We start from the raw sequence: 72,089 nt of genomic DNA on the forward strand, positions 1-72,089 counted from the left end.
TGGCTTACTGATTTCCATACATTTTTAAACAAAGTATTCATTGACATAATTATATAAATAATCCTACCATTCCTGTGTGCAGTGATGTCTTAGTTCTACAGCCAACTTTTCAATAAATGAGTGAATATTTTCTTTCATTGTTCGGATCAACATAATTTCATATATATTCTATTACTCCTTCCCCCGAAAACCTTTCATCTTTTGGACACATTGATTATTATTCAGTTACGAAGAAATAATAAAAATGAATACGTTACAGATTCCATTACAGTACAACGTTTGAAATTTGTTTATGAGTGTTGTCGTTAGGTAATAATACATAAATAAAAATATTTGACATATAGCTACGGAGAGTTGATAGCTACGGAGAGTTGATATTGATTCGAGTCTGAAGTCTATGTACTGGTGACAAACTTTATCCTTCCCTCGTTGGATGGGAAAACGGACCTAGAATGTCTCAGGTACTGCAAGATCACATCAATGTCCAGAGAATCTGAAAAAATGCGACGAACGAATATGAAAATTAAGAAGACAGGACATCAAACAGAGTATGAACATTTTCTCGAAGAAATAGTTGAAACTATGACACTTAGAGCTGACCACATCGAAAAGACAGTTACAAATGTAACACTTAGAGGTGGCCACATCAAAGGGACCGTTGAAACTATAACACTTAAGGCTGACCACTCAAAATGAACAGCTGGAATTATAACATTTATGGCTGACCACAACAGCTGGACAGTCCAAACTACGACATTTAGGGATGACCACATCCAATGGACAGCTGAAACTATGATAAGAAGGGCTGAAACATCAAAGTGATACTTTAAGACATAACACTTATGGATTACCACATCAAAAGGAACAGTTGAAACTATAACATTTAAGGTTGACCACATCAAAGGGACTCTTGGAAACATATTACCTAGGGTTGACAACATCACTGGGACAGTTGGAACTATTACTCTTAGGAATGACCATATCAAATGAACGAAACTATAATACACAGGGTTGACCACATTAAAACGGACAGTTGAAACTATGATGCTTAGGAATGACTACATCAGAGAGAAAAATAAAAACATAACACGCCGGGCTGACCACATCAAAGGGGCAGATGGAACTGTAAAACTTAGATTCACCATACCAAAGGGACACTTGAACTATAATACTTAGGGCTGACAGAAAGGTACAGTTGAAACAATAGCACTTAGGGTTGAACACATCACAGGGGCAGATGAAATTATAACACTTAGAGTTTGTAACATCAATGGAACAGTTTGGGCTGTCCCCATCAAAGGGGCACTTGAAACAATAACACTTTGGGCGGGCCACATTAATGATATAGTTGAAACAATGACACTTATGACTGAAAACAAACTGTAACTCACAGGGCTGACTAAATCAAAGGGATAGCTGAGACTATAACACTTAGGGTTGACCACACATATGGAACACTTCAACCTATATCACTTAGGGTTGACCACACATATGGAACACTTCAACCTATAACACTTAGGGTTTGATACACATATGGAACACTTCAACCTATAACACTTACGGTTTGATACACATATGGAACACTTCAACCTATAACACTTAGGGTTGACCACACATATGGAACACTTCAACCTATAACACTTAGGGTTGACCACACATATGGTACACTTCAACCTATAACACTTAGGGTTGACCACACATATGGAACACTTCAACCTATAACACTTAGGGTTGACCACACATATGGAACACTTCAACCTATAACACTTAGGGTTTGATACACATATGGAACACTTCAACCTATAACACTTAGGGTTGACCACACATATGGAACACTTCAACCTATAACACTTAGGGGTGACCACACATATGGTACACTTCAATAACACTTAGGGTTGACCACACATATGGAACACTTCAACCTATAACACTTAGGGGTGACCACACATATGGTACACTTCAATAACACTTAGGGTTGACCACACATATGGAACACTTCAACCTATAACACTTAGGGTTGACCACACATATGGAACACTTCAACCTATAACACTTAGGGTCGGATACATCAGTGGGAAGATTGAAAGTAAAACATTTAGTCTAGACCACATCAGTGGGACATTTGATGTTGTAACAGTTAAATCTGACCAAATCATATTGACACTTAAAACTTAATACTTAATTTGACCACATCAATATGAAACTAGAACTATAACGCTTAGTTTGACAACATCAATGGGACACTTGAAAGTATAGTACTTGGGGCTGATCACGTCAATGGAACACTTTAAATTAAAACATTGCTGCTTACCAAATCAAGTGGACACTTGAAACTATAGCACATTGTGCTGACTAAATCACTGGGACACTTGAAACAATAAGACTTAGTATTGATATATTTACTGTCCTTATGATAATGATCATATTTTCTATCTGGTTCATAAACCTAGTAGGACTGACAACCAAATAAGTCTCAAAGTCTATTTATTTACATGTACCAATTAGCAAATTTTGAAAGGAGTTATTCCTTTATTACACGAGGATTGATCTTTTTAATGCGCTTACCAAAAGTGGGAATATGTATTTGTACATATATATCCCCACACCTCTGATGTGGTGTGATACCCTTACGTTCTTTTATCTCCTAGTGCATCAGAGACAAAAAACACGACTCACTTAGAGGGATATGTTGAATCATTCTCTTCTTAATCATAGTGTATCCGTCGCCACCGTTGATGATGAAATTGGGCAGAAGTATGTTGTACACTGTGTTCTTATCCAGAAGACTGTACGTTGGCACTTTACAGACATGACACCTCACCTCTACAGACACCACTCTCCGACCTTTAGGAAATCCAAGATTGTAAGTAACCTTTAGACCTGGAAAGAATGGCATACTTTTTAACAATATTTAACACCATTTACAGTTGCTTCCAAGAAGGATTAGCCCATACACATCTCAGAAACTAGAGGTATTGTTTTGAATTGTAATCATTCCGGTGAAATGCCTGGATAAAATTGAAACGGTTTGAATCAAAATATCAAACTCTGACTCCCTTCTATTAAATCTAGACTTCTTGACATAGAGGTTTTGGATGATATTTATATTCCTTCAACAACGAATGTGATCTCGTATATAAATTAATATATGGTTAAAAATGTGTATGAATGAAATTCTTCACTAAGATGACATGTGCACAAGTTTGTTTAAAAACATTTTCTTTGATATTCAACACCGAAATACTGTCACGCATTTCATTTACTAAATATCGAAAGTGGCCTTATCAAAGACAATAGCAAATATGTTCAGGGGTACTTAATCAAGGAAAAATGTAATGCAGTCTTCGATACTAATAAACAGACCTTAAACTTTGAATGGTCTGATAAGAGAATGACAGATTGCGCAAAACAGACAACAGTTTATATTCAACAGCTAATACAAACATTAGAGATATCAAATCTTAACATCAAAGATGTTTATCAGATATATAAATATGCAATAGGTCTTGAAATTTACAATGATGATGTCATATGACAAATTAGGATTCCCTAGAAGTAAGTGTATTATAAGAAGACAAAAGAATACCTGACATCTGAAGAAAAGCGCCAGGCCGGTTTTGGGGATCGTAATTTGCAACTGCATGCTCAAGCATTTTCAGCAGATGGATGCCCCATATTTGGATCAAGTCGATGTTATTTCCAAAAGGAAACACCGTCAAGATATTACCCATGGTAATATTTCCTGCAAATTGGAGAACAGTCTAACATCCGTATTAAGGACACTGATTGGGTTACAAAAATCCCATTTGAATGGATGGTATCCTTCATGCAGAGGTTTATACTTATATGGCAGCATGAAAAGGACACAAATGTTTTCTTTTATGAACAAGTATTCTTTATATATCAATGTTTCTAGTGTCATTATTATATGCTCATTTTTGTCTCCGTTGACTTTACGTTGTCAGAATCGTGCAATATTTTACGATACTAAACACCTTCATATTGCGCGCACGTGCACGACACGTGTGCCTAAAGATAGTACAGTAAAAGTTAATGATGAGGACGAGTTCACTGAGTCAGAAACAAGACCTTCTTTGAAGCAAACGAATGAATGTGATATTCGTAATGTCAACTACAAACGCGAAAGATGCAGTACTCGAAATACCGTTATGATCCCTGAAACAGTTATTTAGGAGAATATTCATTTCTTTTCGCACATAGTATGGTTAAGTCTATGACGCGTGCTCTATAGGATCTATAAAAAAAAATAATAGAAAAGCATATCGAGGCCAAGGAATATCGCATATCTATCAGAGACGTACCATTTTACAAGTATGTCAAAATACTAGATTCGAGAAAAAAAACAATTCACCTGGAGATTTTGGTAGGTAACAAAGTGACTCAGAGCCAATAATTCAAGGCCACTGACATGTATTTTTTCCGCTGGATAAATGGAGTGCAATATAGCAGTTGCTTTTCAATTTTCCTCGTGTAACTATATGATACAATGTCAGGCTAGCGATATAAGACACACTGCATGATACAGGTCATAGCTGGGGGCTTTGCAACAGCGAAATGCAAGTGACAGAGCATAAGCATGTTTTCTTAAGCTAGTAATAAGAATGGCAATGAATATACTTACATTTATGCATCTTAAATTTCCTCAGAATTATACTTCTTAGTTAGTTTTTCAATTCCGACTAACATGTCCTGCAAAAACTTATACACACAGAAGCTGTACTGTAATTTTGAGTAGCCTACATTTCCAGCCGAAATCCGTTCACCATATTTCACTGAATTAGGCCAATTATGAGGGGTGAAACGATATGTCGACATATCGATATATCGATACTTTTGCTGTAACGAATCGATACAAGAGATGGAGAATTGATACAAAACGATACTTACCATGCGTATGTTATTTTAGTCTACAGCAGTCATGACCCCTTATTAGTAATTTGTCTTGGTATTCTTTAAATACAGAATTCGTCTGAAACAGCATTTGCAGTCCTCATTTATATAAGTAAAAACAAAAAAAGACTATTGGGAATACTCGCTCGCAGTCTCCAAATTAAACAGTGAAATGCTTCATAATCTGAGCCCCCACCCCCACCCCGCTAATTATCTTAACCCAGCAGCATGTTCAGCATATAAGATACATTCCAAAAGTGTTCCACATGTATAATGAAGTGCTTTACTCATCATTTAATAACAACCTTTGCTCGATTTGAGACCTACACTACCAGTGTGTTACAAGGTGAAATATGTTACATTGAAATCTCATTGGTGGTTATTGCTTGTTCCGTTCCAGGTTAAATAATAACTACCAGTCAGAAATTAGTGTAGCTTATTCCCTGCGTGACAAACAAGAAGTACGAGCAAAGCAACAGAGAAACTTCGTGCATAAGACAATAATATGCAAAGTACTTAAAAAGAGATGATGTCATGGTATGCGATTGCGCAAATTGTGCAAACTGTGTTCGAATTCGCACACTTGGAGGACAGTGATGCACGAGAATTAACGCAAATTAGTTGATAGTCCCGCATATGAAAATGTGCATGGGAAGTTGTTATGTATATTTAATTTAATTGGGTTATATGTGGGGGGTTGTTAGTTTAAAAATTATAGTTAATTACATGATATTGTAATGTAACATTGTTCGCTGGACTTGACCGTGTCCAAAATTGAGTTCGTTTCTGCTTTACCCAATTGGCTTGTTTTATTTCATTTTATGAAAACAAATAATACTTAGCTCAATTATTCTCTATGTGTATGGGCTTTATATTAGGACCATTATTAATAGAAGAGGTAAATATGTTTATTTGGGTCAAATGTTTGGAGTTTCCTGAGTGAATTATAGATAATCTAGGTTACTGTTTTGTAAACATCAGGATCATTCTAGAACGTTATTTTCCAGTAGTTAATGGGTTTTTCTTCTTCAGGAAATGCTAATTCTGACATGGGGTCAAGTAGAGAACTATATAATCTTGTGATTGTGATGATTGTATCATTCGTGTTTTAACATCTAGCACTTTCAAGTTGTATTATGATGGGTGTAGTTGGGTGGAAATTCAATTTCATCGAATTATTGAATCCCATTGATTATTTTCTCTGGGAATACGAAAGTGTTCTGATGAAATTCTTGGATAAAGACATTCACTGGAATTTGGAGTGTATAAAAACCTGGAATTATATTTATGTGATTCAGCAAAAGACTGTAGGCACATCAGCACACTAGGAGCTATAATAGACACGTCATCGCCTTCAGTTTTCTTTTCTTTTACTGGATTTTATTCAGGACATTAAACTACTAGGACTTGTGTTTATAATTCTTGTATTATTTTGTGATTTAATTCGAAATACCGTAACTTAGTTTTTCTCATTTTCACTTTGTATCCTAGGGAAATAAATTATTTATTAAATTGTACAAAGCTTCTTGTCTTTCACTCTTTTCTGTTACTCTTTTTAAGAGCATAGACTCGTAACGAAGTACACAATTTTTATTTAACCGCTCCTGTCACGACAACTGTTTTTCGGGTAGCAACTGTTTACACATCTGGGTTCTTCAAGCATGACATGAATGGTTGTTAAACTACATTTGATTGGTACATTGTTCACTGGAATATGCATTGTGGCGTAGTATAAACATTCCATGAAAGGAATTTTACAAATGCGTGTTTAAAATACGGGCTACCTAGAAAAGCCAAAATTTCTGATTCCTGGCATGGTTTTGTTCGGCAAATAATTTTTCGAGTTACGAAGTATATTGGTTTATTGAAGCTTTAAAATTGTTAATGGAGATACCAGTGAGTGAGTTTGAGCCCGAAAATTGTGTTTGATACGAGCCAGATGTACATGTTTGATGGACAAAAATAGACGGCATGAAGGTTAATCTTCATTTCAGGAATATTGTAGAAAGGGCGGAATACTGAACCTTTCAAAAAATACAGATGATTTGAAAGTTGAATGCAATTTTCATTTTTTTTATGAACTTATTCAGCCCTGCGGATAATATACTAGAAAACCATATATCCATATCAGAGTTAAGATAAACTGAATAATAAGAATGAAGAAAATGAAATTAAGAAGTAAACAAATTTATTTGAATATCTCGGTCTGCGCAAGCAGACTATGGCTTTGATGGACTAAAATCCCTAATACAGCATTATGGAACAGTTAAGAATTCTAGCATGATAGTAAACTACTGATTCAAGAAAGGTCGTTTATGTTATTGACAAATCCTATTTTGGAGCAGATGTATCCATAAGATAATATCTGTGAGCTCTGGAAAATTGTACATAACAACCATAAAGATCAGTTCCCCAACATATACAAGCCGACAAATCTAGCTATGCATATGCCCCTTCAGAAGGAAGCATAGGAATATATACAGATAAGGAGCAGAGTATTCTCAGATATAATTAACAGATTAATACTTGTACAAGTAGAAGTGAAATCCTTTACAGATTTTGATGTCAATAGAGCTCTAAACAAGTAGGTCAGAAAAAATGAGAGATACATATTGAAGAGTTAGGTAAATATTGAACTATGGCCATTTTCTCCTTCCCCTCCTTCTTTTATAATCTCCCCTTCTTTCGGTGACAAAGGGTGAAGTCCCCTTAAAGATAACATCTTGCAGCATATCTCCTTAAATTGTACATAGTGAAAAAAAATTGAATTTCTCTTTCTATGCGGAGATATTTAACCCTTGAATGAAGGCGCTGATGGAATAAATAAAATTAGCACAGAATCAGACGACTCAAGTGTATCACCTTGTATAAAACTTTGCAAAACAAAATTATAGAATAGGACTGGTTGTTTCAGTAGCTTTCCTTCTTCACTGCCAAATACAAGTACCTCTGGATGCAGCAGTCTTTTGCATCTGCAGGAAGTAAAATGTGATAGATTTTGTTGGTATTCATCCTCATTTCCATGCCCTAGTTCAAGATGCACGAGGAAATTATTTTTTTTTCTCTTTTGAAGATAACATCGTAATGTTTTCCAAGTTTAAGTGAGACATGACTTTGTTAATAAGATGTTTTCCAAGCATTCATGCCATACAGAACAAAGGGCCTGGTGGCTAAAGTGAGTTAAATGTAACCACAATTAAACGACCTGAAACGCTTGGGGGGTGGGGGTGGGGGTGGAATCACTGACAACTAACAGGTAGTCTGTTTTGAAAGTATTTTAGTTTTCATAGGTGAGAATTGCATATAAATATATGATAACTATATCTCTACTTTTATTCTGCATACTAGAAATGCTACCAGTCTGTCAACGTACATAAAATGGCACCACCTACCTTCCAAAGATGGAAGGACTATCAATGACATATGTGTATCGATATGTATCATATAGCAGGCTGTGCATCGTGAATCGTATCGATACGATGCACCAGTGTATCGTTTTACCCTACCAACTATCCAGCCCCTCATAATTAGAAAAGAAGAATTGAATTGGAGGAATATAGAAACAAAATCCTTGCGCATTCTTTCACAATATGACTCTAAATTTTGATTTTAAGTAGACCAAAACGACAATTCTTTTTTAACCTGATGTAGAGCGCGCGACTAAGTTAAAATGTCCCTTGGCGGAAATGTGTGCGCATGAATACTGTTATTGTGTAGTGCTGAATCTATAAATTCAGTTAATTATTTCTTGTTTTATCATTTATTATTAATCATTAGAAAGTTAAACAAAATGAGCATATAATAAAAAAAAAGATTACTGCATTTGTATGGGAAAATATGAAGTTGTTTCTTCTGAAAAATACTTCACTCCTCAAGGTCGTGCAGTACTTTTCAGAAAAACAAATTCAGTAACCTGTAATTATGAGATGTGCCAAATAAAGGAAGTTTAAATAATACTCTCTGTTGCAAAACTGATTGATTATAAATTTTACAAACGGAAACACTTGAATTCGAATGTCTGACATGAGAAGTATGAACATCGTTGCACAGAGAAAACCATCTGCACCAAAATAATCTTGCATCAATTATTTCCATAAAATATAGAAAACAAAATTACTGCTGCAAAGATGTAACGAATAATTTTACAGTCACCTGTCAGGATTATTGATTTAGGTATATCATGGCAGGCTTCATTTCAAGCAGCAAATATTAGTATATGGTTATATTCAGAGGTATACCTTTGATAAATTCTTCGCCAATCTGGATCGTCATCGAAATGGAGATTAATTTTTTTTTAAAAATACGAAGGCTGAATAACAATAAAAAGATATATTGATTGTAAATTTATAATTAAATTTAAGCCACTAAGTGACCATACTCGTTACCATGTATAATGAGGGTACAATTTGCACGGAAAAAGTCAGTAAAAGTCTTTACCTGGTTCAATGGAGGCCCTAATTCCCCCAGATTGCACCAAAGCGATCGAGGCAGCCGCCCATGTATCATTGGCTTGCAGGTAATCTAAATGATAGCTGATCATTGCATCTGTATACAGATTACCTGTGTGACAATTAAATTAGTACATATATTATTTTTATTTTAAACTTAGCAATTAATGATTCAATGTATTTTTTGCGTTGCAATTGTTCATTTAAATTTTTAAGAGACAGGGCTCCTTATAAGTCTAGAAAATACGGCTGCTTGATAGATCACAGATTAATTGTGTGATAATTTAATTAGTACATTTGTTATTTTGTTTCATAAGTAACAATGGTTGAATGTACTATTCGCACTGCAGTTATTATTTAATTCTTTAAGAGTCAGGGTTCCATATAAGTGTATAAATTACGGCTGCTTGATAAATAAGTGCTGACTAGATGCATATATTCACTTATATGCATACTCACGCGCACACACATACATTAGTGTTAATTTTATATTTAACAATATCGTATATATAGCCCTTCTCGCCACCCTTTTCCATTATAAGACATCTTTCAAGAGAGGTTAATCCCTGTTTAGAAGTCACTATATTCTGCAGCATGGTAGTACATATTTACCGTTTCATTCATCTCACGAAGAACCAGACGGCATGCCTTAAACATGATATTTTTGTAGGACAAACTGTTAAAATGGTAAAATGGGACAAATAATATATATACCAACATATCAGTGTCAGCAAAATAAGAGCGGATATCTTGGGCGTTGGAATGGGTGTCTTTGTTATTTTTTTATATTTGTTGTTTGTTTGTTGTTTTGTTTGTTTGTTTTTATGTTATTGGCGTTTTCTTTATCTCTGCTGGCTAGGTTCCCAAAACAAATCCACTTGAAGTATAGAACTTGTGAGTTAAATCAAGAGTCTGAAAAATTTGAGTTTTGCTCACAAACATTCTCAATGGTCAATATCGATTTTTTATGATATTTTGTCACAAACATGGCGGATTTACAAACCCAAATACAAATTGTAGAATAAAATCATATTTTCATAAATTTTGCACAAATCACCAATTTCTTTGAAAATGCCCCCAAAATACTATTACAGATTTATTATCAACTTACTGCAAAAAAATGAAAAGGATATTATTTATAGTTTGTAATTCTATACGTTTTTTTCAGACCCTGATACAATCTTTTTGCCTAGTGCGCATCCAGTTAGTCCTTCAATTCTTCTCAAAAAATCTTTAAGCAAAACGCAGTCATTTTATTTATAAATCATGAAGATAAGTATGTTTTAAAATATTTTAAAATGTGACTTCACATAAAGAATGGTCATAAAAAGTCACCTAGACTATTGGCATAATTAGTTTAGCTCATTTGGTTGAGTGATCAGTGTATGTCCCCGATGTCTCAAGTTCGAATCCGATATTATTTTCCATTTTCACCGAATTTTTAACCTGTCGTTATCAAGTTAAGTCCTTTTCCTTTCTTTTAAATAAGCAAATCTTTTCTGGTTTGTTTCTGCATATTGTTTGTCTAGAGTTTAAATATACACAGAAAAATATAACTTCAATATTGTATCATTTTGTTTTGCCGTCTGTTGATACAGCAGAGCTAAGGATACGTGACTATTCAGGAAAAGCGCTTTATAGCGGACGCTTTCTGATCAAAACGTGTTCTGTACTTTCAAACATTGTTCACTTCTAAAGAGGTTTAGCCAGAAACCGGTAACATTTACAGAATTCACGAAAATATTTCCAAAGTATTTTATGGCAATTTATAAGTTTTTACTATCTGCGGAAAATGCATACGAATGATGTAAAGAAAATCACGAATGCAAATGCATCCTTGCAATATATGAAGAAGCTCCAAAGTGCTAAGGTGATGTAAATTTAGATAAGTACCTAGATTGCACTCCCGGATCCTGCACCAATACGTTTCACCCTCCAGAAGGACAGACGTATGACCAACAACTTCACGCTTTTGGGCTTCTAAGGGTTTCTGCAATTCCTTTACTTCAGCTAATATATCGTTGTCTGCAAACAGAAAAAGAACCCAAAAAAGCCTCATCAATTCAGAGAGTAAAGTATGCAAAATATATCAAGATAATTGCATCCCAATGTATATTGCAATAAATATCGACGACATTTCGAACTCCCCAGATATGTATAGTACTTTAGAACAACTGGTGTCTGAAATCAAAGCAGCATGCCATTTAATGTGTGAACGTGGACGATGAGCATCGTGTCAATGAGAATATAATGCAATCGTCCTTTCCAAATTCGATGTTTCATAATACAGTGAGTGGTGATAAAGATGGCAAATTTTATGACATGATTAAACATAACTTTGTAAAAATGTGGTATAATGAAGCCAAGAAAGTATGCCAACGGATGATAGGAGTTCAATGACAAGGAAGAATACAGTTATGAAGAAAATGGATTAGAATTAAAATTAAATATATCGGACCTTCATATATATGAAGTTCCGATATATTTCATTTTAATTCTATTCCATTTTCTTCATAACTGTATATAAATACACAACACACACACACACACACACACATATATATATATATATATATATATATATATATATAGCTAAGAATTGTGTCGAAGAGAATATGAATAATACAGTGAGTAGTGATGAAGGTGGCAAATTTTATAACATGATTAAACATTCGTTATATAATACAATTCTTTGTGAGTTAGTCCCTAATATATATATATATATATATATATATATATATATATATATATATATATATATATATATATATATATATATATATATATATATATATATATATATATATATATATATAACCAAAATTATTCTACGAACAACATCAACTTGACATGTATAAAATGTGGAATAATGAAGCCAAGAAAGTATGCCAACGGATGATATTATTCAGTTATGAAGAAAATGGATTAGAATTAAAATTAAATCGATGCAACTTTATATATATATATATATTAGCATTTTATTGAGATGATGAATTTGAATGGCGAGCGACACATAAAATATTCCACCTGGAATTGGATTTAATATATTAAGCAACTTGTTCCCAATAGCCATTCAGAAGTTAAGGAAGTTATTCAATAGCTTAAAAGAAAACTATTTTTTATTTTAGAAAAAGAAAAGATAATTAGCTTTGCATATGTATACATATATACCATGGTTAATTCGGCTGCCTAAACAATTCCTGTAATGTGTAAGTCACAGTTCAATCGTTAACAAAGTGCAACAGGTTCTTTAAACCACGGTTTTTGCCAGCTGAACATTTTAATGTAATTGATAAGAGACTCTAAAACAAAACTGTAATAAAGTGTGTACTGTAGTCTCTAGTTTAAACTAATTGGATTGTTTTAGATATATGGATGGTAATTTTATAAGCACCACATCAAGACGTTTATCCTGACTTGAAAAAGCTTAAAATCGCTTAGCGAAACTTTGTATGCGCTCTGTTATTCACTTGTTTTTCATCCATTGTTTCCAAAGTGATAGGAATAATCATTATACTGTTCCTGTTCCGATCACATACTTTACATGTATCGAATATGCTAACAATGATATTTGTTTTGTTTCTGGTTTTAACAACACTTTTGCACACATTATTGACTTCATGACTAGACATATATATATCAGATGTGCGATACGTAAATGTTTAGGTCCGCAATAAAGGAATAGGGACCAACGTTCGAATCGAATGAAACAGCATATATAAGATTTCCAATTAAATAAGTATGCGACAACATGGCATATAAATTCGGGACATGTTGGTTTTTGTTTCTATAAGCTATAGATGCCAGGGTTATCCTCGACCAGATAGGACAATAAAAGGACATATATGTATGTAGGTATGTATTAGTATATGTACAGTTTCTTTCAATGTATGATTTAAAGCTAGACTGTGACCGTGATGTACTCGTGCATTAAGCGATGATTATGTATATTTCCTTTTGGGAGTATTACATTTTCACATGATTTGAAGATGCGGACTTTGCCTTTCAAGGTGCAAAATAGTAAGATAACGTGCAATGTAGTAATATAAGGTTCAGTTCAATCTAGCAAGTCATTAATTCTGTGCAGAGCAATAATATAATTTTTTAAAAATTTAATAGATGAACGTATTTCTTAAATATGTGTAACCTGTTCTTACTCTGACTGGAGAAGTTTTAGTACTAGAGCATGCATAAGTAATGGATAAATTTTAACTATATTTGTTATACTATTACGTGACTGTCGATGAAATGCAGCCACTTGGTAGTTATATCGAGTCTTAAAACATATCTGATTAACGTGTATGACCACTGAGGAAACTGTATTGTCGTTACCTTGTGGGACAGTCTTGTCTAGTAATATCGGATTCCCGTTCCAACTGGACACTTCTCCACTGTCGTCAAACAGCACATTAAGGTACCCCAGATATTTGGACCAAGCATAAGCAGTGACCACCAAAACTCTCCGGCCATTGTTTGTAGTGACAATGGTCGGATATGGACCCTCGATTTCCTCATTGGACGGTTGTGGCCCTAAATTAGAAGTGTAAATAGAAAGATAATTGGCGCAATTAATCTAGACTCATTTTCATTCCACATCTCAAATAATAAAGGTTTTTTGTTTTATTTGGAAAATCTAAACGGATACTTGGAGTTATAATATAAAAAGTGTTATATATTTTAATAAAATAAAAAAGTGTTTCTTCATTACGTTTATCATTTTAATGAGACGTCATTACAGCAATTGGAGGGGCATGAAATGATTTGGCTTGCAGCAAAACTTAATTCAAGGGACCCTGACGGTGAAAAGACAAATGTGTATGGTGGTAATTTTGGGCCCCCACCAGGCTCGTGTCCGGCACCCATGCATCCCCACAGTTGCGGGGGTTGTATGGGTTGTTACTACGCCATTGATTATAGCTCTTGCATACCTTTTATTTAAAAACAAAATACGTTCATTTGGTGTACACGTTATTTCTTACGTATCAATACATTGGCTGGAATTAGTACTTTTTTATTTCTGCTCTCAATCGTCTTGTCATGCGAAATGTTAGTCGTAAACCCTCTCGTATTCTTATTGATATTAAAATTAATTATGTTAATGTCAGTTAAAACAATACTATGCTTAGCGCGTACCTGTATAGAGAAAGCTGTGAGTATGACCTCCAACTATAACGTCAAGGCCGTCAACCTTACGAGCAACTTTCTGATCGTTGCCATATCCGGCGTGGCTCAGTCCAATAATAATTGAAATGCCAGCCGCTTGCAGTTTTTGAACCTCTTTTTGAACGCTCTGAATCGGATCAAGAAACTTCACAGTGGGACCTGAGGCCAGGAAAAAAGAGAAACTCGTTTGTTTACATTAGTCAGTATTCATCGAAAAGTTTATTTTTAGGCGATGGTTGCATTTTCAAAAGATCAACAAACTTCACAGTGGGAGTGGAACCTGAGACCAGAAAATAAATCTATAATTTGTTTATTTTAAGTTAATATTAAATTGTATGATTTATATAATATACTTTTATCTATCTATCTATCTATCTATCTCTTTCTCTCTCTCTCTCTCTCTCTCTCTCTCTATATATATATATATATATATATATATATATATATATATGTGTGTGTGTGTGTGTGTGTGTGTGTGTGTGTGTGTGTGTGTCTATCTGTCTGTGTATCTATCCATCCATCCATCCATCCATCCATCCATCTATCTATCTATCTATCTATCTATCTATCTATCTATCGTTGCATAAATGTATGTACGTACACCATGAACACTATAAGGTGCACAGTTCTCTTAGCGTTTATTCGTATTAACATACATATAAATCAAACAAAAATTATTTGTCTCTTTATTAAAGTTCTAAAATATTTCAAATAACTTCATCGCTTGCCTCATGGTTGGCCTCAAAATAGGAAAAGAACCAGTCTGGATGATTTCATTGTCAATGTGTATCATTGAATTATTTACATAAATGAAGACACTGTATATCATGCACATTACGTATGAAAGGGATGAAAGGTATCACCCAAATGGAAATTTCCTTTTTGTCCAATTCGACAACTTCAAAAAGTAGAATTACCTGCTTCGGAAAGAGAACCAGTTTCTTCAGTGATATATCCCACAATTCCTATCTTTGTGCCATTTACGTTCAGAATGATTGATTTCTTGAAAATGCCCTGTAAACGAGGTTCATTGCCCACGTCAATGTTACTACTGACAACGGGAATCGTTATGTTCTTCAGGAAATCGACCAGTCCGGGAACTTTAAGATCGAACTCGTGGTTACCAATGCACTGTACAACATAAAGTAATAAGTATTTTGTATTTTCTAAAATCGAAAATATCGGTGACGATTAAAACAGGTAGGAAAACTCCGATCCACGACTTGGACTCGAGTGTTTGTCCCGCCTGCAATGCGTATATGAGACATAGGTATTAATTGACATACGATGTTCCTAAAAGTGTTGTTAGTGTAGTAGTAGTAGTTGACGTTGTTGTGTTGATCCCTTAAGTGTCTCTTTGAAATTGCTGAGTATATAATCATGACATGTGATGGGTAGAAATCCATCTTCAAGTGTACTAATGAACACCTGCAGAATTAGGTCACAGATCAGTTGTGGGGATTTGCTTTTTTTTTTTATAAGAAGTGCAAAATAGTGATATGACTAAATACAAGGACTACGATGGAATCTTGCCAGGAGTACGAGTCCTGGACAAACGAAAATTGGCAACTTTCTTCTACAGGCATGGTTTCAAAGTAATCGCATGCATATATCACAGAAAATGTAACAAAAGCGTAAATACCGGCCTTGATCGAAGCATCTGTAAACAAAAATAAACGAGAACAAAAAGCAGATTTTGGAAAGGAAGTCACAACAGTCAATAAAGGACTACACCGAAAATATAAGATGATGAAATACATATAGAAGAGATGGAAAGAATGACAGAAGAAAAATAAAGTATAGCAGGCAGAGAAAAAACAACAAGCAGAGAAGGAAAGAAAGCAAAAAGAGAGAAAATACGAACACAAACATAAAAAACAAAGAGAATGAAAGAATACAAGAAGAGAAGCAGAAACAGAATAATACAAGCAGCCAGCAGAGGAAAAAATACATGAAGAGAACGAAAGAATACAAAGAGAAAATAGGAAAGAAGGAATGAAAGAAAGAAGAAAGAAGAAAAAAAGAAAATAGAAACATAAAACTGAAACAAAACTGGAATATAACGAAAAAACAGGGAAAAATAAAAGATAAAAATTACTCCAGAACCAATAATAATGTCGGATCTGATAAAGAAACTCAAAGAATAAATGTCTGTGCGACAAACCCTTTAAGTGAAGATGCACTAATGGCTATTATAGCAAGCGGAGTCAAACCAGAATAGACGAAACCCTTTGCTGACTAAATGAAAAAGAACATGTATTGCAACCTAAAGGGATCGTTTCTTTAAAAGAAACTTTAAGCTATAGCTACATAGAAGTGAACGGAGATAAAGGAAGACTCTACTAAATACATAGCGGATTATTAATAAATAACCTGCAGAAGGTAAAGTTTTAAACACATTTATAAATTACAGATTTTAACTATATAATATTTGCAAAATGTAAAAACCAAATTTTCCGGACATCTCAGAATTACAGCAATATATGTCAAAATCTCCTGAACACCTACTGGATTCCATCTTCGCTAGCCAGGGTTTCGATATGTTAACATAATCTACACCTTGGCGGATAGAGAGTACATAAATAGAATCTACACATAAATAAGCAAATTCATATATAATGGCTTCTCTCTAGTACATGGTCATACTTTCGATGTTAAACGTTCAATATGTCCTTTTGAAGTAAATTGCCTCCAACATTTTCGGCTGATATACAATGTACCTATGTGGCACTCTGCTGGTTAGCTGGCATTACATATTAAAGAAAGCAAATCATGAAATCCAACAGATGTCGCTGGGACAAAGCATTGAAATATCTCTTCGATCCGCCAAGGTGTAAATAGGGTCAATATATCGGAAACCCTTGTTAGCGAAGATTACTGAGTTAAGAACGGAAATCTGACTCTAAATCTTCTTTACCTATCCACCATAAAACCAAAGCGTGACAATGTTTTCAACCATCCGAAAAACCCGATAAACCACTTTTCGCTACCAGGGCATCTATAAAACAACACACGTATCTTCACAGCAGAAACATAGCAAAAGCGAAGAGGCACACTCTCCCAACAGGTAGAGTTACCTTCACAGGAACCTTCCCCCTCCTGACTCCATGCATACAATTATTTTTAATACGTTTGCTACAAATAATTAACAAATGCGTATGCAATAGACATTTATGTATTTATTTTGCGAACAATTAAGTTCCATGACCTATTTTAGCGACTATTTATCGTAAACAACTATATAGATTAAAACATCAATACATAATACAACCATAGTAACTAATAAAGATTGCCTACGCTAAATCGTAGACAACTTCACAGATTAAAAACCCAATTTATAATACCCCTATAGGAAAATAACAAGAAGCCACTAAACAACGACACAAGCATGAAGACACCTTTTTTTTAAATTTCATCCTTTCAACATTATTGTATCTCTTCAAATAATTTACCGATAGAATAAAAGCTAAATTTGATCTTGCCAGTGTCAGTCTTCTTACAACGGGATTCACAAACAACGTTGCAAACTCTAAATCGCCACAAAAGAGGACAAAAGGAAACTGACTTTGGCAACAGTTACTACAAAACCATTTAACAAAAAGGGAACGCCGGACAAAGGAAACGGATTTGCTGGATTTTCAGTGCCTAATGAGATGGGAGTACGAAACCCATGGTCAATACAAACAAGGGATAAGATAACTATCAAATATGACAGGACAAAACAAAAACCAACCTCGACAAACATGTAATAAGGAAAAGCTATGATATGTATTTATTATTCTTTTATCACAACTATACATATATATATATATATATATATATATATATATATATATATATATATATATATATATATATATATATATATAGAGAGAGAGAGAGAGAGAGAGAGAGAGAGAGAGAGAGAATGAGAGAGAGAGAGAGAGAGAGAGAGAGAGAGAGAGAGAGAGAGAGAGAAATAAAACATATGATACCAAATCATAACTTCAGGAAGAACGATGTGTCATCTCTAAGTCCTAACAAGCAAGACATGTCAGGATGGGGCTATGGGGTGTCACCATAATATCCAATGATATTCAGGGCTTAATTCAGGTCAAAAGTAAAACTGAGTGTCCTCTATTCGGACCGGGAGCCACTTTCAACAGCGGCTATTTGTGTAAAATAAGTTACAAAAAATAACGATACGTCAAACACGATCAATTTGCTGTTCATATTACATGCAAAGAAATTTGACGATATCGTCTGCTTTGCTGTGAATTGTTAAATTCCGACGCAAAAAGGAAGGGAACCTTTGACAAAAGACTATTACAACGCAAAACTCTTATCAAGATCCTTATTTATCCCAATGTGACACGTGTTCAACCATCTTCACGTGTTGCTAAGTTATTTCTTCAAAAGAAATCAATTAACATTTAGTCCAGTACTAGTATGAGAAAGTCCGATGAGAGAGTACTGCTTTTAAAAATTACCTATAAATGACCTATGTTACAAGTCTATGCTCTTAAAATAAGTAACATAAAAGAGTGAAGACAATAAGCCTTGTAAAATTTAACAAATAATTTATTTCCCTAGAATACAAAATGAAAAATGAGATAAACGAACGTACGGTATTGCGAATTAAATCCAATTTATAATCCAAAAATTAAAGATACAAGTCCTAGTAATAAAAGTCCTGAATTTAACTGAATTTCAAGTCCCGATGATAACCAAATTTGAAGGAAAGACGTGTCTGTTATGGTCAGCGAAGTGCTAATGTGTCAACAGTCTCTTGTTGAATAACAGAAATATTATTCCAGGTTTGAATTCAGTATACATTCAAATGAATGTCTTTAAGAATTTTGTCAGAGCACTTTTGTATTTCCAGAGAAAATAATAACTTGAATTCAATACTTTTGAAGAAAATAAAATTCAGCCCAAACTGGACACAACATCATACAACTTATAGTGCTAGTTGTTAAAGCACAACTGGTAAAATGTTCAGTCACAAGATAATATACTTGTCTACTTGACTTCAGGTCACATTAGCATTTTCTAAAAACAACCATTACCTAATGGAAAAAACCTTCTTAGAATGATCTTAATGAGCCTTGTTTACTAACAACACAATAACCCATTAAATTCACATGGTCCCTGACCTTGATGAACATATTTACCACTTCTTGTTTATCTGAATAATGATTTGGCTAATAAGCTCATACACATAGAGTATAATGAAGCTATTTTTAGTTGTTTACATTAATGAAATTTAAAATAAAAAAGTCAATCAGGTCAAGCAGAAATAAACTAAATTATGACAAGGTCAAGTCCATTAAACAATGTTACATCACAATAACATGTGATGAAATAATTTTTAAAAATTCAAACTAACAGACAAGCACTTAAATTAAATATACGTGACATCCATATACATATGTACCTATGTGATCTAATCTGTATAAGGAAATACTATGAGAACATATATGCCTAGCAGAACATCGATACGGAGGAGGCAAATATTTATATGCAAGGGGTAGAATGAGGGGAAAGATCTAAAAGAGCAGAAGGAACAATGCGAAGATTTTATTAGAAGTACAGAGATAGAAGAAGAAAAAATAACCTCTCTCGCGAAAGGAAATTCGCAGAGGGATAGACAGACTAATTGTAGTTTGTATATAAAGTTAAATAGGGAACCAATACCAATATTGGAATCCCTATACAACTGCATTTGAGGAGGGGGGTGACGAAATCAGTGAGAAAGGATTTAATATCAATATTATATAAGAGAAAGGTGGATATGGATTAGTTGAAAATCTGGAGAGCCATCTCCTTGCTAAATGTGGACTAATAAATTCTCAGTAGAGTTATATCTAACTGGACAAACAAACCATTTAAACAATAATAAATGTTAACCAAAGTTGCGCGGAAAAATGGAGGGCTATTCAAAACAACATCCCCAGTATACAGACCGTGATAGACTATTTAAAAATAACTGGTCATAAATGTGCTATGGTACTTTTTGACCCGGAAAAAGCCATTGACAGAATAGAACATAAGTACCTAGAAATGTTATTAGAGAAATTTGATTTCCGAATGTTTTTCTCCAAAATTGGACCAAATCTTGTATAATGAAATTTTTTCAAACGAACACGTGAATGGAGCGGTAACAAAGAAATTTGATATACAACATTGAACAATCAGTAAGGCATGTATGCCGTCTGTCCTTGCTATTATACATAATAGTAATATAAAGTATATGCCAAAATATAAGAGGCATCCAAAACATCGCAGAAATACCCATACCATATTTGAAATATGAACTAAAAAGTTTGAAATGCTTAAACATGGTGATGACTTTACTGATTTCATATCTGATGTAAATTTCCTTTAAACACCTACAAATTGAATTTGAAACTTTCAGAAAGGCCTCGAGATATAGAATTAATCACGAAAAAAAACCCCGAAATCTTACTAATAGTAAACTCGAAGGGGAATCACACAGGACTCACTCTTCCCCACCTATCCTATTAAGGACAAGGTCAAGGTCCTAGGTATAATCTTAGGGCACAAGGCAGCTTAGAGAATTACATAAACATGGACAGAAAAAAGTGAACATGGACATCTGGGTGTATGCGCTGCTCAGCATAACGGATAGTGCCTAAGTGGCAGAAACATACGTGTATAGTAACGCTAACTATGAAATGAAATCAATTGATATCAAAAACAAACAAATTGAAGATTTGGATAAGCCAAGTATCCATTATTTATGGAACGGAGCATTACATTATTTACCAACAGAATACCTTTTCAGAGACAAAGAACAGAGAGGGATAAACATTTCAAATCTACTCTATACAAAATTCGCAATCATACTAAATAGAACAAAGCTAATAAAAGCAAACGAGCATTTGCATGGGAAGTTTATATATCTCTTGGTTTTGGATTTACGATGAGAAACAATGCAGACATTCAGAGAAATGATAATTTAGTTAAACAACTAGAGGCACCCAAGATGTACAGATTTTTTAACAAAATGTTATTATTAAGGTATAGGGACAAAAAACACGAGTGGGAAACTGAAGAAAAAGAAACGTACGAATTGGTTAGAGAAGACTCAACAAAGAATATGCTAATGAAAGTCGAACAAAAGAATGGGCAGATAAAATGGGTGGAAGTGTGAGGAGAGTAGTTGGGGGTTAAACCTCTAAAGAGCCAAAGTATGTTCTTGAAATACATGCACGACGCATTTCTTACGGGAGAAGTGGTGCTGAATCGACACATGATAAAAAAAAGATCCGCAACTGCCCACAATGCAGGAGAGCAAATCTTACACACAAAAGTACGTAATCACCCAGTGTGATGAAAATAGAGCAAAAAGGGAACGTTTAAAGAACTTAATCGGCCAGAACGTAAGGTACCATGATAATAATATATTGTATTTAGACCAAATTTCAGATAGAAATAAAATCCAAACATTTATAGATCATGTAATTACAACAATGTTGAAATGCAGGCAGGTTATCAGGATAAAGAGGTAGATTACTCAAGGAACAACAATTTCCTCCCAAACCCTGCAGGAAGAAGACCACTGTGGTACACCGCCCTGCCTAGGCTGTGGTTCCAGACTGTGCTCTGGCTGGTGTGCTCCTCTCTCCCATTTCCCGGGCTTCACAGGCTTGATGAAGGAAAACAAAGTGTATACGAATACCTAATATTCACCACATACATAAGGGAAACTCACTTTCAAGTAACACTACTTTAACAACTACAATCTAGGTACAAGAAGTCTTCCAGACGGGAACAAGGGTCCTGTGTGCCGAAATAAGTATTGAGCGTAGATACCACCGGGCTCTATCACATGGCGCTACGCGAAGCAGACAGACATGAGGAGGAGCCAGATAAAACACTGGTGCACAACACATGGGTACTCAAACAGCCAGACAAGGGGAGACATGTACATACCACTAGCATGGCTTCCCCACACAATAACAGAACACGTGCAAACACGGACACACCGTCATATATGGAGAATAAATCTTTATATATTATTTTTACTCTTTGTTTGCCGTTTGGCCTTTTATTTTTTTTAGAACAAATTTTTGGACGAAATGAGATAACATAATCAGCCTACATTAAAAAGGGACTAGCATAAAACTTGACCAAGATATGAAATGAGTAGCGGAATCCGGAATGATAGCAAAAAACATACCGGAACATAGAATGGAAAATTAATACGAGAGGTGACTTGCAGATACTGCCTATGAGTCATATTAGTAGTGTATGGGTGCATTATAGTGTGAAGGGGACTTTAGTGTTAGATCGGCTGGATGTACCCTAGGGTCAAAGGGAATTTAACAGGGGAATTTTAACATAGGTGGCCGTATACAGCGTCAAGGGAATTTTAACAACGGATTGGGCCTGTTTAGCGTCATGGGAAACGGAACAGGATGATGTCATGGTAATGGACACTGGCAACAATGTTACAAGTAGCTGACCTCAATCCGGCGAAGCAGGACAGCGGAAAAATGCTATAACGCTTGGCGAGACATATAATTTTATATAACGCCTGGCGAGGCGGAACATATAACTTTATAAACATAGACAAACAAACAAACCAAAAAAAAAAACGAATACACTAATATGTCAATAAAAAAAACTGTCTTTTCGAAGCATTGGAGTGGCCCTGAAAAAAGCATTTGGGATTTTATGTTAACACCATTCAGTTAACATAGAGGGCATCTCACGGATATTCTTTTCTTCTTCAAACATCGTCTGGCCTCTGGTCTGTAGATTAAGACTCTCTTCAGACAGCCATGTCTCTTCACATAGATCCTTCTTTTTCAAAGGGCTATCTCTATGATTTGGGTGATAGCCCATGATGATTTGACAAACATGGGATAGTGCGAGTTGAACAGCATAGACGATACGAGGGTACACGATTCTAAGTTGTCGACATCTTGTGAAGAGAACATGTGAAGTGAATGAAGTGAACTGCGGTTATCTATTGTGGAAGAGCGGATCGAAACAGATTGAGTTCTTTCACCAATCCAAACAGACGGGTTAAAAAATTTAGTCAGAGTGCGGAGTCTGTCTTCCAATCCGAAGAGAGCTACCTGTGATATAACATTTCTTATATAGATGCGCTAGCGTCTGTCTACAGTGAATCAATGCGACAATGTTAGAACATGACGGAAACTAAGAATATGATGAAATGGGATGCACCGGGTGTAACGACGAGAAGTGATGGCATAGCATTGGCTACCAAAGTAAACACGGTCCTACTTCCAGAAGAGACCGATTTTAATTGGGATTTAATGGATTTTTTCTCTACTTCACAAGAATTTGTTCCTGTAACAGCAACTTTGCCGCCTTCTCCCTCCGTACCACACGTCGAGGATTTTAAACAGAGGCAGAAAGAAGAATTTGGGAAATTTTTGAAACAGCAGAAAAAGCAGAACACGCTTTTTTCATTCAACCATGCTCCAGATCCGGACAGCAACGAAGCGAAGAAGACAGTAGCAGAGATCCTTTGAAGAGCAATAAATACCGCCGAGAGACCAATGGAAATAATCATGCAAAGCTATCTCGGAATTTCGTTGCAGACAGCGAGTATGTTGCCATCGTATACGGCTTCACAGAGTGCGATCGAACGACGAAGAAAGAAAAACCATCTTCCATACGCCAACATAATTTCATAAAACGATATTGCCATTCTATAATCTCTGCAAAAATCTGCAAGAGACACTCATTTGCTTCTGTAGGGTTCGGGTGCGGATGATGATATTCGCATTCTGATGTTCGGAACAACTGAAAAACTTATCCTTATACAGCAAAATGATCACTAATGTATCGATGGTACTTTTTAAGTTGCGCCGACATCATTTACTCAGCTATTCACTATCCATGCTTTAATTAGCAACTCGGCCTATCCTGTACGTGTTGCTGCAGGAGAAAACAGCATGACTATGAACGCGACATGCAGAAACTTCTCGAACTGTAGCCTGGTCTTAATCCTGCTAGCATTATGGCCGATTTCGATAAAGCTAGTCTAAACGCACGTGCAACCATTTTCGCAGGAGCACGGTTATCAGGATGCTTCTTCCATCAAGAACAATGTTTGTGGCGCAAAGTACAGGAATATCATTTAGCGATGCTTACCGTGATGATGTACATGTTCACATGTATGTCGAAATGTTTTTAGCCTTCAGTTTTGTTCCAGTTGAAGATGTTCCAGACGCTCTTGATGAGTTGGTGGAAAGCAACCCTCCGGAACATACACCAATCAAAGATTACTGGGAAGACAACTATGTGGGAAGACAAAGAAGAAACCGTAGAGGAAATACGAGATTTCCTATTAATTTGTGGACATACGCAACCGTGTAAACGACAGGTTACCACGCACTAATAATTTGGTTGAGACATGGCATTGATCGTTTCAACAGACAGTAGACTGTCATCATCCGTCTGTCTACAAGCTGGTTGACCACTTTCGCAATAAGCAAGATCATGCTGAGATTACGATCGAAGGATATCGAGCAGGATTTAGACAGCCTGAGGCATCGAAATCAAAGTATGTCAGACATAACTGACGTCTGCTAGCTTTGGTTCCAAAATATGGTAACGTACCCTTGATCGAATATCTGCGCGGAATCGCACATAATGTTGCAATTTGAAAAATTATAGATATAAAAAATGAAAATTATATCAATTTTTATAATCATTTTGCCTTGTTTGTCTTGATTATGCGCATATCGTTGCATTTTGAACAGTGACAGAAATAATACACTGAAACTCATATTAATAATATTAAACATCTTTTAAATAGCGAATATTTACTTATCTATTTGACATAATAACTTTTATAATGTATGCCTTGTGCGCTTTTGTCGGTGAACGCTTTTATCGGCGCGCATTGGTAGGCGTGCTTTTGACCTGCGCGCTAACGACATGACGGCCACTCGAGGACCAAAAGAAATACTTGGAACAGAAAGGCATCACTTTAGACCACGTAGAGAAAAACGAAGGTCGACGATCCTTTGCCAAAGTGATGTTGTACTGTTTGTGGGGAAAAATGTCACAACAACCGAGTTTACCCAAGACATAGTATTTGTCCGATCTTTCAGGCTACTTCCAGATGATTCACGACAAAACCAAATACATGAAACAAGTGGACGTTCTTCGTGAAACGTTGATCTTAGTCAATTACAAAGAAGAACTGGACTTTGTAGAGGATGACGAATTTGGAAATGTCATCATTGAAGCCAACGTGACAGCCCATGCTCGCTTAAACTTGCACGAAGCTTTAAAACTGTTAGAAGATCGTGTGCTTATTTTGACACGGACAGTTGCATCTACATCGATCGCTTGTGTCACCGTCACCCTAACATCGAAGGAGATAATTTAGTAGCCTGGAGAGACGAGCACCCCGACGACAAGATATTTGCTACTGGACGACACCGCTCCTGACGTCAGTCGCGATGGCATGACGTTGTGTACCAGACCCTTCGAACCTAAGTTTGGCGAGAATAATTACTTGAGATCGTACTTGTTCCCGTACGAAGCTACATGTCAGTTAGGGACCAACACCAGTCACGGCATTTCTAACGACGATTATGCAGGAGACTACGCTTTATGAACTTTTGATTTCACTCCAGACCAAGGCAGCGACAAGGAACATTTCCACCCTATACAATCAGGCCAAAATCGTGTGGAACTTCAGTTTAAAGATCCTCTGCCCAAGACGGTGAACGTCATTTTGTATGCCAAATTTGACAATACGATACAACTCAACAGTATGAAAGAAGTCATTCTAGACGACTGGAAGCTATGGAAGACCTCTTTGAATGGTAGAGAATCTTTGGAAATGGAATGGAATAATATCGTTTAATCAAAACCCATCAACAAAGACCTAGCAGAAACCATTACAGGCTGTATCAACAAAAATTGCTATGGATGTCACAAACGATCATCCCAGTCAAATTCAACACGATAAATGCATGGTGATGACTAAAGAATAAAAATTGGACGAGCATCTGGAGGACGATTCAGGTCTCATTTCGGAAGAACCAGTGTTGCATCAGTGGTATAAAGACTTACGTGATCATTCATCCCCTCCATTGACTGCTCTAGAGATCCATCGCATCCAAGCTCTCTTGGCCCAAAGTACGGAAACGAAGCGAAGAGACAATGACTTGACAGAGATTTTCAAGCTAAACGTCAGAACTGAATTGATGACTAATTATTACCTGTGAGACCAGAAACAAAACAAAAGAAAATGCATACCTGGGAACTTTTTTACCTTTTGAGCAACAGTTTATACACTGCTTCTTGAAATCCTGTTGTGTGCGCTAAAGATGAACCGCCTCGTCGCAAACCTAATGACCATCAAGCTTATGTCATCAATACGGACGACAGTTATCTCCCAGGAACCCACTGGGCAGTCGGCTACCTTCCCCAACGATGCGTGTGTGGAGTATTTTGATTCGTATGGATTACCGCCTTTGGAAAACTACATCATCGTCTTTATGAGAAGAAATGCCCAGACGACAAGATTAAACAACGTGTAATTACAAATCACAGAATACATGGTGTGTGGACAATATTGTGTGTATTTTCTTCATCAACGCAGTTTTTAATATTCCTTTGAACAATTAATGACTTTTTTATCGTGGTTCTTCTAGAAACGATGAAAAAGTAGATCGATGGTTTTGTGACCATTATGGATATATCGTGTCTTTAAGTAGGACAAGTAGTGTACGTCAATGGCCCAATGACTTTCAATAGTCAAAGTCTAACTTAATTTCACAACTTTGTCAACCTTGTCAAAAGTAGTTTGTTATTTGAAAACTTGTAATGATGTTATATGATGTGTTGGTTAATGATTTGTAGAATAAAAAATTTATGTTTGGAAAATTGTTGGTGATTTATTTTTAAATTTTTTTACTTCCATGCATGCTTATTGACTTCTCTCTATCCCTCACCATAAGATAAACTATATCGTTCAGACTCTAAAAACAGCAGGGATGTTTTCAATCGCTTTTGCGCTTCAACCATATAAATCAAGGCGATCTCCAGTCTGACCATCCTATGTTCACTCGTCCACCTATGAAGATGACTTCAAGACTAACCAAGTTGAACGAAGCCCACGTGAATTCACATCGTGTCAGGCAAAACCTGATACCCAAACCTTATGAGACAGAGAATGTCAGGATGTTGAATACGGCTCAAGACCTAATAGGAGAAGTGTTTGAAGAGGAAAGCAAGAAGGGACAAGAAGAATGGACGGAGAAGTATAGACTTCAGAAGCAGAGAGATCAGCAGCAGCAGCAGCAGTCGCAGGAACCAGACTGAAGTTTTGTGGACTGTCAAGTGGACACGAAAAGAGATCTCCTTCTCTTTCCGTTGAAGCAGACACTATCCTGTCGGAAAGCCTGCAGCCAAACGGGGACGCAATCCTAGACGATAAGAGATTGTCATAACTCCCCAATAAAACATCCCTTTTCAGGAATATCCCAGCACTGTAGAAAAGAGATGATAGTCAAATTACCACAAACTATTTGGCTGTCTTTGTGTTTGTCTGTGCTATGAAACCATAGAAGTGTGCCTATAAAAACTTCGTTTCTTTGACTATGTAAAATAGTGTGTGATTGTGTAGATAAAAAATAGAAGTGTATCTATAAACACTTCTTTTCTTTCACTTTGTAAGATAGTGTGTGTGTGTTTGTGTGTAGATACGAAAAGTGTGTCTATAAGCACTTCGTTTCTATGACTTATATGATAGTATGTGTTTGTCTTTAGGTAAAAACGTGAACATGAGTGTTTCTTTTAAGTCCGCACGTTCCATGTTATTGATGGTGGTATGGGCATTGTTAGTTTTTGCGTAAGGGGAATGTTTTTCACGTCTGCATTTCAGGAATATAAAGCAGAGCGTTAGTAAGTCTGGCTAACCATCGTCAACGAAACAACAGTGACAACATCAGCAGAATCAGTAAATTACTCAAACTCCAAATGCACATGGAGTGTGCCATGCACATACTTGACGATCTGGCCATGGAGGTCATAGAAGAATCAGCCAGGAGAGAAGAGTAGGAGAAGGAGGAGAGGAAAAAGAAAAAAATAGAAGAAAATGATCCTGCTTTACCTCATACTAAGGCCATTGTGTGAGGTTAATCCTGAGGTGAGGACACCTCCACAGCTACATCAGCAAGCAGGACAAAGGATAACAAGGGAGAGAGTCTTCAGGGTCCCGCAAACTGAAGCATAGGATGGTGAGGCCACTGAAGCTGCCTCTGCACTCCCAGCAGCTACAGTCAATTGGGACAATGACTTGAGCCGCCGTTATGTCTGTGGTGTCAGCCCAGGGAGATTTCACCATTAACCATGTTTATTTTGAGTTAGAGAAAAACAGCTTTTCTCAGGGCTAACGAGATCGCTAGAAAAGAGACTAATTCAAGTTGCCAAGCGATGTATCTGTCTTTGTGTGTTTGTTTGTAGGAATTGTAAAAAAATGGAAGTTTGTCTGTAAACACTTCATTGTATGCGTGTGGCTTTGTGTGTGTATGTGTGTGTGTGTGTGTGTGTGTTTGTTTTTCCCCTAACAATAGACATTGTCTCTAAACTAAAGAATATTTGTGAAAGTGGAATAGTGTGACTATATACAGTAACTCCTTGGCTAGTCTATGTTGATAGTAGATTTTTTTGGTTTTTTCTCTTCTCTGTGTTGATAATAGATAATGGATTGTCCCTTCTGTAAGTGTCCTAATTTTACAGCTGCTAATCTCACTCATAGATTGTTCGAAAATATAACACAGTGAGATGAACATTTACGCTAAGAAGATCACAAAAGCAGACACATCAGTAAGTTGTCCAATGAAAAATTCATTTAACGTATCGTGTTTTAAAATGCTAGAAAGGTGGGTAGAGCCATTTCCTCGTGATGTGAAGTCAGATCTGATGCATGTCACGTTGTCTGAGAAAATTTGTCAACAATTCAGCTTCATGTTTATAAATGTCTTCTGATAGAATTCGTAATTTTAAGTACTTTGGGTAATCTCAGTACGTGTTATATAATATTACAACTTTAGACCGATTCTGAAACAAAGAAACTACCTGTCCGTGAATTAGCCATTGCGGTACTGTCAAATTCTCGGTTATTACCTTTGAATAACCTTGCTGAGGTGGAAGAAACTAGGTTTGTTTGCAACTAGCAGTGATGTCATCGGTCGGGTTAGGCTTAGAGACCGGAAACCCAACATTTTAACACCTCAGTGATACCACCTTCACTTAGTATTATTCGATGCTTAGGCAATAGAAACTCGTCAATAAGTTTTGCTCTATTATTGAAAGAAACGTAGTTGGAACAAAAATCGATTTGTTTGAAACGAAACTGGTCTTTTCTCATAAATCAATTAACGTTATTAGCCCTAGCATTAAAATCTCTCTTTAGAAACATTTATTCTAAATTAACATGACAGTAAAATTTGGAATGCATTTAGTCGTCAAATATGGAGTAAGCCAATGGTCATTCTGACAACAAAACCAGTGAGACTCTCCCACCCCTGTGGTTATCCCCAATAACGTCACGGCTATAATCGCGATATAATGGAACGGTGTATATATATATATATATATATATATATATATATATATATATATATATATATATATATATATATATATATATAGTCACGTTTGCCTGCCCGCAATAATTACGTAAGTCAGGAACAAAGGAATGGGTAAGCAGCCATGTGTATATGTAAACCCTGTGGTTATCGTAGCATTTCGTGTTTGTATAAGAGCCCTGCTTCGTTGGGTGTCAAAACTCACATGTAGACGTTGGAAGCTTTGTTCTAGAACAAAGGACCCTTGTTGCTGTGTAAATCTCTTCGCGTTGACAGATGGCCTGAGGCTCGTCTGTTAAATTGGACCGACTGGGGTAGAATTCATATCCAATCGGAACTGAAGTAGGGTGGGGCCATCAATTCTAACCAGAATGTAACGGTCATTTGGGCGGGGAACGGATTAGTTATTGTAAGCCATCGTATCGGTCAAGCAGCAATCTTTTCCGAGGAAGCCACTCGTGAACTGGCGGGAAAACCCTTAGTACATTCTAAGGACAGAAAGCTTCGTAAAGGAATCTGTTGGGGACATAACTACCTGGTAGTTAAGTCCCGAGTCTCAGAGAGGAGAGACAGGATAGAACAAGGCAGTAGGCAGAGAACAAGCCTAGTAGCTAGATAGAGAGAGAGAGAAGGAGGAGGAGGAGAAAAGTAGACAATAAGGGGTAGAGTATAGGAAGAATCGTAGTACGGAGAACGCCGGAAGGAGCAAAGGAATTGGCAGAGTAGAACACAGATGAGCAGAAACCAAGTACAGGGGAAAGCAATCTCACACTATAATCACGTGATGAAATAGGTTGTTACATGGTCGAGAGGAAGAAGATTGGTTGAGAAATTAATATCGTTTAAATTGTATTAAATTGTTATTCTTTTGAATTTCACCTTTGTGTTCTCAATAATTTAACTGTCGGCATTGCTGACTGGGGGCTCGGAGCTTTACTTCTCTTAATCACTAATTTCACTTCCTACAAAAACGAGCCAGAGTGGGAGTTCCATAGTAATTTTAAAAAATATTGAGAGCACCCCACCCCAACTCATAGCAGACGTCTTAGAACGCCATATATATTTATTACTAAATGGAGATAAACAGTTGTATCAATATTTGTATTACGTATAATGCACACTTAAATAAGTCGTTCTATTGCTAATTCGTGGATCATATGTTGATGCCATGGTGTTGTCAAGGTTTTCTTGATAAATTATAAAATAAACATACAAGTGATATTGAATTCAATTTGATTTCAGTCTGATGAAACATTAATGCGAAATCGATCACACATTCTACATGTTGGTGTTGTTTATTTTATAATTTTTATATATATAGTTCATCTTGCAACACAAAATCCCATATAGTTTGACTGGTATCTTCGATATTCGTGAAAATGCAATGTTTTTGTACCATAATATAAATCAGTTGCGTAGCAAACAATCATTAAATGGGAGGGAGGTTGAAGCAGAATTAGTGTCCTCGTATTTTATTCTTTTAAATTAACAATACCATTTTCTACTATTGTATAGGTCAATGTCATTTGGGATTACGAGTTTTAATTTATGAATTTACGAGTGTTCTACGTATAAACTTTTAATGCGGCCATAATGTAAGTATGCTCCCCTCTTTAAATACGTTATTATTATTATTAGTAGTAGTAGTAACTTACCATGGCATCATACTGTAATGTTTTCATAAAGTACGCAGATGCGAAACCCTTGTACTTCAAGAACCAGAGGGTTCCAGTAAACCGATCTCCGGCGTCAAGGAGAATCACATTTTGATGTGTGTATCGGATTTCTTTAACTTTTGTCGCCTCTCGTGCAATGCCACCGAAACACTCTCCCTTCTGGGCCTGTTCCACTGTACAGTCGCTAGAATACTTGTTGATCTGTTCAAAATGAGCATGAAAATCGTTTGTATGAAGTATAGTCAGATTAAAACAGCGTACGGACACTAGATCGACGACAGCAATAAAGAACAACAAGTGTGTCTTTGAAACGCCCATGATTTACCAGTAATCGCCAAGATACACCGTGAGTACGGTATCTAGTACAGGAATACTTCACCTCATCCGATCAAGCATGATGTTTTATACTTGCCCCTGTTTACACTCTGATGCCTTAACTTTTAAACTTGCCCCTGTTTACGCTCTGTTACCTTAATTTGACCTTTGACCGGTTGGCAGACCTGAATCCTGTATAGTATATGCATCTGGAGTTCAACTGTTCATTCAACCTCATTAGAACACCGTCTCCTCTGCTATGTTAGTCGAGACTAATTCATAATCAGATACAGTAAATATTTGTCCTAGAAATCAGCGTCGCTGTCGCTTATTAGGTCTATTTTGAATCACGTATATTTTTCTTTCGTTATTTGTCTTCATTTCATTAAATTGTTCCCTATTTAGAACTTGTGGGACTGGACTCGTGGGTGTTAGACTCATACAACTATGCAAAACATGCACTTAAAGTTTCATATTTTTTTTTGATAAACAAAACATGTTTTATATAGAATAATTTCATACATTTTACGACTTTTGACACACACCCCCATGTGATTTATAGGGCAATACCAATGCTAACTTCTGACAGAGGTTCCTTCTTACAGTCCCAATGTGGTTATTTGATCTGTTTTTAAAATAATTTTCAAATTCTTTCTTTAAAAAATTAACTCTTTTCGTAATGTTGTGTTACAACAACCAATATGCATCAGGCGTCATCTGCTTTACTTCTTGTCGTTTTGCATACACATCAAGTTCTACTGTATCTAATAGTACCTGGCATTCGCTACTAGATTCCGCAATAATAGACCACAAAACCTTAACTATAATTTGAATGGTTGTGGGATTGGACTCGAGGGTGTTGGACTCGTAGAGGCCTACATTAAAAATACATGTACTTTTAATTTTTTTTTTGGGGGGGGGGGTGCACCAGACAGATCCCCCCCCCCCCAATCTAGCCAAAAGGTTGTAAAGGGTTTATGTGTTTATGTTTCCCCCGAAGGTGTGTTGTTTGGTTGTTGTTTTTTTTTTAAATTTAGAATTTAAGATTATTTAGTAATTTCGAAAGGGGTATTTCAAAATTTTCCCTAGCGTGTCTATAGGGTTGTTCATCCGAGAGTGATTTCCATTACCCTCTCCGAGTTCCTTCCCTTGTATTTTTGTCGACCTTGTTAGGGTCGCCTATGTCCCATGTTTGCTATATGAGTGTGCTATGTGTTATGATTGCTATTTTTTGTTTTCTTGTGGGGACAGCATATTGGGTCAAATCTATTCCCAGTTGTCTTATTTTCTCCCGTGTTTACATTACACCGGGAGTGTTCTTTTAATTCGGAATTTTCTGCGAGTAGCGTTATACTGTATATAACTTTAAAACCCTACTGGTTTATGTGTGCGCTATATGTCGCTCTCGTATATTGAGAAAGACTGAACTGTGCTCGAGGTGGGGTCTGTACTTTCTTTATTTTATGTATGTCTCCCATCTCGAGCAGGTTCTCTTTTATTTAAGTTTATGCCAAAGTTTCAAAATATTTTTAATTATATTTTGTCTTTTTAGTACAGTATGGAGCTGTACTATGGTTAGTATTTTTTATATAAAAAGGGGGGGGGGGGACCTAGTGTGATGTATTTATATTGTTAAAAGTGTCACTTATTTCTATATTTTTGTTATCCCTTCCATAAGGGTTCCTTTTCCAGACTCTTCCATGGGCCTGTTCACTTCGCGTAGCGCCATGTGGCATAGTCCCATGGCGTCCTTATCTGTACTTTCCTCATAGGGGATATTATCATCTGTTATCTATTGTTATCATCTGTCCACATGCTTTCATAGTTGTAATTTGTTATTTTGTATAGTGTATTTTTGTTAAAGTTCCCATCAAGGTACAAAAGGTTTTGTGGTTTGTATGTCTCATATTTTTGTATTTCTATTATAACTTGTTCTCTATTGTTTTTGGTTTGCATGCATTGTAATATTGTGTGTGTTTTACTAAAAGGGCCTTTCTTACACAGTGGACACTTTGGGGGGTACTCTGACCATATGCCGTCTCACTGCAGCCTCTCCCGTCAACCATGCATCATGCATGTGTTTGAAGCAGAAGAGTTGGGCGAGGTTTCATTTTCTGTTATCATTGTATGATTTGTTTCTTGTAGTGTGCTATTTGGTTCGCTTGTTATTACAGTCTCTCTTGTTCCTTCTTTGCTGTCATATTCCGTTTCTGTTTCTGCTTCAATTTCTGTCTCTATTTTTGTTATTTCTTATTCTTCATTAGTCACGTCTTTTTCCTTTTCGCTCTCATTTTCGGTTCCCATTTCATCCTCATCTGTGTCTTCATCTTCCTTTATCTTTTTGGGTGTGCTTTTTCTTATCTCGGTTGGTTCTTTCATGGGTGTTGTATTTTTCTCTTGTGGTGATACGAAGTCCGCTTTTCTCTTTTGTAGGTTTCTTCTGGATAGGGGTGTCGACGTCAATGGTTTAATTCCCATCATTTCATTTTCTGCTTCTTCTTATGTTGTTTCTATTTCCAGTCCTTCAAATCTATTTTTGGAGAGTATATTACTCTCCCTTGCAGGTGTGTGGCTTTTTCCAGTTCTGTTCGGGCTCAAGATTTCTTCCCATTCCGAGTTTTTTTGGCCATCTCCAATATTTGTAATGTCAATTTCCGGGAGTGAGTGTATGGTATCTTCTTCCACTGCTTGCTTTTCTTCAGTTATCTGCCGGATTAAGCTGAGCATTTGTTCTTGATGTTCTTTTTGTTGTTGTTGTTGTTGTTGCTGATCGATCTGTTTATTTGCGGTAACTTTGCTTACATAAGTTGTTTCATTTGCATTTATCTCTGTTGTTGCTCTTGTTCCTGGGCATTCTCTGGGGCCATGCCCTGTTTGATGGCATAAGGGGCACGCTCTGTCTTTTTCACAGCCCTGATACCAGCTTTTTAGTCTAAAACCTAATACATGGAAATATATAGGTATCCTCTTTGCCTCTTCTCTGTTCACGTAGATAAAGCGTATCCCGGATTTGATAGGGGCAAAGCCCCACACAGTAGCCATCTTGTGTGTGATGACTTTGGTCCCGAACTTTATTCAATCTTCTGCACCAGTTCCGTGTTATCAACTTCAAGTGGGAGACCCATAATATGTATTTCGGTTGCTTTGGGTTCGATTTCTCTTATAAATGGTGGTGTTTTGGTGACCGTAACCAGCATTCCTTTGATCTGTAGGGTATCCGTCTCTATTAGGGGGGTTCTCTGTTTAGGGTATAACACTAGTTTATTGAGCCCTCCATTTTACAGTGCGTCTATTTTTCCTATGTCGATTCCTAGGGTGTTTAGTGCTTTTAGTATCTCACTTTGCCTCGGCATGGTTTGTGTTATCCCGAAGTCCAGTGTCTGTACTCCCTCGGGGTGGCAAACAATGAGTCTCGTGCCCTCAACCATGGTTTGGAAATATTACTCAAGTCTAGAGCCCCGCGGCGCTGACCTGGCTGGCATTGTACCTCCTTCTATGTTTTCCGGGTAGGCGTTTGAGCTGAAGTCAAGGCTGAAAGGTCGCACACTACTATAATTATGCTATGCTAAGAACAATCTTGTTTTTGGGGAAATTAAGGCGGTCAATGTGTCTCAAAAATAGGTTTTTGTAAATCTCTTTAAGCCAATGTTTGTTGTTTCTTTGGTATTATGTTGGTAGCTTAAGGCAAAAGATTTAAAACAAATGGTTTAAACTGAGGTAAGTATATATCTCAGTCCTGCCGGCTGCATGCTAATCCCAGCCGGGATTAATACATGCAGTAAATAAAGTCGAGATAGAATGTATGGTTAAATACAATATCAAATATACAAAAGGTGTTTGTGTGTATAAACGTCTCACCAAAATTCTCACTTAAACTTGCTTTGTCCTTGCTTGGTACGCGCCATTGCTAAATACAAACTGTACTTCTCAACAAGGAGTGTAAGAATAACCACAAGCAAACCGGTTATAACGCACTTTTCTATCAGTACGTGTCAGGTAACATTTTCCACTACAGTAAAAACTGGAAGGCGTTGTATTCAGATGTCAGGAGGTAGTGGTGGCATGATGTGAGAGATTTCGCACTCCGTATGGTGCTACGGTTATCGTTATCTAGGAGATGATCGACCACGGTGTTATTACACGGTTCTAGTAAATAATACTATAAAATATGACATCAATTAATGAATAAAGAAGATCTGACCTGAGATATAGAAAAGAACAAAATGAGCCCTTGTATGTAAAATATAACAATTAAATCAATCATATAAATAAAATGAAATTGAACATGACATTTGAATTATTCACTTTTTCTTAGAAATAGAGTTTACATTTTTTTATGCAAAATACAATTGACCGTTCTCTGATGCTTAGAAGAAATTTCATCATACAATTGTGTGACTTTTCGAACTCAAATTGCCGGCATCTAGACATCACTTGCTGCCTCCGTTCCTGTCCAAATCAGTGTTGGCAAGGGGTGGGCATTTTGGTAAGTCTCTCCAAATATCACCCACCCATCCACCTCTCTCTCTCTCTCTCTCTCTCTCTCTCTCTCTCTCTCTCTTCGGGTCGCTAACGGTCCATAGGAGCTACTATTTCGTCAAAAATAAAAATATAATACCCAACCTAATACGTGTCAGATTTTCTTCTCTGGGATAAAACAATATTCACATTCAATATTACGTCAGATAACGTTTATCGAAAAGCAATACAATAAGGTATGGTCATCTCGCCACTTAATACGCAGTCATAACCATCTTAAAGTGAATTTGTGCCTTTTCTAGCGGATATTTGCATCCTACTGGAATATCATATAATTATACCTCCTAGGTAAACTATTACATCCCACTTTCATGTTGACCACTAGACCAGGTTACAATGTTGCCACACAGGGGTAAATATGAGAGAAAATGTTAAGACTGTTTGTATTGCTCTTTCAATCCACTTGTGCGTTGTTGTTGTTTTCTCCTATTTTTAGAATCTCGTCCGGCCATTAATTGGCGAGATATACCACCTGAGCCAAATGTGAAAAGAGCAGAAAAGAAACTTTATTAGATAATAATAATAATAATAATGAGGACTTTGTATAGAGCCTAATCTTTAGAAGCTCTAAGCGCTTTATAACATTACACAACACCTATAAGATAAAACATTTATATAATAATATGATTCCAAAAACAAAAAGCACCATGAAATTCGAAAACATAAAAATATGCTGAGAATATTTAAGGTAGGAAACATTATTAGGTCTTTAAGTTTGTTCTTGCAGTCGAAATAAGTGAGTTTTAAGAGCACTCTTGAATGAGATCGCTGTATATTTGTGTCTAAGTTCAGTGGGCAATTCATTCCATGTTGCTGGACCCTGGTATGCAAAAGAACTCTGTCCATATGACTTTGTTTTCATAGTTGGAATAATGAGTATACATTGTCAGAAGAGGAGCGTAAGTATCTTGCTGGTGTGTACACATGGGTGAGGTCGGATATGTATGTTGGACAAGAGTCCGTCAGTGAAACGTAGCACAGAGAACAAATTTTGTGTTTGATTCTGGATCAAATGGATAGCCAGTGGAGGGTACAGAGCAGCGAGGAGGTGTGCTCTGATTGTGGTACTCTATGTATGATCCGAGCAGCTGTATTTTGAACTCTTTAAGTTTCTGGAGTAAATCTTGAGATGAACCAGACAGAATTGAGTTACAATAGTCCAGTCTTGAAAGTACTAATGAACACACAAGTGTTTTAGTGGCATCAACTGAAAGGGATTTGCGAATGAAGCTGATGCGTCTCAGCTCAAGATACGCGGCACCGCATATGTTCATGACATGTTGGTGCAATATGAGTGTACTTTCCAGGGTAACACCTAGGTTTAGTACTGACTGTATGAATTTAATGTTGGTGTTGCTGATATTTATTGTTTGAAGTTAAGGATGTGAATGAGAAAGTCTTTGTGTTGTGATCAGAATGGCCTCAGTTTTATCATCATTCATCTGCAGCTTGTTACATGTCAACCATGATATCACATCAGCAATGCACCTCTCTACACCTTGGATGGTAGCATCAACTTCAGTTGGGTGGCTAGATTTGTATATTTGGGTGTCATCAGCGTACACTTGGTGAGACACTGGATGATGATCTCTGACACTTGAGAGCGGCTGAGTGTATAGAATGAAGAGAACAGGTCCAAGAACAGTCCCCTGTGGAACACCACAACAGAGATTAACTGGGCTGGAGTGTATTCCATTTGCAGACACAATTTGTGTCCTGTTGACCAAGTAGGACTTGAACCACAGTAAGGCTGTATCATGAATGCCACACACATGCTGGAGACAGTGAAGTAATATATCATGGTCTATTGTGTAAAATGCTGCAGACAAATCAAGGAGGGTGAGGACTGTAATCTTTCCGCTATCCAAAGCAGAGTGAATGTCATTAACTACTTTTAGAAGAGTAGTTTAAATACTGTGGAAACGGCAATATGCAGAGTGTACATTGCTAAAAATAACTGTTTGAATGTAGATGAGATACAAGCTGGGTTAGAAAAACCTTTCTAAGATTTTAAAAGAATGGAAGATTAGAAACTGGGTGTAGTTCTTTAAAACGTTATGGTCTAGTGTTGGTTTCTTCAGCAAAAGATTTACAATGGCAGTTTTGAAAAATGATGGGAATTCCCCGGATGAGAGAGGGGTATTAATAACATCAGTTAGCGAAGGCAATACTGGATCTAAGCACTCAAGCAGCAGTGATGTTGGAATTGGATCAAGTTCATATGACTTTGGTGAACTCTTCATCAGGATTGTACGTACGAAATCCATAGACAGGTTCAAATGCTGCTAATGGTTGCACCTGAAATTCTGTATCCCAACTGTATGGTGACGAAGAGTCAATTGAAATAGTGGTGTCAAGCTTATCTCTAATGGTTTGTACTTTGTCACGGAAGAAATTTGCAAACAGGTCCGGAAGGTCGTCTGGAGAGAAGGTAGTTGGAAGGGGTGTAGATTTGTTCCTTGACATTAGCTTGTTAGTAATCTCGAAGAGCTCTTTGCAGCTGGAACTTTCCATGATCTTAGTACTGTAGTGGGCTGATTTCGCTGCATGGACTATATTTGTGACATTCTTCTTAGCGGCTTCATAGATTTGGTATGAATAGTGAGTCTGGTGGAAAGCCGAAGCCTCTCAGCTTTACGGCGGTCTCTTTTAGCGGGGTGAAGCTGGTCCCTAACACTGCTATAACATGGAGAACACTTTTTTAATTGATACTCTGCTCTTGGTAGCTGGGGCATGTTTGTCGAGCAAGGAACGCGGGCAGTTATTGAGACACGTGTAAGGTAGTCATGATATGGCAGGATGTGCTATTTGTGACTTTGAGTTCCTTATGAACATTTTCACAATTGTAAGTTCTTGACAGATATGCTTAAAAATCCGATGCGATAATGTCTTTGAAATCCTTTCTGTTGCGTTCTGTGTTCTTATACCGGAAATTAAAGTAGAAAAATATTTTCCATCAATTCCTCTCATGAAAGGTTTTACCTTATTTCGAAATGTGTTAAAATTCTACCAATTTTTCTAGATGTGGTAGAAGTTGCACATCTTGCTAGCCATTTTTATATAATCGGCGTGCCGTTCTGGTTCAGCCTGTCACTTAACTCTTCTGGATCTTGGTGGAGTTTGCTTATTACGTCAGGATAATCAAAAGCTTTCAAACCAAACTTTAACGCAAAACGAAAGAAAAAAATCATGTCTTATTCAAGGGTGAAGATATTTCAGAGAATAATAAGTATGTGCCTAATTTTTGAACGATTTGTACGAGTGTTCTACATTTGCTATTCTTTCATAGATGCCAGTTTTAGAGAGAAATAGGTGTCATTATTTTATCGGAAACACGATAAATAATTTTAAATTATTTTATATACAAGCTCCACTGTGCATATGCTTGTTCTGTTGAAATCTATAAAGCCTCTTCTTTATGATAAATGTACGATTGTGGTAATAAACCAAAACAAAACAAAATACAATGGACTCTGGATAAGCACTAAAAAATGAAAACCTATTTAGAAATTCATTTATGTAAAATCTGCAATTAAAAAGAGTTCTTTTGATGTCATGAAAGGTTAATACTTGTTTTTTCTCTATCAAAGTAGATATCGTACAGTTTATTATACGTCAAAAAGGAGACTGCCATGACTTCAAAGATTCGTTTAGCACAAATCATTGTTTTTGTAACTATGCATTAAAATCGATGAAATTGGTAAAGGTTCTTAAAAAGTTGTACATCACTCTACGTTTATATTAGAGTGACCATTTCTTCGAGAATATTATTGATATTTGCCTTGTATCAGACATCTCTCTCTCTCTCTCTCTCTCTCTCTCTCTCTCTCTCTCTCACGGCGGGTCCGGAGTTGTAATATAAGCCCGATGAGTAATCGCTGCGTGTTGTAAGAAGCGATTGAGTGGAAGCAACCTGTTGGCCCTGGGTTGCGACCCATGTCGAGGGAGAAAAGGATCATTAATTGTTGAGGAAACTGGAGACTCAAAAGCAGCACCCCGATACAACACACTACTTTAGCCTCGGGGTCCCCGAGTAGCCGAATGGTCTAAAGTGCTCATCGTTACAGAACACTGCCATCTCACCGCTGGCTGCGTGGGTTCGAGTCTCGGGCTCGGCCAATGTGGGTATGTGAGAAAGCTTGCCGGTAGCTTCTCGTGGGTCGGTGGTTATTTCCGGATTATTACGGGTTCTTCCTCCACCATTAGTACTAGCCATCATGTATCTTGTGTTGAACAGGAATGGTCGAGATGGGCTGAAGGACTTGTATGCAGAGGAGACTGCTCCATGTGATCAAGGCAGATCAAGATTTTATGCACACTTATATTATGTAACTCCTGGTACATGGTTTTATTATTTTTGTACTTTTTATTTATTTTTTACCTATAATTATTACCAGCCGATCAGATACATTCCTTCCTTTACATACAGTATTCATTATATCACCACATGTAGGCTGGCTCTATAACTCATACAAAATTGTTGCAAGTTCCTATATGTTACACGAATGTTAGATCCAGACCATAAAACATAATCATTTAAAAACAGCAAAGGCGGCAGCGAACTATGCCACAGTCACTGATGGCTTTAGTATTCATTTTAAAACATTCGTATACCAAGTCACAGCACTCGAACAATATTATCTGAGAAAATTACCTATACTCATACTGAACCTCTGAAATGGGATTGGGCAAAACGTAATCCAATTATTATGGATACAATATATATTATTATCACGAAAATTATTCTCGTTAAGTCTCCCCCGTGTGCATTTGTTCAGATATCACCAAGTATATGTTAAATTAGTCTAATCACATTCGTAGGGGTTTCTTAAACTGAGAGATGTTTGTATGCATTGGATAAATCGCTTTTTCATCTGAATTCATAAACTCTCACCTGAATAGCCTGGAGATATGGAACAATTCATGAGCGGCATGTTTGGCCTTAAAATTAGTACACTTAAGGAACTTAAGGTTTATCTCCCCTTTTTGGTCATCATGCATCACTACAAATGAGCACAGTAAAAGCTAAATGTTTTACATCTAACTGATATTAGATTACCATACTTTAAATGCAGTTTCCAAAACTACACCAAACACTGGCCAGGTCCAAAACATTTCAAAACTGTTGTGAAACAGCCCGTATAAAATATACAGAAGAGCACAAGCACGGATTTATTCACACCGCAGTACTCATATATTCAAGCCATAGTGTATGATGATACAGGTAAGTTAAATTAACTTTGCAATTTCATGTTTACGGGTAAATTTAAACATTAATTTGGATGTTTATGACTAAGTCTGATATTGGAAATGACTGGAAACTAAGAACAGCTAAATTGTTAGTTCCAGTGACAAGTGATGAAATATTGTACCTATATGTAATTGAATAATCTAGGCACTTCTGTTAATTAGAATTAATTAAAATGTATAGCTTCTGCTGCGCTTATTTGAAGTTGGATGCCCAAAATACATAGTGCAATGCCCAAAAAGGGAAAATGCACCTTAACCAATGAGAAAAGATTTTTTTGGAAAAAAAAAACATTGTTGACTTTGGATATTCAGGCGAAAATCAAGTTTCAGGAAAGATGAAAGTCAGGGTAGCAACGTGTTGACTCTTAATGGTATACAAACAACAAAATCTTCCCATAGTCAAGTCATTTGATAATTCTGTTTTTTTTTAAACATATTTAATTCTGCTCATATGATGTATTCATTAAAGGTTCATAAAAGAACTACCGCAGGATTTGCAAATTTGATCATTTTGTTTTATACGAATGGCTAAGAATGTAATTCGCTATAGATATCAATAGTTAGTTACTTCATCTGTCACAGAGTGTCATGTACGCTTCCATAAGGGTCTCATGAAAGGGACTATTTAAATATTTTTGAAGGTCTTTGACACAAAAAGCTCGAAAAAAACAACAAGTTAGCTTTAGGTCCGCTAAAGATATGAATTTTATATTAATGACAAATTCGTAACGTGAAACTTAGCAAAGATTTTGTATTAAAAAGACGAAAGGGTGTACATATTCAGGACGAAAAAGTTACCGACTTGTTCTCCACTTAAGTCCAATTAAACTGCAGATGTATGCATGCTAGATCAGGCGGCACTCGGAAAGAAAGTTCCATTCCAGATGAGCATCAGGTGTAGCTTTGAGAGCTACGGGGTTGAGCATTTATCTGTATGATGCACGCGATTTGTGGTTGTATTATCTTCATTACCAGCGCTTGAAACCTACATGATGATTATATTTTGTATACCTGTGGTTTAATATTCATAGAAATTACTTTATTTCGGGTAATTTAATCCTTATATGCTTCTGTTTTCCAGCTAATATTATTTGTGACTAAGGTACCTGTCGAATTCCAAGGAATCAACATATATAAAACTTATTAACAAATATATAACAAAAATGCCTGGTTTCTGCAAACATTCGCACACAGTGACACTTGTTAACCGAAATTTGAAATAGTATCATTACAGACCCCTACATTGCACAAACAGACTTGCCGCCATTTACCCTCATGCTAAAAGTTTACTAGTGACCCTCACCGGAAACCTGTCACATGTATTTATGTATATTCCCTGTTTCCACTGCATATGTAAAGCGTCGTTAATTAAAATAACAGGACAATTTGTTTGAATGACTTTAGCTTTTTTGTTAGATAAAACCTGTCACGTATTCTCTGGGTCTCCTTGCGAGGGAGTCCAATTAATATCCCTCATTTAAATGATTACCGTATGGGTAATTAGTGCAGGTTCATCTGATTTTCCATTCAATTATTTCTTTTATTTGTATGGAAACTTCAATATCCCCAGCTAAGTGGACGCCAACAGGCCTATGAGGTGACACCACCTCCTTCCCAGCCTGCAACATAAAGACCTTTATATCTTTATGTGGTCCCCAACCCCATCCCTATTTTCTACTATCTGAGAGAGTATATCTTGAACAAATATAATAGAATTTGGAACACGCTGTTCTGCATTAGGTTCAACTATTTTAGAAAGGGTGTATTAGTCTAGATTCTTATTGCCATGATTCCATTTGTTCTATCCCTCAAGCCTAAATATTTATTTAATCAGGCTTGTGCTTCCCTCTTTCTCCATTACTTCGGTTGTCACGTTTGCCTGCCCGCGATTACGTAAGTCAGGAACAAAGGAATGGGCATTGCATTATTGGATTAAAGTCGCGTGCACCATTTAGTATGTGCGACTGGTTAGTTTGTACACGTTTGTGTACTTTTTGATTTTTGCGTTTAACCGCTATTAAGACAGCTATTACAACAATGCCTCCCATACAAGCAACCGAGAAAAGAGCGCCAAAATGACTCCTCCCGCTACCGAGGCTGCAACCTTATATTTACAATTATATCGAATCCATGCCAGGTTTCCTATCTATCGGGTTGTCCCTAACCTAATGCCAAATATGTGAGAGTCACATCCGAATCAAATATTCCTGAGTTGTGAATTTACCTATTGTAGAGTTTTATAATTTTCGTGTACAATGCGTACTTTTATTTTTTGCAAAACATTAAACCAATCGATCTGGCTAGGAGTAGCCATAACATTTTTGTGATCTCCATTAGTGTCACATTTCGTAAGTTATTTCGCAGCTTGCCAATCTGTATCTTTTCAGGGACAGAGTTTTCGCCTTAAAGGCTTTCGGGGGTCAAAATGAAAGCCAAATATTATAGGCAATATTTAGAGCCCTACAAAGGGCTGCTTTTAGTACTGAAAGGTGCCACGCCGCTCGTCCAGCCTCACGATTTGTTCCGCAGTCCTTTTTTCTTGTTTGATGATATCAGGGAATGCGTATCCATGATGTGTAGCGATGTAGGAGGCGGCTTCTGTCACTTGGCTGAGGGGGTATCCAGAGAGGGCACGTTTGTAGAATTGGCGGTGGACTCTGGTCCCAAATGCCCATTGATATGGTCTTGGTTGATAAGTGTCCAGGGACCGGAATGCGACATATTGTACAGCTCTGGTGAACTGACCTGCAATTTTTATGTCATGTAGTGGCAGATCCAGCCCCATTTCAGTGTACTTCTCCACTAGGGGGTCAATATCCTCCTCTCTTTCTTCTGCTACCTCCGTCGCCCACTCTTTAACCGCTGATACTTGTTCTTCTTTTTCAGTTGAAGTCGACACCTCTAAGTCAGCTGCCAGGACGTCGGCCATTGTGGTGGTTTGCCTTTCAGGTTCGACTGCCCGGGACATCGGAGAGGGAGCGTTGCGTCTTCCAATCTCCGCTAACATATCCGATATCCGTGATATTACTTGTTCTACAGCTAAGTTTGGTTCCTGGGCCCCTTGTTCCAGAACCACACTTTCCAGCGTGGGTTCTGTATTCAGGACTGTCGGCTGCAGGCAAGTTGTGTTTGTTGTTCTCGTTGTGGTGGGGCTGCTAGCATACTGGGTCTGCTTAATTGGCTCCCGCTGTTGTTGCATTTTTTTCTTCCCGCCACGTCGAGTGCTAGGCCTAATTCTTTTTTCCTCCTTTTCTTCCCAAATCAATAAGAGCGTAGTTCTTTTGTGTTGTGCTCTTAAGCTCCAGCCGGAGGCTATCGTTAGACCAAGCCCTTTGATTGAGTTCAACGCCTGGTTAGGGATTAGTGTCTTCGCCGCTAGCTCCATTGTTACGTGTTGCTTCTTCTGTGTTCGCTGCAGACTGAGGAAGAAATGGGTTAGCAGACATGTATAAATGTAGATCCTGCGGTTATCGTAGTAATTCGTGTTTGTATAAGAGCCCTGCTTCGTTGGGTGTCAAAACTCACATGTAGACGTTGGAAGCTTTGTACTAGAACAAAGGACCCTTGTTGTTGTTGTAAATCTCCCCGCGTTGACAGATGGCCTGAGGCTCGTCTGTTAAGCTGGACCGACTGGGGTAGACTTGATATACAATCGGAACTGAGGAAGGGAGGGGTCATCAATTCGAACCAGAATTTAGCAGTCATTTGGGCTGGGAACGGATTGTAAGCCATCGTATCGGTCAAGCAGCAATCTAATCCGAGGAAGCCACTCGTGAACTGGCCGAAAACCCTTAGTTCATTCTAAGGACAGAAAGCTTCGTAAAGGTCATTGAGTTATTTGCTCGATTGTTGCAGCGTCGTATGATCAGGATAATGCCGAAATGCCCTTTATGTAAAACAGCGAACTTCACCAAATTACATACGATTCCCAATGTGATAAAAGTAAACATAATAGGATAATGTTAATAATGGAAATTTGCAAAAATATAAGTATAACAAAAATAACATTTTTTTCATAGATGTAGACTACGAAAACAAAATCATTCTAAAAATAATAGACTATATAGTAACTACGATGATATCCTGTGGACAGGTGATAAAGATTTTTAAATAAGATAGGTGGTACAAATAAGAATATTAACCACAATACGAACTCAATACGTCTTACGACGAACGGATACTTACCGTCAGGCTGATATAACGCAATTTATGTTGGAATTCGGGGAGAGAGGGGGAGAGAGGAATTGGTATTACATACCGAAGGGTCGAGTAGCGCTATTGCGAGCCGATGCCATACCCAAACCCCCACCTCTCAACCCACAACAGCCATATATCAAAGAACATTTGAAATTATATTTCAAATATTTCACAAAAAAAAACATATAACCTTTTTGAAAAAAAGAACAAAAAAGAAAAAAAAAATTCTGAAAGAAAATTCTAAAGACATATATAGTAAGGGATACAGGGAAACTATATGGGGGAAGTAAAAGGCGATGACATTATGGGGCTAAGTCACATGGCGCTACGCGAAGTGGACAGGCCCATGAAAGAGTCCTTGAAAACACCCCATGTAGAACATAAACAGACAAAACAGAGACACAAATACATACTGGATAATACTTAGTTTAAAACCCTGCTAACTTCTTCTATATCTTCAAAACCATACAGCTCCCGCACTGTATGGTTGACCACTACACAATAATGTGGTCTCATAAACAATTTTGGATCTTTCAATAAAGAATACTCAGATAAATAAAGGAGGCCTAACTCGACCCAGGAGAAACACATAGAGAATAAAGAAGTGTGGACCTTGGATCGAGCGTAACCTACATATCAACATTTTTAAAAGCTATTACAAGGAACGACACATATTATCACTCGAATAATACAATATGATTTTTTTTTTAAACAATGTCTAAATAGTATACCGTTCCATCGTCAAAATTCGAAAACCATAAAACAAATTAAAAGATAAAATATAACATATCATAACGGGTTTTAAATCCAAATTTGGAAGAAATACAACTGGGAAGTCACATGGCGCTAGGCGAAGTGGACATATATATATATATATATATATATATATATATATATATATATATATATATATATATATATATATATATATATATATGTATATATGTATGTATGTATGTATGTATGACGCAATTTAGTGATGTCTGTTTAATAAGTATGATACCGCTCTTTATTGCAACGTTGTTTTCTAAAAGAACGTGTGGGTTTTTCGATGTGCACGAATGCGTGACCGATGATGTAGATAGCCTTTATCTGTTGATTCATTGTTGATTTAGTGTGAGGCGAGATTGCTAACGAAACATGCTAACGTCCTTGTGCTTTTCGCAGGAAGCTTTTCGGGACAGAACTACCGGATAGTTAAGTCCCGAGTCTCAGAGAGCGAAGACAGGATAGAACAAAGCAGTAGGCAGAGAACAAGCCTAGTCCCGAGAGAGAGAGAGAGAGAGAGAGAGAGAGAGAGAGAGAGAGAGAGAGAAGGAGGAGGAGAAAAAGAGACAAGAAGTGGTAGAATATAGGAGGAATCGTAATACGGAGAACGCCGGAAGGAGGAAAGGAATTGGCAGAGTAGAACACAGATGCGTATAAACCAAGTACAGGGAAAGCCATCTCACACTGTAATCACATGATGAAATAGGTTGTTACATGGTCGAGAGGAAGAAGATTGGTTGAGAAATTAATATCGTTTAAATTGTATTAAATTGTTATTCTTTTGAAATTCACCTCTGTGTTCTCAATAACTTAATTGGCGGCATTACTGACTGGGGGCTCGGAGCTTTACCTCTCTCTATCACTAATTTCTCTTCCTACAAACGAGCCAGGGTGGGAGTTCCATAGTAATTTAAATAAAATATTGGGAGCACCCCACCCCAACTCATAGCAGAACGATATAGAACGCCACAATCAGCTTGCTGATTTACATACATTTTAGGAAAATTAATAATACTTATTGTTATGATTCTGTGAATATTCGCACTTTCCTGTATGCATATCAACTGATGTGTACGTTCTGCCGCCAACATTCCAATAAGCGAATATACATATTCTTTCAGTATTCGAATCAACGTTATTTTATATGGGTTTATCTGCCCCGCCCCCATTTCCATTTTTGGTCCCATATATCAACATATCGATCAAGATTTATCAGGAACGAAATGGTAAAAATGAGAATTCACAAATTCCATTATAGTATTACGTTTAAGACTAGTTTAAGAGCGTTGTCATTAGATAATAATATAAAAAACAATAGTATTTGAAATATAGGCACGGAGAGTTTTAATTGAATAGAGTCTAAGTCGGTGTTCTGTTGACAAACTGTATCCTTCCCTCGTTGGATGGGAAAACGGGCCCAGAATGTCTTGGGTACTTACTCTCAAGGTTGACTTGTCATTGAAACAATTTAAACCATAATCCTTAGGGCTGATCATCTCAATGGAACGTTTGAATCCATAAAACTTAGGGCTGACCACATCAATGGAACATTTGAATCTATAAAACCTAGGGCTGTCCACATCAATGGAACATTTGAATCTATAAAACCTAGGGCTGTCCACATCAATGGAACAGTTGAATCCATAAATCCTAGGGCTGTCCACATCAATTGAACATTTGAATCTATAAAACCTAGACCATCTCAATGGAACATTTGAATCTATAAAACCTAAGGCTGACCATATCAATGGAACATTTGAATCTATAAAACCTAGGGCTGTCCACATCAATGGAACATTTGAATCTATACAACCTAGGGCTGTCCACTTCAATGGAACATTTGAATCTATAAAACCTAGGGCTGACCATTTCAATGAAACATTTGAATCTATAAAACCCAGGGCTGACCATCTCAATGGAACATTTGAAACTATAAAACTCATGGTTGGCCATATCAATTGGACACTTGAAACTATGACACTGGTACAAAAATGGCATTATCAGCTGCCTCGCTTGGCGCGCCGCATTAAGAGCATAGTGTTTGGACTAGTTGGTCTAGTGTCAGGATAATATGACTGGGTGGGACATGATGTCACATGTCTGCGGCATGACATTTCAGTGCTAGACATCACTATAAACTGCCACACTGCAGACATGACATCGAAGCGATGTGATTTAAATTGTTAAAGCTAAAATAAAATCTAAAAGCACACATATAACACTTGACACGATAAGACTTTGGGCTGATACTATTAATGAGACACTTGAAGCTATGACACTTTGGGCTGACGACATCAAGGGAACACTTGACACGAGAAGATTTTGGGCTGATAATATCAATGAGACACTTGAAGATATGACACTTTGGACTGACCACATCAATGGAACACTTCAACTACACGACGGAGAGTTGACCACAGCAGTGGGGCATTTTTTGAAATGATAAAACTTTGCCCTGACCATATCAATGACAAACTTGAAGCTATACCACTTTGGGCTAACCACATCACTGGAACATTTGAAACTATAATACTTTGGGCCGACCACAAATATGGAACGCTCGAAACTATATCATCTCGCATTAACACATCAAGAGGACAATTGTGATCATAACCCTTTGGCTGACCACATCAATACAACACTTGAAACTACAACATTTCGGTTTACGACATCAAGGGAAGCAGCAGAGGGGGCGAATCCCACAAAATATTTCGAGGACATTTTAGATAGAGATATTATTTTTCAGAAAATAAACACTTCAAGTCAGAAAAACATGACAAAATGGGCTTTCTCTGCTGACTTGAAGGGTTATCTCATGAAAATATCTACCTATACAACTATTTCTTGATACAAGGGTCTATCTTGCGAAAACGCTCGGGGATGTTTGCCCCCTCTGCTGCTCTGGACAATATCCTGGCAGAGTTTGCCTGTAGTCGTCTGTCTAGTTAAAAATTTTATCTAACCCAACTCGATACCGCGTTCGAGGATCATGTAAATTTACTGTTACAAATCCGTGTGGTTTTGCCTGAGCACGACTAAAGAAATTTCTGAATTTATTTATGTCCATGTCGCCGCTGCACCAAGTCTGATGTATATTTCGTAACGTGTGTGCGTCAACGCTGCTGAATATCGCAAGAATGTTACAGTTGTCCCTGATCACTTTTGGGATTTGTGTATATCGCTGGGTTACATAAATCACATCAGTGTTTTTATGTATGCCGCGTGAAAATATCCTTGCGGGGTTTGATTGCTTGTCCAACATCACATCATCGTACACGACTAAATTGTTAATTCTCCCATCAATATCATCAATACTTGGTGCTTCATCGATGATCGATGTCAGTGATAAATTCAATAACATCATCACCGTCGTTTAGCGACTTTACACTTTCATTAAAATCTTTTAATACGCTGTAGCATCGCTGATCGTCCACAGACGGAGCTATCAAATACAGTTTATCCCACGCCATCCATTTCATGATCAGGTTAAGTAACAACTGCGTCTTACCGCTCCCAGATGGACCTATAATTATCATTCGAATTGAATTTGGTAGCACTGAGTTATGTTTGATTGGCTCTCGTCGTTTTGTAGCAGAAAAGTCAGTGATCTCCATTAGATATATTATAAAATAATATGGATTTATATTGTGTGAAATGTAGAGCACGTACCCCAACTGCAGACATAACAACCACTACAACAAAAAATAATCGACAAGCGCTTACAGGCAGGTGTGAACGATGTGGCACAAGCAAGTTTAGATTTATTCCGTCGAGTAAAAAAAAAAGTAGGTGATATCGCAGCCAAGTTAGGAAAATTACCAGGGGCTCCGTGGGCTAAATACCCAGGAGAAAAACATCTTCCGGGATATAATTACTGTGGTCCTGGAACCCGACTTGATATCAGACTTAATGACCAGAATCAGCCCAATCTAGGTGAGTATCCGATAAATGCTATCGATAGCGCATGTCATGCGCATGATGTAGCTTACCGAAGCAAGGATTTGCAACAGCGCCATCTCGCGGATGTGAAATTAATTCACGCGTTAAATGCCATCACTGATAAATCTTTCAAGGAGAGGTTAGCATCCTGGTTAATAAAATCTGCAATGAAAGGTATATTAGCGCTAGGTGCTGGTATATAATGAAGTCGATTTATTATTCCCCAAGCGGATACTGGAGAGGAGGCGCAGCAATTAGTAAACTCGCTGAAGCGGCAAAAGTTACGCGAGTTACTGCTAAAAATTGGTTATCCAAGCAGGCAATATGGAAATTTATCTACCGCGTCCTAAACAAATTCACTTTGCACATTTTAATGTTAGTGTGCCAAATGAAGTTCATCAGGCTGATATATTATTTCTGCCACACGATACTATTAAAATCCGAAGACGTCAAAACACATTTAGGTACGCGTTAACTGTAGTTGATGTTGCAAGTCGATATAAAGATGCGGAACCGTTAGCGACTAAAACAGCGTCTGAGGTTGCTTCTGCGTTTGAACAAATTTATCAACGAGGACCTCTACGATGGCCACAGCTGTTACAAGTTGATCCTGGCAAAGAATTTCAAGGTGCAGTATCGTCGCTGATGAAGCAACATAACGCTACCATCAAACGAGGGCATACTGAAATTCATCGTGATCAGGCAATTGTTGAGCGATTTAATCGAACACTTGCTGAGCGGTTATTTGGATATCAATACGCAAAGGAATTTATTCAGGATACGAGATCGCGTGAATGGGTTGCAAGATTACCAGGTGTGATAGCTGCGCTAAATAATGAAATAACTCGAACAACCAACATGAAACCTGCCATCGCGAGCACAAAAAAATATATACCCGTGCAACGTGATTCTTCAGCGCAGCCAATACTGGGTGATGTCACTGTAAGATATTTATATGAACCAGGTGAACTTGAAGGTGGTAAAAAAAGAGCAACTGATCCTATCTGGTGTGTTACCACACACAAGATATCTAACATAACTAGATCTACTGGCAGACCAGCAATCTACAGGTTGGATTCAACTGCTCCTCAACATGGATTCACACGTGAGCAATTACAAGTAATTCCCGAGGACACCCGATTACCACCGCGATCACTTAACTAGCGCCAAGGGTGCCAGCACCCCGACGTCGATTACACTCAAGACAGGTCAACATCACATTATCACGTGTATGACCGCGACTGTTATCTTTTCTATCTACGGTGGATTGTCTTGGATTATTACTCGAATACTGCCATAGCATTATACAAATACAGCTCGCACAGTGATTATTCTGCTGTTGTTTCAGCGCGCTGATAAATTCAACATCAAGATCAAAATCGCGATTATTTTTTTTTGTCACTCTGTTTGTAACCGGCTAATTTTCTTTTTATAATGTCGCTGTTGTTTTCATCGCTATCAGTTATTAACTCTTCCAAGACAATTCTTCGCAGTTGAGATATTCTTCTGACTCTGGATACAGCTAAGTAAACTAAATTTGACCATTCGATTCGATCATCAACGATCCAGACAGTTGTATCACTGATAGTTAGTCCTTGAGATGAATGTATCGTCATTGCGTATCCTAGCGTCCACGGGGATTTATCCGTTTTTAGTGCATCTTTGACAGCGTTGATATCAACTAGCACAATATCATTTAATACTAAATTCTGTTTCCTTGACTCTGTCAAGTTCCCAGGAATATCAACATCTATATTCTGTAACCGCGTATCAGCTGGTCTATAACATAACGGCACTGGCAACAATTAAAACTTTTCTTGTTGTAATTGAAATAGCTGTTGCTGAAGTGTGTCTCTGACTATCTTTCTACTTACCACTATCAAATCGTCTGGTTTCCACGAGCTCCAAAAGTCTCTCATTGAAGTTTCAGGAATCATCTCGCGCATAATTTCGCATTGAATTTTATTCGGTTGTAATCTAATTAATGTTTTAAATTCCTTCAATGTTGCATCAAGTGCTCTATGATCATCAGACACTTCTTCGTAATAATCAACACAATCTTTTAACCAATCATGTGGGGATGCGCCGACAAACGGAGGTGGCTGGCCGTGATCGCCGCACATTATCACTGCAGTATTCGTTGTTAGCAGCCAATCAAGAAACGTTTTTAATGTATCTAACGGTACTGTACATATCTCATCCCAAATTATTTTCCCAGGAATATATTTTGTTCCCATTCGATCTGACGTCCACACACCGCCGCTGTATTTGAAAAAGCTGTGCCAAGTACAAGAATTGACTCCTCGTTGTTTCATCTCCCTGGCAAGCCTGTGTGTAGGTGTTAGCACAATCATATCCGAATTTCGAAATAATTCAATCGCTCGAGTTGTCTTGCCAGACCCACCCGGTCCGTTCAAATAAATAGTTTTGTGTCTAGTGATTGGATCATACACAGATGGTGCGTTTGATATTTCTTGTAATTCTGATTTACAATAATCATCCTTAATTGTAACATCAGCGGATTCACAATATCCATGTAACATCTCCGCTTTTATTCTCCACGAACTCCATGATTCATCGCTGCTTGTAAAACGAGCCAGTGATTCTAAGTATCTGCTACTGATATAAAATGAATCCGTTGCAACTCTAACTGCAGTGTCAGGAAATCGATTTATCATTGATAGCAAATTTATAGAAACATAAGCTAGCATCAAAGATCTTAAATGTGTGTATTGAGGTGACTCTCCGTCGATATAACTTACAATTGTGCCCAACTTTTCCCCGTTGGACAAGTAAGCATCCTCCCGATTACAAAATATATTTCTCGCAACGGCGTCAGCAATTATAAAATCCAATTCAGCATCATCGATAATCAGTCGCGAGTGATGTAGTTTATGATCATATGCGCCACCTTGAGTAAATTTACCGATTATTTTTCGTCCGAGATCTTTTGCTATTTTTTCACTATTGCTGAGTTTGATCTTGAGAACTTTAGGAGCCTCACCGATAATGACATCCATGGGAGTATTTGGACTCTCTCGTGCATACTCGCTAATAATATCATCTACACTGACACGCTCCGGTGTTGGTAACCAAACTGAGGTCTGCGGTCGATATGATATGATTGCTTCACTGACAGTCAACGATACCAGTATTCGGCTGTCAAGCATATATCGCAATAACACCATTGGTGCCCAGCGTTTTTCACTGAAGTGTCTGCCAAACCAAACATAACAGCACGGATGTAGCTCTTTAGCAAATTCAAACGAAGTTACACGAGCAAATCCTGTCAAATCAAAATCGGGTAAAGGACCGTTTATAGCAACTCGTGTCATCGAGTTCGTGGGATGTCCAAATCGCTTAAAGTATTCGCTGCACTCACCCATCCCGAGACAGCTTCCCGGATAACACGCAATCATATCCACGGAAATCATATCCCAGTGGTCATACCGGGTATTCCATAGTCCGCCATGTCCATACTTGATACAACTCAATTGTATATCCGAAAGAAACTGACTTCGGGTTGGTCTCCACGAATTTCTTTCTCTGGCGGCGTGAGCGGCAACACTCGGAACCGTAAAACAATTAGTTAACAACTGCTCAGTGTTTTCTGAATATTTCTCTGCGAGTTTTTTCATTTGTTGTTGCAACGACTCCGTCCGGTATAATTCACCGTTGGGTTTTACAAATTGATCATACTCGGAACCTTCGGAACTTTTAAACAACCATATCGACACAGGGTCGTTGATGCTTATCTGCTTGATAGCATCAAATATGTTTCCGCAATAATATTTCACAACACGATCCCGCGGAAATATCGTAACTGCGTTAGTCCAAGCATGAGCGTTATGATCAATGATATTTATTGGAGCCCCGTATCGATTATATTTCTATTTGTATAATACTTCCTTTGTTATCGTTGTTACGGTTATGGGAAATCTTAATGCGCTTTCTAGCTTGGCAACATCGTTTATTGACGCTCCTGTGTGTTTGACCCACTCCGCCCACGCTGCTATCTTGGACTGTCTTAACGCAGTCAAACCGTTTCCGCGCATCGCATTTTTAAAATGTTCCATTACTCGCTCGGCTACACAATTCAGCGCCAACGACGAAGTCGTCCTCATCGGGGTGAGTTTATCAATTTTTTTTTTTTTATCGGATAGATTCCATAAATGACTGCGGTCACAGGATAAGCTCTCGCGTAATATGGTTTATCAATCCCGGTCAGCATTCCTGGTCTACAACCACTACTTAACAGAATGGTCTTTCCGCTAGCAAGAACAGGATCATGTTTATCACGGATAATCCACGTATCAGAATCTGCTTGCACAATAAATTTTATTCTGGAAAAATATTTCCGACCACCTTGATGTTCATCAGCGGTGAGATAATCAATAATTGTTTTCGCTCGTGCATCATTCATTGTAGCATCAATGACTTCGGTGTCGCGTATAATTTTAAATGACGACCACACGTGAGATGCACCGTCATCGCGGAATTCTTTTTTGGCATTCCTGATAATATCAAACAGATCAGTCAGGGCTTGTCTCCTTGAATCAGGGGTTAGTCTGTCAAGATCGAATCTCCCGGTACCAATGGTAGATAACCTCGAAAACTCCTCCATATTATATTTAAGACAAATATTTAAATAAGAAAATTATATATATGCATCATTGTAAGTGGCTTGGTACAAAATCATCAAACCCTTGTAATAAATCCTGCAGAGGTGAATTCTGTGGACAACATTCCCAAAGCGTACGAAGGGGGAGTTTAGGGCCAATACCATGCCTGCGATGTGGTATTGGGGTCAAGGGGAAAACACAGTTATGTGCAAAAATGCGGAGGAAAACGATACTGTGAACTTAAACGATATTACAACAAAAAATCCAGCGACATATCCGAGCGCGATTATTTAAATAAGTTTCCAGACAAATTATAAATTAGACAAATATATTATTATATAAATGAGCCAAGAATTTGTCCCACATCCAACCATTAAAAATTACGAAGGATCTCGCGAGAGAATAGTCAGAAATAGTAAGTTGAAAAAACCAGTTGGTGTTGTTAATAATTCTGGTTATCTTAAATTTAAGGTTGCTGGGGGTAAAGCCCACTATAATCAAAGGTTTGTGTTCGAGTGTTTCCATGGAGAGATCAAAGACGGTCTTGTAATTGATCACATTGATGGACAAAGACTTAATAATAATTTATCCAATCTACAAGCCATCACGCAGAGCGAGAATTCTGCACGAGGTGGCACTGGTAAATTTGTAAAAATTCCCAGAGCAGTTAAATCTTTCAACATAAGTGCCAGTGAAGAAATAATATTCCCATCTATGAACTCAGCTGGCAAGTATTTTGATATTTGTATATCCTCGGTACGAAAAGTCGCAGAAAAAATATATAAATCAGCTCTGTCAAAAACTAAGCAGAAGATTATTTTTAATTATCACTAAAATCCGAGGATTTTCCAAACGGAGATAACTCCGTTAGGCATATCTCATGCACTTAGTTCCCTCCCTTTGTGCAGTACTTCTTGAGATGTCATTACAGGTAAATTTATCCAGTGCGACTTAGCGGTATACAATTATTATTTATAACACTTCCGCGTTCACGTATTTTTCAATTTAAATTCAATTTAAAATTTGTTAACTGTCTGTTACCACTACAGAGGTAACACAACGAGCAGACGGTTTTCTGTGTACAAGGAAGTAAATAACTTCCCCTTATTCCTTAACAGCGTCAAGAATGATTTTATCGTAGACGAAGGCGTAATTGTCTATTTATCTTTTTTTCACAGATGAAATCTTTATTTTATTGCACTTGTTCGGGGTTATGGTTCATCTGTATTTTCTACACAATCATATTTAAGAAAAAACATTTTAAACAAATCACGCTGAGCTATTTTTGAACTTTCAAGTATTAGTCGGTTTATATACGATACGATCCTATTAGAAGACGGAGTCTTCGAAATTCAACAGCAATCAATACCATCTCGTCATATCCGCTCATGGCGGATGCTTTTTGCGTCATCCAAGGGTTGATTTTGAGGGGATGGTATATATCCCGCTGTTGAGTGTAGAAAATGACTCCGTTAGGATAAGTACTGTAAATACTATCTCTCTGTGCCGTCCTTACTTACTACTGTAAATACTATATGTTGTGCTGTCCTAGGATAAGGTATATAGTGTAAATACAGTACTGTAAATACTATATGTTGTACTGTCCTACTGTAAGCTTGCTAAAATGCGGTGGCAATTTAGAAGCTTTACAATGTAAATACTACATGTTGTGTGTTGTCCCTGTATGAATCTTGCTAGCATATCATTCAGGTAAGCTATGGGTTCACATGGGGAATGTCTCGTCGCTCGCAAACACACCCTCTGGGCTCTCTAGACTGTTATTTGACAGGTTGGGGGCTCACATGGGGGTCGTGTTTCCACTCCTGAGTTTGGTAGCCTATCATATGATAAGCTAGAGGCTCAAGGAGATGTAATGTTTTTTTTCTTTTAAATACATATTATTATATATATGAATTACGAAAATATCAATAATGTGATTGCTGCTATTAAAAAATTAGAAGAGCGCGGATTTAATATATCACTAAATTCTGAAACAATCATTCTGATTTTGAATCATTACATGAAGCTAAATGCGCAGGGCGTTATATTCTTCCTGCTCAGTATCGGTTTATAAAAAGAATTCAAAATAATTTGTATAAATCGCTGGCTACCGTAGAAGAAGCACAGATAAATGAATTTGTTTCATTGTCTCGTGCAATTGAAAAGATTAGGCTGGCACTGGCGGCCGAGTATGAAATGAAAAAGATAATAAATACTCGGATAAGGAAGTTAAAAAATTGTATGTCCGCTGACAGCGTCAACGATGAAATCAAGGACGAAGTCAATGACGAAATCAAGGAAGTAAATACCTCACCTTGATGAAATGAAGCATCAAGGAAGTAAATACCTCACGCTGATTTACTTAGAAGTCAAGTACTTGGAAGTGAAATTGAAAGTAAACAAAACGGTATTTTTTTTTACTTGCATCAGTCCGAGTTAGATAGTATTTCCCTTAATCGGTTGGGTTCAATGCAGGAGTGTGCATAATTGAGAATTTGATCTCTGTCGCATACTATTGCGGTAATATGCTTGCGTCTGAGATTATCCAACTGTTGCTGTGTTAGTAAGAAATGTTCGTCTCCGTATTCGTCAATGATGAATTTAACGTTAATTTCTTCTTGTGTAAATGCAGCCCTAACTGCTTGCTCGAGCGCTTGTTTGTCATACACGAAAACATCTGTGTTGTGGTACATATTCATAAGTCTAATCTAAGATCTAAATACGCGTATATATTCGAGGATTTGATGTATACCGCAATGCGCGATCACAATATGATCTTTTTCTAATACTTGTAGATGCGTGTCAGTCAGTATAAAATCGTCATTCCCGTATACATCAACAATTATTTTTTCCGGGGTAACTTTTCCGGTTTTGACAGCTTTATTAAGAAGTTCTTTATCATGTATGAAACATTTCACGCGGTGATACATTATATAATACTTGCTTGATTAACTGTGGAAATCTCCTGCGATTTTTCAATGTATTTTTCTGCAGATTTCAATATTTTTTTACTTTTTACTAGTAAAGTACCCTTCCAGGTTGAGAAATTGGACGATTTTTTTATTTTTACTAGTAAAGTACCCTTCCAGGTTGAGAAATTGTCAGTCTGTACAAAATATATATAAAATAAAATATTGTTACTGTTGCTTTTACTTGCTTGTGAATTTCAGATGATTTTTGTGATTTTTACTAGTAATTACCCTATCAAGGTTAGCAAATTGGACGATTTTTTTGTTTTTTACTAGTAAATACCCTATCAAGGTTGAAAAATTGGACGATTTCTGTGATTTTTACTAGCAATTACCCTATAAATGCCGTGAATTTGTCAGTGTTGCACAAAATATTATATTTTTACTGGAAAGTCATGGAAGTCTTCGACTTCTAGGATTGAAAGTCCTTAGGATTTCACCCTGATTGGAAGTCTATGACTTCACCCTGATTGGAAGTCTATGACTTCACCAGGAGATTAATATGTAGTGTTTCATTCCGTGAATCAAGAGGATTCCCACGCTGGTCTGTCAGCGCGAAATTTATTCTGGTCAGCCATGGATTATGACATCGTAGGTAGACCTGATTGATTGGCTCTTGCACAATCTGAAATCTAGGTGGTTCTTTCGGAGTAAATGAATAAAGAATAAATCCCTGCTGGGCTTGATTTGATACTGTCGTGTCTGTACTGTAGCTGCCATCAATGACATCACACACAAGATTGACCGCGACCACATCGGTGATGTTTACGATGCCCGAGGATACATGTCGGCCTTGCCCTTCGGGGTTATTGTTATGTCTGAGGATAGTTGCCGGTGGTACTGATCGCCTGTGTTGTGCAAGTATGTCATCAAAGAACTCATTGATTAGATCATTGACTGATTTCTTCAGCTCGGGCACGTTATACCCGGGAAATTTAAAATTTGGCAGCGTGGCTGTTGTCAGTGAATAACGGGTTAGAAAATCTTGTTTATGATTGGTTTTATTGTCAATTATTGCCTGAATTGCTAGCTGGTTGATATATTCCATGTCTGCCGCAAGCTGATTTAATATTTCAATCCGCGTAATAATTTCGCTGCGTGAACTTGTTATATAGAAAAAATGTTCTTGGAAATATTGCTGTAGTCGCGCTAGTTGTGTTTTATGTTCTTGATTAATGACCGTAAAGAACTGGCGGGTGATATCCCTTAGAGAAAACCATAAAGCTACAAATGTTCTTTCCCCTGGCACTATGAACTCCTGTTTTAAAGGAAACTCAAAAGTGGAATACTCACCACGGAATTTAAATTCACTACCCAACGTTTCGTTTTTTATTCTAAGTAAGATATCTTTGTATGATGGTGTAATTTCGTGATATGATTGTTTGTCAGTGATATAATCAGACTTTTTAGGTTCAGGTGGATGTGGTATTTCAGGCGGTTTTGATTCAGGCCATCCTAACACTGTTCTGATTGAACTATTATATATATCCACGGCGTAGTCTGGGGTGTTTATTTCGATGGCAGAAGACAGCGTTGGCTCATGAACAGTTATTGCTATTTTGGATTCCTTTGTTGTGATATTTTTTATTCGACGTTGTAATTCCTCGTTGATTTCTTCGATTTGATAAGACCCGGTTGGTAACCCAATGACGTTCCAGTCTGGCGTGCCATCGGGTTTATTTTTATATGCAAACACAAACGAATTATTTGCTGCCAATCCGCCAAACGATCTTGATCTGATATTGGGCCAACTGTGATATACTCGTAATTGTGCTAACGCGATCTCGCTTACTGGAATCGCAGTTGGAAAATTAATACTGAATTGTGGCTTAGTTGATGTTACTGTTAACATAGATGTTCGCGCCGGGCTTGTATTTGCGACTATCTGCTGAAGTAATTCCGTCATTATTTATCTGCTGTCGTTTCAAATCGAAGTACTTTATGCTCTGAGAAGTAGTCGTTGTACATCTTTGCCATTTCGGCGAATTCGGAATCTGATATTGTTGTATCGTCAAGACTGGGTGATATCAGCGACGACAATTTCGAGTAGGTGCTCGTGGCCGCACTGTTTAACTTTTCATACTCGTGCAATTTTGTTAGCGCGTATGAAGATATTTTTTTCGCAATAATATTAGCAACTCCTGCAATTGTCGCTGATGTTGAAACTGTAATTGTGATTGCAATTGCAGTTGTCACTGGTGTTAACGCTGATAATAACACACCCATGGACGCAACTATCGCTGACACCGAATATACTATTGTGTCTAACACGGTTACACGCCGCTTGTATTTTTTACCTTTGCTGTTCATTCGTTGATGGTATTTTTTAACTCTGACTGCCATCGCGTACTTGATCATATCTATATTGCTGAGCTGTTGTCGGTGACTGCGTCACTGTCGTTGACTTCGTCATTGACTTCGTCAATGAGGCCATTTTATTATTTTACGCAGTAACCAATTGAGGCGTTTCAGCTACAAATTCCAAACACCACCAGTAAGATGTTGCGGTTAATTTCTTGTCCGCGGATTCCAGTATAAATGTTTCTTCGGTTCCGCTATTTAATATGATAGTCACAACCCCGGAATACTTGTCGGTGGAGTGTCTCCAGGGATATGTTGTGAAGATTTCAAATTTAGCGGCACTGAACACAGACAGTCTGTACACGCCAGTGACTGTTGCGGTATATTTGATAGTATTATTTTGTCGAGACCATGTTGCAAATCCAGATGATACCGTGTATACTATGTTGGTAATATGCCCGGGAGTTACTCCAGATGGGATTTTAATCAAACTGGTTTTGTTAACGATCTCAGGAATCCCGGATACGATATTCTGCTGTGTTTGTTTGATCGTGTCAATGTTGGCATTGATATCAGAAAGCTTCATATCAACGGTGTGCGCAGTACCAAAGAATTCCTCTGCGGTTTCATTAGTTTCTACGGAGATTTGTAAACGCGTTTACATGAACATCATACTCGGCTCGCAACGTTGTTAGTTTACTGTCAACGGCGCTAGCGCTTGCGTCAACATATTGTTTATTTGCGGCATCTTCCGCCGATGTTGGATCTCTTAAAACGGTTATTTTGTTGCCGTTCATGCTGAGCTCACCTGTCATTGTATCACCGGTCTTTTTTACTGCAACTTTGTGCATATCATCTCGCAGCGCCGCGATTGATATCAGCGAATCTCTGATTTTTCCGCTGTCAGTGAACACAGGGATGTTACCCGGAGTAGCTCAAATAACCCTACGAATTATTTCATGCCATTTGATATCGCTGGTTTTTAGTTTTCCGTGCCGGTCCTGAAAAATAACAACCTCATCTGGGTCTATCCCGGTCAGACTTAAAAGATTATCGACTTCATCTTTGGTCGCATATTTTGATAAATCCACATCGGTGCACTTCACTTTTCTGTTGAGGAGAGATCTTCCGTAGATATCAACCATTATTTGATAGGAAACTGTTTAAATCGACCCGCGGTATACTCGTGCACGACTTTGTGAGGTGGTTCGGTTGACGCTGATATCGCATCAAGAACATTCAGTACTTGCTGGCCACATATCGGAGGATCGGTCAGTGTCTGTGTTGGCAGCGTTGAGTACCAAACTGTCGCAGGGACGTCTTTTGTATATCGGAGAAATTCAACTGGCGGCGCTAACCCATACGAATCAAAATAGATAATTCCACGTGGATCGATCGCGTAAGCAACCCAGTGAGTTCCTGGACCATCGCTGTTATCAAGATTAATAATTCCGGTTTCTGGATTATTCGGTTGTCGTGGTAGCTGATCTCGCATAAAGACGCCTCTGAAATTTTTTATATTTAATTGTTTAACAGCATCGAGCAAATCAAAATTTGACATCGGTGTGAAAACACTTAGAACCGTTTTGGGTACCATGATGGCGGAGTTCCTGGAAGTCTTAACCCGCGTCCCTTTTTTTTGTATCCTTTCCCTGTCGCCTTTTTCAGTGCCATTCCAGCAGCGGTTCCAACAGCTCCTAACGCGGCGGCTTTAGCAACAGCTGGGGCAGCAGCGGCTATCAACGCTGTTATTGCCGCGAGAAGAGGAAATATACCGCCGGTTTTAACCATGTTCTTGACAGCTGCAGGAGAGAAATCAAGCTGAGCCCCAGGTTTCGCTTGCTTCGCCTTATTGAAATGATTAAGTTGTGTTTTAGTTAATGACAGTTTGTTTGGACCGCCATTAGCGATTTGATCATGTTTTAGTGTTATTTTTGTCCCACGTGTACTCGCGTTTTTCGATTGTAATTTCTTGGCCTGACCAGGAGTCAGAGTGACATTAACGTGACTGTATGACATTTCTTATAACTTCACGATTGATCTAATTGTCTACATGTTTTCCACTGGTGCATCAACGACTCTCATTCGACCACCAGCACCTTCAAGCAACATTGCTATGTCACTGAGGATGACCGCGATTGCTCTAGCACCTCCAGGAACTGCTAGTGGACCAACTACTGCTGCTGGTACTCGAGCCAGGCGAGCCCGAATAACTATATCAACGACAGATTTTCTGAATAAATCCAAATGCTCCAGCGAAAGGTAATATATTGGATACAACGTTGTAAAATCACGCTGGGATATCTGCAACCCAGTGTCAACGTTTTGATCACGCCCATCATAAGACATCAATCGATAATATGCCCGTACAACATCATTTTGTTCAAAATTTAGATTAATGTCCTCAGCAGGTTCTTGATGTCCGTTTATTCTTAATGAAACTTCAGAAACTCCAAATGTGTCAAATATCATTGGACTTGCTTCTTGGTTATTTATTCTAGAATTTGCCTGAAACGCGATAAATATATGTCGCGCTGCTGATATTCCCTGTTGTGATCCCAATTGCCACGTAAACAATCCAGCAGCGTTAATAGAAGTGCTATCTGTTGTCATTGCTAACCATGATAACAACGATTTTCCACCTTGATCCATAAAAGAAAGTAACCGTTGTTCTTCAGTGACTGATGGAGCCATTGTTGGCATCCACAGAGATAGTTTTGTTAACACTACTTTACCAGGATGAACTCCATCAGCTCGCCATATTGCATCATTATCAGAGTTTTTTCTGACGAGTACTACTGTATGTTTAGTGCCAAATATAACCTTTCGGACATTTCTACAAAATCCAAAAATATGAGATAGTGGAATAGCACAGGAAAACTCTTCGTTGCCGTTCAGCATTGCTCGACGCGCGGCAAAACCCAAGTTGAAATTTTCGTTCATGGACTCAACTGCATCCCCAGCCACGTTCATCGTTACATTTCTGTTTTCGGGATGATCAGATGTGTCCTTTACAAACATCATTGTTGGACCAGCTGATCTTGTGTAACCATCAGAATATCTTGCAAGACCAAGTATCGTCGTGGCAACATCGACATTGTCCAAACACGACTCAATATCTTTTCCATCAATCGAATATGTGGCTTTGTTAAATAACGCCATCACACCATTATTAACAAAACCAACACGATCGCCTATCCCATATCCAGTATCATCCGCTTTTACGATTCTACCTACAATTTCAATATAAGCTTCACAAGACACAAAATATCTACTCGTATCATGAATTTAAAATTCAATTCTCCCTGCGCGTTGGGTGTCTTTGCGTCATAGGAATAATATTGATAATCGCGCAAGGATTACTTGAAGCTATATTTTTTTCTATTTCTTTGGAAGGTATCAGCGACGCTAGTTTTCGATTTGCATTTTCGTTTATTATTTTGCTAACATCTGCGGGCATGTCCGCGGTGCTTGGTAATTTTACCATCTGAGGTTTTCTGCGTACTAGTCGTGCTAGTCTTTCTTTGATTGCCAAAAACGCTTTGCCGGCAGCATCACCGATTACACCAGAAGCTTTATCTCTAATAACATCAATAGCTTTTGACGATAATTGTTTTGCAATTGGCCCCGCCTTGGGAGCTATTCTTGTAAACAATCCTTGAATAACATTTCCAAGTCCATCTCCATAATATGCACTGTAAACAGGATATCGCGAATTTACCACTCTGACTCGTTGAGACATATGATGAGAGTCATGTATGATCATCTTATTTAATTGTTATTTATCTAATCGCTGTCAACAAGTTCATCAATAAGTTCTCGATAAATGTGAGCATCCATGATGCCGCCGCGAAATAATCGCTGACAGATATCAGCTGCTTCATTAATTATTTCTGGTGAGTTATTTCCGGCACGTCTTCCTCCGATGAGAACTTCTAACCGTGATACATCATTGATGATATTATCAGGACAAATATTTAAACCCTTTCCAGTTTTTGGTCGTACAATTCTCGGGGTTAAAACATCTTGCGGTAAACTTTCAGGAGATGTTGTTAAACCAATTATCGGCGACCTATATGGCTCGGATTTTTGACGACATGGACTTTGTTCAGATGCAACCTTATATTCACCTAACGGGACTAGGTCAGGGTCTATTATCCTCCGCCGTGGTTGTTGCAAAGGCGTAGAAGGTTTCTGCTGGGGGGGGGGTTCTAGTTGTTTTACATATTCGTCATAAACGCTTCTTACTTCATCAAGGAGACCTCTGTATTCTAAATCATTGTCTCTGGCTTGTTTTTTGTTTTTATATATTCGATATATCCATTTAATAAAATTATCATCGTTTATTTTTTCAAAACCCGGGTTTTAAGATACTAGATTTATTAAACATACTAATTAATATTTTTCTGGGCAATTCTTCTCTTGTAGTATTTTTAATATCTTCAGTAAAACCCTCCCTAAATTTTGCAACCAGTCCAATATTTTCCTTTATTGGTTTAGACGCGAGTTCAGTACGAATTTGTCCAATACCTTCAAGTATTTCTTCGCCGGGTTGAGCTGCAGCTATATCAGTTGGAAGATCTCGTAAAAGTTTTTTTGTTTGTTTGGCTCGCTTAGCGGTCTTTTGTAACACTGGAAGAATACCCTTTCTTCGTTCCTCTTCCTCCTTGATATCATCCTTAGGATCTCCCAGTAAAGCTCTTTCGGTGACCATCGCCGCCTTTTCAGTAGCTGTTGTAACGGGTTTAAATAATTCTTCTGCACCTGTCGCAAATTCAACTTGTACTTGCTGCCGTTCTTGAAGTTTTTGTCTTACACTATCTCGTACAGGAAGAAATTTTTTTATTGCTTCTAGTCGCTCTCGAGCTAGTCTAGCGGAATGTGCTTCTCCGATGTTGGCACACATTATTGTTAACTTAAATTTTTAATTCACAGCAGCAAAAAAGGGCGACTACAGGCAAACTCTGCCAGGGACTTTCACAGAGCGGCAGAGGGGGCAAACATCCCCGAGTGTTTTCGCAAGATAGACCCTTGTATCAAGAAATAGTTGTATAGGTAGATATTTTCATGAGATAACCCTTCAAGTCAGCAGAGAAAGCCCATTTTGTCATGTTTTTCTGACTTGAAGTGTTTATTTTCTGAAAAATAATATCTCTATCTAAAATGTCCTCGATAGAAAGCTCTGTTAAGCGAAATATTTTGTGGGATTCGCCCCCTCTGCTGCTAGGGAACACTTGAAACTATAAATTTAGTGTGAATATATTTAATATCATTCTGTTTATTGATACTGATTTGTCATTGGGAAATAAAGCTAGTAGTTCTGACTACCAAACAAGTCGCACGTCCTTTTATTTAAAAAGAAGCAAATTATTCCTTTATTACATGAATCCTACCATTTTAAGTGCGTACATAAAGTAAGAAAAAAATAAATAAATAAAATACTCACACAACTCTGATGGATAGTAATTAGTAATAACATTACGTTTCTACATCGTCTAATTCAAACGAGACAAAAATACGACTCAATAAGAGAAAAATGTTGAATCATTGTCTGCTTAATTATAGTAAAGACATTACCCATGGTAATATTTCCTGCAAATTGGAGAACAGTCCAATCTCTGTATTAAGGACACTGATTGGGTTACAAAAAGCCCCTTTGAATGGATGGTAACCTTCATGCAGAGGTTTACAATTAATTATAAGTCATTTTAAAGAAGGATGTAAATGATGTACTTTATCAACAGTTATTCTTTATACTTGAAAGTTTCCGCTGGGACAGGTTTGAGTAGTTTTATTATCACTTGAGTTAAAGAATGAATGTTTACGATAAATAAAACACTCGAATGAAAACGAATGACTAATTTTGAACGTCTAAGGGAGACTACTAATAACTTCCATATATATATATATATGTATATATATATATATATATATATATATATATATATATATATATATATATATATATATATATATATATATATATATATATATATATATATATATATAGTCTTCAGATGGCAGAAGGAAAGAACTTTATTTGTTGAATTTTAAAATCAAAATTATATGCATTATTAATTCGCACACCTTACATGAGAAAAATATAGTAAACGAGATTTCTGCTTGAAAAATGAAGGGAATACATTTACAGTCGTCTTTAAGACTAAGGGGAATCCTGACAAACTTCCTTTCAAGCAGCAAAAACTAGTTTATGGGGAGGGTAAGGAATATATCTTGGAGAAAGTTTGTGCCAATCAGAGTTGTCATCGAAATGCAGATTAAACTTTCATTTAGACAGAAATACTGACAAAAATTAAAAAGATAGGCTGATTGTATATCATTATATTTAAGCCAAAAAGTGTCCCTACATGTTACCTCGTTCAATGGAGGCCCTAATTCCCCAAGAATTCACCAAAGCGATTGAGGCAGCGGCCCATGTATCATTGGCTTTCAGTAGTCTAGATGATAGCTGATCATTGCATCCGTATACAGATTACCTTTGTGATAATTAAATTAGTACATATATTATTTTTATTTTATATTTAGCAATTAATGATTGAATGTATTTTTGCATTGCAGTTGTTCATTTAAATCGTTAAGAGACTGGGCTCCTTATAAGTGTAGAAAATACAGCTGTTTGATAAATCACAGATTAGCTGTGTGATAATTAAATTAGTACATTTATTAAATAATGCAGAAAAAAGCAAATGCGATTTACTTGTTTTATATATATATTTATATATATATATATATATATATATATATATATATATATATATATATATATATATATATATATATATATATATGTTACTGCATTTGTATGGGAAAATATGAACCACTTTATTTACGGATCAATGTTGGGCGTGACGTATTCATCCGAGAAAATGAGTTCATATGTTCCCATACAAATGCAGTAACCATTTTATTATATAGGCCTGCTCGTTTTCTTATTCTACCTAAGGCTTAACTATAAAAATACAATACAAGAAGCACAGTAATTGAAATCATACTATTTTTTTAAAAAATACATAACCATAGATTCATCAATACACAATAACAATAATAATGTACACATAGCACCGACCACCAACCTTTGAACTTCAGTTTCAAAAAGAATTGTCGTTTTGGTCGACTTAAATTTAAATTTAGAATTATGAAGGAATGTGCATTTCAGCAACTTTTCCGTTGGTTCTGGAATGAATGGATTTTGTTCTTATGCTGATCCAACTCCATTCTGCTTTTCTGATTATGATGGACTTTATTATTGGGTCAGTTCAATGCAAAAAGAAGACTGTGATTTCAGTTGGAATTGTGCTCGAAATTCCAGTACAGTTTCGGTGTGTAGCAGGTTTTGCAGGACACGTCATTCGGATTTGCAGAACTAAGAAAGTAAATTCTGAGAAAATTCAAGACGCAAATATGTAAGTATATATATTACCGTTCTTATTACCTGCTAAAGAAGACATATTTATATGCCCTGTCACTTTCATCTCGCTGTTGGAGAGACCCCATATATGATCTGCATCATACAGTGTGTCTTCTATCGCCAGCCGAACATTTAAAAAGACACATATAACACTTTGGGCTGAACTCTATATCGTAGTCATATGACTAAAATTGTTAAAGCTATGTTTAAAAGAAAAACCCACAAACACACACGTTCACCTCACGGAGAACCAGTCTCTTCATGGACTATTTTTTATTTCAGCGGGCTTCCATTAACATCATGGTTGGTTAAAGGGGACCAATGCACAACCAATGGGACAAATGGTACATATCAGTGTGTGTGTGTGTGTGTGTGTGTGTGTGCGAGAGAGAGAGAGAGAGAGAGAGAGAGCGATTTGGATTTTTAACAATTTTTAACAAGTCATATCGTTACGATGTGTGCAGTGTGGCAGCTTAATGTGATGTCTAGCACTGGGGCATCATGCCGCAGACATGTAGTATGACGTCCCACCCTATCATATTATCCTGACACCAGGCCGTCCAGGCGAAAAGCATTTTATGAGAAATGCACAAATCAGCACCGGATTCGTTTACCCGCCCCCCTCCCCCATTCCCCCATTACTGATTTAGTTTACACTTGAAGCAGAATTTGAAAAGGACATTTTGTGTATTTTTATAATTCTATAAAGGTTTTTCCATATTCTGCAAGAATATTTTTTACCTTCGCGAGCCTAGAGTTCCTCCCTAAAAATCTAACAATATGCAATGATTTTAATGATAACTCACGGAGCAATGTATTTTTTAATATATTGTACACTTGAACATCAAACAGATATTGGTGATTTTAAAAACAAAGTCATCAAGACTAACTGGATAATTGGTCTTCGCTCAGTTGAGTAATCTGTGTGTGCAATAGATGTCTCAAGTTCGAATTTAGTGTAAGATATTCGTTTCACTTTCACTACTTTTTCAACCTGTCATAATCCAATTGGGTCGTTTTCGGTCTCCTTCTCGATAAACAAGTCATTTCGGTGGTGGTGGTGGGGGGTCTGCATATTGCTTGTTTTGAGTTTCTCAAATACATAAAAACAATTTAGTTTTAATAGGGTATACTGTCATTTCACAGTTAAGTATAAAAATGATGGCGATTGGAAAATCCTTCAACATTGTTCCCCCTTGTATCGAATTCAAGAAAATATTTGCAAAGGATTTTTAGGAAACTTATAAGCTCATAGTCTCGGCGGAAAATGCATATGAGCGTTATGAGGAAGAACGTAAATTCTACATAAATGCATGCTTGCAATATAAATAAAGTCCAAAATGCTAGTGAAATATATCTTTACCAATACGTACCTAGATTGCACTTATGGATCCTGCACCAATAGGTTTCACCCTCTAGAAGGACAGCCGTATGACCAACAACTACAACTGCATGCTTTTGGGCCTCTAAGGGTTTCTAGAATTCCTTTACATCAGCTAATGTCTCGTTTTCTGCAAAAGAAAAACAATCCCAAAAATTGAAAGAATAAAAAATACATTTAGATAATTGCATATATATATATATATATATATATATATATATATATATATATATATATATATATATATATATATATATATATGTATATATATTAATGAGACTATAAACAATTTGTCCAGATACTGACTTTGTAAATCGAATGACACGTGAGATATTCCGGGAATTAAATTATTAATAGATTAAGCAACTTTATCGCAATAATCATTCAAACTTTATATAATATATAAGCAATATTTCGAGAAAAGGAAGTTATTAATACCCGAAAAAGAAAACTATGTTTAGTTTCAAAAACAGATAATTAAATTGCAACAAGTTCTTTAAACCATATTTTTATGAGCAAATACTGTAAAGTGACAGATAAGGGGCTGTAGATAAAACTGGATCAACTTTACTCACTGGTTTTATACTAATTGCTTTGTTTTAGATAAATGTATGGTATTATATAAACACTGTATTTAATATGCCTTGACAAAGCTTCAAACCGCTTAACTTAACTCCGGTGTGCCTTATTACTCGCTTCTTTTTCAGCGACTGTTTCCATAGTGATCGAGTATAATCATTCTAAAGTGCCTGACCCAATCACATATTTTATATTTACTATTTAAGATATTTGTTTTGTTTTTGTTGGTTTTAACAACTCTATGCATACATATTTCATGCAATAGGAGCTAAGTGCCTTTCCCAAGGACATACTGAGGCAGCCGGTCCTGGGCTTGAACCGGCGACTCTTGGTTTACGAGTGCAATGATTTATCTGCCGAGCTACTCTATGCCATTAGACTTTGAGTGTTGTTTAGTTAGAAGAACAAGTTCTGACCTAATTCTAAACGTTTTAGTTAAGTTATTTATGTACAATACGCAAATACGCTGTTTATCAAGAACTCTGGACCGATATAAATGAATTTCGGTCATCGGAACTGTGTAAAAAATATTAAAGAGTACAATGCAGACAAAGACTTATAACCTTCATATTTCGTTCTCCAAACTATCTCCAATATATATTGCTTCATTTTGTTATCGCGTACAACATTTTCCTTTTATTATATAAGAAATTATGAGTATTTTACACTGGACCAATTAATGTTAAGCTTAGACAGAAGTATTGAGGCTTAGATTGCCCGAATGACAGTAAGTAACTCCGTGCCGTCGTAAGGGGCGGGCGAAGCAGGCGACTGCCCAGAGCGCCAAACCCGAGCTGAGAGGAGGAGAAGGGACATTTTGCAGAGTCTGCAGTAATCTTTTCAGAAGAAGGGGCGCCAAAGGCGACTCCTGCCGAGAGAACAGTTTCGTTCATCGCAAACTTTTGACGACCCTGACTATTCTAAGATGTCTTGTACATAATTAGTAGACCGCTCCGTAGCGTAAGTGGCGCAGGCTCGAATCCCGGCTGAGTCATACCAAAGACTTAAAAAACTGGTACTAACAGGTGCCTCGCTTGGCGTTGAGCATTAGGACGTTAGTGTTAGGACTGGTCGGCCTGGTGTCAGGATAATGTGACTAGGTGGGACATCATGCTACATGTCTACGGCATGATGCACCAGTGCTAGGCATCACTATAAAAAATCACATTGAAGTCATCGTAGCGATATGACTGAAATACTGTTAAAGCTACGTTAAAAATCTAAATCACACACACATAATTTATAATGTATATGCATGTTACTCGCTAGCTCAGATTCCCTTCTCTTTTTCGTTCTGTTTTGTTTTGTTTTACCTATTAGAGGTCTATGCAGGTAAAACGATAGCGAAATATTAAATATTGTTGGAAATCCTGTTAATTCAAATATTAAGGCTCATGCAAGGTTTTTCATACGAAAGCATAAAACAGGGTAGACCAGTCAAAAAAGTTCATTTTTAAACTTTCCATATTATGGTTACTATAACGACACAATACACGAGAAGAAAAAGGTCTGCGTCATTGTTGAACTTCTTCGGAGAGCAAGAAGTGTATCCAAGAATGATCATTTGATTTTATCTTATTAATTTTCATATTATTCTCAATGAAGGCCGTTTTAGTTTGGCAGTTTACTAGTTTTACTTATTTTTCTCTTTTTTTCTAGTTTTTTTTTTCCATGTTTGGTTTCGTTTAAGCTTCTTTGTTTTCGTTATTGTTATTTTCTGTGGGGTATTTTTTCAACAGTGTCTATCTCTAGAGTGGATTCCAATCTATATTCAGCACCAGCAGTGTCTTGATGTGTTTTCATCTTGATCTTCAACAAATACCCCATAACAATATTAAATCGTCGATGATCAAATATACTCGTATAAGCGCAATAAATTTAGATACTGTGGTTTTATGTCTGATGACTTATGCAATAATTTCTCTTGAGAGTCAATGATTTCTCATAAGAGTCAATTGCAGTCTTGCAAAATTTTGGGTAATCAAAATGAAACAAACGAAGATCTG

At 37.2% G+C, this 72,089-nt stretch overlaps 1 protein-coding gene across 1 annotated transcript; it reads right to left on the bottom strand.

The window, feature by feature from the left end:
• Window positions 1-395: 395 nt before the first annotated feature.
• On the bottom strand, window positions 396-32,112 carry LOC149773026 (snake venom 5'-nucleotidase-like). Its single transcript, XM_089946825.1, has 9 exons — window positions 31,774-32,112; window positions 15,440-15,653; window positions 14,493-14,681; window positions 13,692-13,889; window positions 11,253-11,384; window positions 9,349-9,471; window positions 3,587-3,742; window positions 2,677-2,880; window positions 396-493 (listed from the first exon to the last, which is right to left on the bottom strand). Exons 1-9 carry the CDS (start codon window positions 32,110-32,112, stop codon window positions 396-398), a joined length of 1,653 nt encoding a protein of 550 aa, XP_089802951.1.
• Window positions 32,113-72,089: the final 39,977 nt, after the last annotated feature.

The sequence above is a fragment of the Sinohyriopsis cumingii genome, unplaced genomic scaffold (assembly GCF_028554795.1).
Source record: "Sinohyriopsis cumingii isolate HCF-2022 unplaced genomic scaffold, ASM2855479v2 utg000913l, whole genome shotgun sequence".
NCBI lineage: Eukaryota > Metazoa > Mollusca > Bivalvia > Unionida > Unionidae > Sinohyriopsis > Sinohyriopsis cumingii.

Bases quoted from the DNA above. Each gene is read 5' to 3' on its own strand.
- LOC149773026 (XM_089946825.1), bottom strand. From the start codon at position 32,112: ATGGGCGTTTCAAAGACACACTTGTTGTTCTTTATTGCTGTCGTCGAT. The intron at 13,890-14,492 runs GTACGCGCTAAG...CTTCTAATTTAG, and splicing joins TCACAGCTTTCTCTATACAG to GGCCACAACCGTCCAATGAG. The intron at 2,881-3,586 runs GTATTCTTTTGT...CATTCTTTCCAG, and splicing joins CGCTTTTCTTCAGATGTCAG to GTCTAAAGGTTACTTACAAT.